Genomic DNA, 72,089 nt, shown 5'->3' on the forward strand with positions numbered 1-72,089 from the left:
CGCGATTGCGAGCTTGATCAACCCCACGGCCAAGGGGCCTGCTGGCTGGCTGCTGCGTGCGTGCACAATTCCCGAGGCTAGCTCGCTCGCTAGCTGCTGCGCGCTAGTAGGAGTAGTATCTGGCAGCGCAGGTGCATGCCCGCCTCCAGGTGATCATTAACGCTCGTCTCGTATCTGCGCGCCTTCACGCGCGCGTCGCATCTTTCCACATCTTTCTCCCCCTGTCCATATCTGGAGAGCAAGGCCGCCTGGCATGGTCAACAAGGGCGAAAGCCATCTCTGGATACTGGCCTCGTTGGGACTGAACCGTCATGAATGGTTTTCCTTTCCTTTACGTCCGTGAACCACGTAGCAAATGATACATGTGTACGTGCGTCCATAAGATCTCATGGTAGAGCATTTATAAATTTGTTTTGAGGGGTGGTAGAGCATTTACATTACAGACAGTTTGAATGACTCAAAATATCTCTGTTCACGATAAGATTAGTACTCTCTCCGTAGTGATCTAAATGATCTTATACAACCGGAGTACTATGCTAGCATTTGTTCATGGCACTATATTGGTTCTCTCAGTTCTCCTTGTTTCGGAATAGAGCTTGTGAGTTAGATCTCTCCCAGATTTTAACCAAACATAAAAACAAATGCATGTGACAAGTGGTCGGTACTGTGTTGAAAGCACGTACGTTGTCAACTACCATTTGGCGTGCATTTTTTGTCCGACTCTCAACTTGTACAGTGGCACAGTACACTTGTTGTATGTATGTTCTTGGCAGCGAGGCTTCATTTTTTTTTTTGGTGTCTCAACTGCAAATTTATGCATGCATGGTTCACATCTTTACAGTAACATAGCCATCATTTGTGTAGCTTAACAAATCTTTGGTTTTAGCTAATTGCGCACGTCCAATACACTGTGCGCGTTGTATATAGCCGTCTGCATGGTATTTACTGGGTTCAATATATTACTCCCTCCGTTCCTAAATATAAAGTTCTTTTAGAGATTCCAATAAAGACTACATACGGAGAAAAAATGAGCGGATCTACACTCTAAAATACGTCTATATACATCCATATGTCATCCATATTAAAATCTCTAAAAAGACTTATATTTAGGAACGAAGGGAGTATTACACTTGTGATCCATGAACTGACATGTGCACCGAGTCTGCAATTCTACTGCTAGTAGCCTAGTTCTCCCTCCGTTTCAAAATGTAAGTTTATTTAAAGATTCCAATATGGACTACATACGGAGCAAAAAGAGTGAATCTACACTATAAAACATGTCTATATACATCCCCTATGTAGTTCTTATGATTTTTTTTTAAAAACTTACATTTAGAAACAGGGGGAGTACATTAGATTATCTGATAACTGTTAAAACGTCTTACATTATGAGACGGAGGAAGTAGATTATATTATCTGGTTTCCCCGCAAAAAAAAGAGAAAGATTAGATATCTGCTAATGGCAGAACGACACGTACTATTAGAAAATCCTGTGCGAATGATATTTGGAAAAAAAAAGAGCATGGATCTTATCTTGAAGTTTGTGAGCTCTTTCCATAAAGGTATATTGGCAAAGCTTCATGCCTGACCAACCAATATTAGTACTCCCTCCGTTTTTGTTTATTGCGTGTATTAACTTTATGAAGTCAAACTTTATAAACTTGGTACATTATCACATCATATAGATTTGTTAGTTTAAACGTTCATATTGTTCTAAAAAAAGTTTAACTTTAGTCAAAACTAATACGCAGAATTAACAAAAGCATAGGAAGTATATTCTTGTGAATAAAAGTGGTGGCTGATTCCCTTCATAAAATTATCACTTTTTTACAGGTGCAACAAAAAGAAAGGAGCAGCATATTTCCAGAAGAGCCTGGCCAGGTATAATTAACTGCTCATTGATCCTCTGATTAGTAATTATCCTTTCTTTTTATGGGATCCACACTCGGCTGATCAGTTAAGTAAAGCACGTAGAAAAGATGATCCTTTTCTTCCCAAAGGGAGCCTTTAGTCTGTGTACGTAAAAAGCATTCCTATAAAACAAATCCGGAAAAGTTAATCATGCAGCAGGGGCCAGTACTTGTCTCTCTAGCTTTACACCTTTAACTATTTCATTTCACTGCAAAGCTAGCTATTGCTTTTGGTCACTAACAGTGCAGTAGCAGTACTGCCTTTTGACGCTGTTATTAATTAATCCGTTACTTAATCACGAGCAGCTGCTACATGGCGATGCCACGAGGAAGAGAGGACGTCCCGACCAGGTTCTCATCACTCCATCATGTGCTTTACTACATAGTTTATTTATGCTTGCATTATGTAGATATGGTTAGAGATTTCATATGGATTCTTAATACATTGATCCGTGATGCTGATTAGTAATTTGCTTGCTTAGAGATTTCATAGATATGCTTAGAGATTTCATTATGCAGATGTGCTTTATATAGTTTATTAATTTATATGCTTGCATTATATATATGAGAAAACTATACTTTTCGTTCCTTAATTCTTGACGGAGTCTAGATTTGGTTCCTTAACTGTCAACTCCAAAACCGGAGAACTTGCACCCTTAACTACTGAAACCGGACTAGATTCATCCCTGATCACAAATTTGACCGGTTTTGGTGCTGTCCCACCCTGTTTTTTACCGTGCTGACTCAAATTTGCGTACTTTTCTTAGTCCGCTTAATTTTTTCAAATTCAGATACTTTTTTTCAAATGCGTGAACTTTTAAAAAAATCATGTACTTTTTTCAAATCCGTGTACTTTTTCCAAGTTCATGTATTTTTTTAAATCCGCGTACTTTTTAAAGTTCATGTAGTTTTTTTTTCAAATTTATGTAATTTTTAAAAAATCGACGAACTTTTTCATATTCACGTACAATTTTTGGAAAGAGTTCATTAATTTGAAAATTTGATGCGGACTTGAAAAGTACGAGGATTTGGATTTCTTATACGCAAATTTGAAAACATACATAGATTTGAAAAAATTATGTCAACTTGAAACAAGTACGTAAATTTCAAACAAATTTCATGGATTGGAAAAGGAACACGGATTTGAAACAAATACACGAACTTTAAAAAGTATGTGGATTTGAAACAAGTAAGCGTATTTCAAACACTTCATAGATATGAAAAAAATACGCGGATTTGATAAAAGTACACAATTTTCTTTTAATTCATGGATTTGAAGAAGTACATAAATTTCAAAATAGTTCATGGATTTGAAAAAAGTATGTTTATTTTTAAACAATTACGCGGCCTTGAGAAAATTATGTGGATTTGAAAAGATTATGTGAATTTCAAAACCGGGGTGAGTCGGCACCAAAACCGGTCAAAACCGAGACCGAATGAAACTTGTCCGGTTTCGGCAGTTGAAGGTGCAAGTTATCCGGTTTCGGAGTTGGGTGACCAAAACTAGACTTCATCGAGAGTTGAGGGACAAAAATCATACTTTTTTCTCTCTCGAGAGAGAAAAGTATGTCGGCAGCGGGACAATCATATTGTTAGAGATTTCATAGGGATTCTTAATAGTACATGCATATGGATTCATGATGCTGATTTATAGTTTGCTGTGAGAAATTAAGGACGAAGACATCTGCGAGGAAGCAATGACGAAGGACCTGCGGAGCAGGGGGCTCTGCCTCGTCCCAGTGAGCTGCGCGCCGGACTTCGGCGCCGACGTGGGGCCGGCTGACTACTGGACGGTGGCGCCGCCTTTCGGGATGGGGTTCGGCCGGTAGATGCTCGTCGAAGCTGCCGGAACTGGCCAGGGGGGTCCGTCTGGGAGTACCGGGATACATATATACCTGTCTTGCATGCATGGGCTGCATCGCGTCGACAGCAGCCATCCTGCTGAAAAATTCTTGATGTACATTCGTAATGTTGGATCCAAGAGAGGATAGTATAACTGGTAGTTTGCGACCTGATCGAAGTAGAGATTGGTCAAAGTGCATCGATCAGGCAGGTGCTAGAGACTACTTAGCGTACGCTGTATCATCAATTCTTCAGATACCTAGCTAGAACCACCTTCGGAAGTCTTGTAAGTGTTCTCACCTGCTTATTAGTACATGTCTGGAATGGTCTGGTTGGTTGTATTGTATCTCTGCTTAACTACTGCAATGTGCCACATTTAACAAAGAGTTTCATATGTATGCGCGGCTCGTTTTATAACTCTTAAACTGGACGTGTTGCAACCACCACTACGTGACACACAAGTACTGTAGCACAAAGAAGGCTAGTAGAGAACACCACATCTCTGAAATGTCTCATCGCACACCGAATTTGTGCCCGTCGCTAACGTGGAGGGTACATCGCATACAGTCAGACAGCCCATATGCAATGTGGCATCACGTCACACACGAAGGCGCTTCATAATGGCGGCTGCTAGGCGGCAATCGGCTGATTTTGGGGGAAAATCAGTCGGCTTGACAACCGTATGATTGTCCCGCTACAAGCCGTGTGATCAGGCCCTTTCTTATCGTCTCTCTAATCGTGCAAATCCCCTCGCCAACATCATCGCCTTGCAGCAGCCGGCACAGCAACTGGTCCTCTCCCAGCAACCGTGTCACACTGTAGCTTCCGCCGCTGTATTTAGTCATTCGCAGCACCACGCACGTTGTATTGAAGCTCCGCCGCTGATAAGATCTATGGGTCGCAGCACTACACACGTTGCATTGCAGCTCTCTCGCCGGTGCGCGGAAGCATGCATTGCATGCAGTTGCATTGCAGCTTCCGTTGCCGGAGGGATCCGCGGGTCACGGCACCTCAAAGTAGGCACTGTACATCGAAAGGCAATATCCAGTGGAATGCAATGACCGACTAGCTGGGGTGCGGGTATCCCATTATGTATGCATCAATGGAACACTGTATGGAGAGGCAACGAGCGGTGGCAGGTCGGTGGGGGTATGCAACAATGCGGAACGAGCCGGCTGGAACGAGGTTCTGTACATCGAGAGGTAGTCGGCTTGGGGTTGGGGGTATACACTACGACCGCAATGGGACAACTAACGCGCGCCTCGCAGCAACGCGCGGGGGATTCCTCACAATGCAACCACAGAAACTACACACTCACGCGTATACGAACAGGGCCTCCAACTACCGCGCACCATGCAACCGAGGGGGCGGGGTCTACTCGCATATCGCTTCGCACACCACTGTCAAGTACGCAACATTACTAGCTATAGCAAGCCAGAGAGTCTCACATAGGACCTCCTACACTACCGTGCAATTAGCAACAACTCGCGAATATGACTTCTCCAACTATCACGCACCATCGCCACATACCCAGAGGTTATAGTGAGACTCACAATTATCAATTGATCCAGTTCTCTATAAATGTGAAGTCTTGCGCATGCAACGTGGGCTGCTACCGCACACTAGCATTGATCAACCGATCGAGGGCCTGCCTCGCTGTTGGGAAACGTATCATGCAATTTCAAAAAATTTCCTATGCTCACGCAAGATCTATCTAGGAGATGCATAGCAAAGAGAGGGGGAGAGTGTGTCGACGTACTCTCGTAGACCGAAAGCGGAAGCGTTTGATAACGCGGTTGATGTAGTCGAACTTCTTCTAACTCCGACCGATCAAGCACCGAACGTATGACACCTCCGAGTTCTGCACACGTTCAGCTCGATGATGTCCCTCGCCTTCTTGATCCAGCAAGGTGTCGAGGAAGTAGATGAGTTTCGTCAGCACGACGACGTGGTAACAATGATGGTGAAGTGATTCTTGCAGGGCTTCGCCTAAGCATCGCAAAACTATGACCGGGGGTGTAAACTGTGGAGGGGGGCACCGCACACAGCTAACAATAGTTGGTGTGTGTTTTAGGCGCCCCCACCCCACATATATATAGGTGGGAGGGGGAGGGGAGCAGCCATGGGGCGCCCCAAGTAGGAGGAATCCTACTTGAGGACCTCCCCCCTTCCTTTTTTACCGGAGAGAAAATGGAAGGGGGAAGGAGAGAATGAAGGGGGGGGACCCCTTCTCCTCCTTCTCCAATTAGGCCACATGCCTAAGGGGGGCGCGCCACCCCTTGTGGGATGGTGTGCTCCCCTCTTATGGCCCCATATGGCCCATATCTTCCACCCCCCGGTACTCCGATAAATACTCGATACTATCCGGAACACTTCCGCTGTCCAAATACTATCATCCTATTTATCAATCTTTACCTCTAGACTATTTTGAGACTCCTCGTCATGTCCGTGATCTCATCTGGGACTCCGAACAACATTCGGTCACCAAATCACATAACTCATATAATATTAAATCGTCATCAAACTTCAAGCGTGCGGACCCTACGGGTTCGAGAACTATGTAGACATGACCGAGACACCTCTCCAGTCAATAACCAATAGAGGAACCTAGATGCTCATATTGGCTCCTACATATTCTACAAAGATCTTTATCGGTCGAACCATAATGACAACATACATTATTCTCTTTGTCATCGGTATGTTACTTGCCCGAGATTCGATCGTCGATATCTTCATACCTAGTTCAATCTCATTACCGGCAAGTCTCTTTACTCATTCCATAATACATCATCCTGCAACTAACTCATTAGTCACTTTGCTTACAAGGCTTCTTATGATGTGCATTACCGAGAGGGCCCAAAAATACCTCTCCGATACTCGGACTGACAAATCCTAATCTCGATGTATGCCAACTCAACAAACACCTTTGGAGATACTTATAGAGCATCTTTTGTTGGAGAACGCAGTATTTCAAAAAAAATTCCTACGATCACGCAAGATCTATCTAGGAGATGCATAGCAACGAGAGGGGAGAGTGTGTCTACGTACCCTCATAGGCCGAAAGCGGAAGCGTTGAGTAACACGGTTGATGTAGTCGAACGTCTTCGCGATCCAACCGATCAAGTACCGAGTGCACGGCACCTCCGCGCTCTGCACACGTTCAGCTCGGTGACGTCCCTCGAACTCTAGATCCAGCTGAGGCCGAGGGAGAGTTTCATCAGCACGACGGCGTGCTGACGGTGATGATGAAGTTACGGACGCAGGGCTTCGCCTAAGCACTACGACAATATAACTGAGGTGGAAATATGTGGAGGGAGGGCACCGCACACGGCTAAGAAATCAACTTGTGTATCTATGGGGTGCCCCCTCCCCCGTATATAAAGGAGTGGAGGAGGGGGCCGGCCAGCCTCATAGGGCGCGCCCCAAGGGGGGAATCCTACTCCTACTAGGAGTAGGTTCCCCCCTTTCCTAGTCCAACTAGGAGGGGGAAGGAAAAGGAAGAGGGGAAGAAGGAGAGGGGGCCGGCCCCACTCCCCAATTCGGATTGGGCTTGGGGGGCGTGCCCTCCTCTTGGCCGCCTCCTCTTTGTTCCACTAAAGCCCATGAAGGCCCATTAACCCCCAGGGGGGTTCCGGTAACCCCCCGGTACTCCAGAAAATGCCCGAACCTATCCGAAACATCTCCGGTGTCGAAACATAACCTTCCAATATATCAATCTTCATGTCTCGACCATTTCGAGACTCCTCATCATGTCTGTGATCACACCCGGGACTCCGAACAATCTTCAGTGCATCAAATCATATAACTCACAATACATATCGTCATCGAACGTTAAGCGTGTGGACCCTACGGGTTCGAGAACTATGTAGACATGACAGAGACTCATCTCCGTTCAATAACCAATAGTGGAACCTATATGATCATATTGCTTCCTACATATTCTAGAAGATCTTTAGCGGTCAAACCGCATAACAACACACGTTGTTCCCTTTGTCATCGATATGTTACTTACGCGAGATTCGATCGTGGTATCATCATACCTACCTCAATCTCGTTACCAGCAAGTCTCTTTACTCATTCCGTAATGCATCATCCCGCAACTAACTCATTAGTTACATTGCTTGCAAGGCTTATAGTGATGTGCATTACCGAGAGGGCCCAGAGATACCTCTCTGACAATCGGAGTGACAAATCCTAATCTCTATCTATGCCAACTCAACAAACACCATCGAGACACCTGTAGAGCATCTTTATAATCACCCAGTTATGTTGTGACGTTTCATATCACACTAAGTGTTCCTCCGGTATTCGGGAGTTACATAATCTCATAGTCATAGGAACATGTATAAGTTATGGAGAAAGCAATAGCAATAAACTAAACGATCATAGTGCTAAGCTAACAGATGGGTCAAGTCAATCACATCATTCTCTAATGATGTGATCCCATTCATCAAATGACAACTCATGTCCATGATTAGGAAACTTAACCATCTTTGATTAACGAGCTAGTCAAGTAGAGGCACACTAGTAACACTCTGTTTTTCTATGTATTGACACATGTACTAAGTTTCCGGTTAATACAATTCTAGCATGAACAAATAAACATTTATCATGATATAAGGAAATATAAATAACAACTTTATTATTGCCTCTAGGCATATTTCCTTCAGTCTACCACTTGCACTAGAGTCAATAATCTAGATTACATTATAATGATTCTAACACCCATGGAGTCTTGGTGCTGATCATGTTTTGCTCGTGAGAGAGGCTTAGTCAACGGGTCTGCAACATTCAGATCCGTATGTATCTTGCAAATCTCTATGTCTCCCTCCTTGACTTGATCGCAGATGGAATTGAAGCGTCTTTTGATGTGCTTGGTTCTCTTGTGAAATCTGGATTCCTTTGCCAAGGAAATTGCACCAGTATTGCCACAAAAGATTTTCATTGGACCCGATGCACTAGGTATGCCACCTAGATCGGATATGAACTCCTTCATCCAGACTCCTTCATTTGCTGCTTCCGAAGCAGCTATGTACTCTGCTTCACATGTAGATCCCGCCACGACGCTCTACTTGGAACTGCACCAACTGACAGCTCCACCATTCAATATAAATATGTATCCGGTTTGTGACTTAGAGTCATCCGGATCAGTGTCAAAACTTGCATCGACGTAACCGTTTACAACGAGCTCTTTGTCACCTCCATAAACGAGAAACATATCCTTAGTCCTTTTCAGGTATTTTAGGATATTCTTGACCGTTGTCCATTGATCCACTCCTGGATTACTTTGGTACCTCCCTGCTATACTAATAGCAAGGCACACATCAGGCCTGGTACACAGCATTGCATACATGATAGAACCTATGGCTGAAGCATAGGGAATGACTTTTATTTTCTCTCTATCTTCTGTAGTGGTCGGGCATTGAGTCTGTCTCAACTTCACACCTTGTAACACATGCAAGAACCCATTCTTTGCTTGATCCATTTTGAACTTCTTCAAAACTTTATCAAGGTATGTGCTTTGTGAAAGTCCAATTAAGTGTCTTGATCTATCTATATAGATCTTGATGCCCAATATATAAGCAGCTTCACCGAGGTCTTTCATTGAAAAATTCTTATTCAAGTATCCTTTTATGATATTCAGAATTCAGTATCATTTCCGATCAACAATATGTCATCCACATATAATATCAGAAATGCTACAGAGCTCACACTCACTTTCTTGTAAATACAGGCTTCTCCAAAAGTCTGTATAAAACCACGTGCTTTGATCACACTATCAAAGCGTATATTCAAACTCCGAGATGCTTGCACCAGTCCATAAATGGATCACTGGACTTTACACACTTTTTTAGCACCTTTTGGATCGACAAAACCTTCTGGTTGCATCATATACAACTCTTCTTTAAGATATCCATTAAGGAATGCAATTTTGACATCCATTTGCCAAATTTCATAATCATAAAATGCGGCAATTGCTAACATGATTCGGACGGACTTAAGCATCGCTACGGGTGAGAAGGTCTCATCGTAGTCAACTCCTTGAACTTGTCGAAAACCTTTCACAACAAGTCGAGCTTTGTAGACAACAATATTACTGTCAGCGTCAGTCTTCTTCTTGAAGATCCATTTATTCTCTATGTCGTGCCGATCATCGGGCAAGTCAACCAAAGTCCACACTTTGTTCTCATACATGGATCCCATCTTAGATTTCATGGCCTGAAGCCATTTTGCGGAATCTGGGCTCATCATCGCTTCCTCATAGTTCGTAGGTTCGTCATGGTCAAGTAATAGGACCTCCAGAACAGGATTACCGTACCACTCTGGTGCGGATCTTACTCTGGTTGACCTACGAGGTTCGCTAGTAACTTGATCAAAAGTTTCATGATCATCATTATTAGCTTCCTCACTTACTGGTGTAGGAATCACTGTAACTGATTTCAGTGATGAACTACTTTCCAATAAGGGAGCAGGTACAATTACCTCATCAAGTTCTACTTTCCTCCCAATCACTTCTTTCGAGAGAAACTCCTTCTCTAGAAAGGATCCATTCTTAGCAACAAATATCTTGCCTTCGGATCTGTGATAGAATGTGTACCCAACAGTCTCTTTTGGGTATCCTATGAAGACACATTTCTCCGATTTGGGTTCGAGCTTATCAGGTTGAAGATTTTTCACATAAGCATCACAACCCCAAACTTTAAGAAATGACAACTTGGGTTTCTTGCCAAACCACAGTTCATAAGGTGTCGTCTCAACGGATTTAGATGGTTCCCTATTTAACGTGAATGCAGCCATCTCTAAAGCATAACCCCAAAATGATAGCGGTAAATCAGTGAGAGCCATCATAGATCACATCATATCTAGTAAAGTACGATTACGATGTTCAGACACACCATTACACTGTGGTGTTCCAGGTGGCGTGAGTTGCAAAACTATTGCGCATTGTTTCAAATGAAGACCAAACTCGTAACTCAAATATTCTCCTCCACGATCGGATCGTAGAAACTTTATTTTTTTGTTACGATGATTTTTGACTTCACTCTGAAATTCTTTGAACTTTTCAAATGTTTCAGACTTATGTTTCATTAAGTAGATATACCCATATCTGCTCAAATCATCTGTGAAGGTGAGAAAATAACGATATCCGTCGCGAGCCTCAATGTTCATTGTACCACATACATCAGTATGTATGATTTCCAATAACTTTGTTGCTCGGTCCATTGTTCCGGAGAACGGAGTTTTAGTCATCTTGCCCATGAGGCATGGTTCGTGATACATCTCCAACGTATCTATAATTTTTGATTGCTCCATGCTATATTATCTATTGTTTTGGATGTTTATGGGCTTTATCATACACTTTTATATCATTTTTTGGGACTAACCTATTAACCCAGAGCCCAGAGCCCAGTGCCAATTTTTGTTTTTACCTTGTTTTAGAATACCACAGAAAAGGAAAACCAAACGGAGTCCAATTGACCTGAAACTTCACGGAACTTATTTTTGGATCAGAAGAAGCCCAGAAGACTTGGAGTGCATGTTAGGGGATCTACGAGGAAGCCACGAGGCAGGGGGGCGCGCCCACCCCCCTGGGCGCGCCCTCCACCCTCGTGGCCCCCTGACGCACTTCTTCCTCCTATATAACTCCACATACCCTAAAACGATTGTGGAGCACAATTGATCGGGAGTTCCGCCGCCAGAAGCCTCCGTAGCCACTGAAAGCCAATTTAGACCTGTTCCGGCACCCTGCCGGAGGGGGAATCCTTCTCCGGCGGCCATCTTTATCATCCCGGTGCTCTCCATGACGAGGAGGGAGTAGTTCTCCCTCGGGGCTGAGGGTATGTACCAGTAGCTATGTGTTTGATCTCTCTCTCTCTCTCTCTCTCTCTCTCTCGTGTTCCTGATTTGGCACGATCTTGATGTATCGCGAGCTTTGCTATTATAGTTGGATCCTATGATGTTTCTTCCCCCCTCTACTCTCTTATAATGGATTGAGTTTTCCCCTTGAAGTTATCTTATCGGATTGAGTCTTTAAGGATTTGAGAACACTTGATGTATGTCTTGCCATGCGTATCTGTGGTGACAATGGGATACCACGTGATTCACTTGATGCATGTTTTGGTGATCAACTTGCAGGTTCCGCCCATGAACCTATGCATAGGGGTTGGCACACGTTTTCGTCGTGATTCTCCGATAGAAACTTTGGGGCACTCTTTGAGGTTTGCTACCTCTTGAGCACTACGTTGGTTTTCCCCGAAGAGGAAGGGATGATGCAGCAAAGTAGCGTAAGTATTTCCCTCAGTTTTTGAGAACCAAGGTATCAATCCAGTAGGAGGCTACGCGCGAGTCCCTCGCACCTGCACAAAACAAATAAATCCTCGCAACCAACGCAAATAGGGGTTGTCAATCCCTATAGGGCCACTTACGAGAGTGAGATCTGATAGATATGATAAGATAATATTTTTGGTATTTTTATGATAAAAGATGCAAAGTAAAATAAAGGAAAAGTAAACAGCAAAGGAAATAACTAAGTAGTAGGAGATCAATATGATAAAGATAGACCCGGGAGCCATAGGTTTCACTAGTGGCTTCTCTCAAGAGCATAAGTATTCTACGGTGGGTGAACAAATTACTGTTGAGCAATTGACAGAATTGAGCATAGTTATGAGAATATCTAGGTATGATTATGTATATAGGCATCACGTCCGAGACAAGTAGACCGACTCCTGCTTGCATCTACTACTATTACTCCACTCATCGACCTCTATCCAGCATGCATCTAGAGTATTAAGTTAAAAACAGAGTAACGCCTTAAGAAAGATGACATGATGTAGAGGGATAGACTCATGCAATATGAAGAAAACCCCATCTTGTTATCCTCGATGGCAACAACACAATATGTGCCTCGCTGCCCTTACTGTCACCGGGAAAGGACACCGCAAGATTGAACCCAAAGCTAAGCACTTCTCCCGTTGCAAGAAAGATCAATCTAGTAGGCCAAACCAAACTGATAATTCGAAGAGACTTGCAAAGATAAGCAATCATACATAAAAGAATTCAGAGAAGATTCAAATATTATTCATAGATAGACTTGATCATAAACCCACAATTCATCGGTCTCAACAAACACACCACAAAAAGAAGATTACATCGAATAGATCTCCACAAGAGAGGGGGAGAACATTGTATTGAGATCCAAAAAGAGAGAAGAAGCCATCTAGCTACTAACTATGGACCTGTAGGTCTGAGGTAAACTACTCACACTTCATCGGAGAGGCTATGGTGTTGATGTAGAAGCCCTCCGTGATCGATGCCCCCTTCGGCGGAGCTCCGGAACAGGCCCCAAGATGGGATCTCGTGGATACAGAAAGTTACGGCGGTGGAATTAGGGTTTTTTCTCCGTATCTGATCGTTTGGGGGTACGTAGGTATATATAGGAGGAAGGAGTACATCGATGGAGCAACAGGGGGCCCACGAGGGTGGAGGGCGTGCCTAGGGTAGGCAGGCGCGCCCCCCTACCTCGTGGCCTCCTGTTTCTTTTCTTGATGTAGGGTCCAAGTCGCTCTGGTCTTATTCGTTGAGAAAATCACGTTCCCAAAGGTTTCATTCCGTTTGGACTCCGTTTGATATTCCTTTTCTTCGAAACCCTAAAACAGGCAAAAAAACAACAATTCTGGGCTGGGCCTCCAGTTAATAGGTTAGTCCCAAAAATAATATAAAAGTGAGATAATAAATCCCAATAATGTCCAAAACAGTAGATAATATAGCATGGAGCTATCAAAAATTATAGATACTTTGGAGACGTATCAAGCATCCCCAAGCTTAATTCCCGCTCGTCCTCGAGGAGGTAAATGATAAAAACGGAATTTTTGATGCGGAGTGCTACTTGGCATAATTTTAATGTAATTCTTCTTATTTGTGGTATGAATATTCAGATTCGAAAGATTCAAGACAAAAGTTCATATTGACATAAAAATAATAATACTTCAAGCATACTAACTAAGCAATTATGTCTTCTCAAAATAACATGGCCAAAGAAAGTTTATCCCTACAAAATCATATAGTTTAGTCATGTTTCATTTTCGTCACACAAGAATGCTCTCATCATGCACAACCCGATGACAAGCCAAGCAATTGTTTCATACTTTAGTAATCTCAAACCTATAAACTTTTACGCAATATATGAGCGCGAGCCATGGACATATCACTATGGGTGGAATAGAATATAATGAGGGGGGTTATGTGGAGAAGACAAAAAAAGAGAAAGTCTCACATCAACGAGGCTAATCAATGGGCTATGGAGATGCCCACCGATTGATGTTAATGCAAGGAGTAGGGATTTCCATGCAACAGATGCACTAGAGCTATAAATGTATGAAAGCTCAACAAAAGAAACTAGTGGGTGTGCATCCAACGTGCTTGCTCATGAAGACCTAGGGCACTTGAGAAGGCCTATTGTTGGAATATACAAGCCAAGTTCTATAATGAAAAATTCCCACTAGTATATGAAAGTGACAAAACAAGAGACTCTCTAACATGAAGATTATGGTGCTACTTTGAAGCACAAGTGTGGCAAAGGATAGTAACATTGTCCCTTCTCTCTTTTTCTCTTATTATTTTTCTTTCTCTTTTTTGGGCCTTTTCCTTTTTTATGGCCTTTCTCTTTTTTTATTCCTCACTTGGGACAATGCTCTAGAAAATGATGATCATCACACTTCTATTTATTTACAACTCAATGATTACAACTCGATACTAGAACAAAAGATGACTCTATATGAATGCCTCCGTTGGTGTACCGGGATATGCAATGGACCAAGAGTGACAAGTATGATAGAATTATGAACGGTGGCTATGCCACAAATACTATGTCAACTACATGATCATGCTAAGCAATATGACAATGATGAATGTGTCATGATGAACGGAATGATGGAAAGTTGCATGGCAATATATCTCGGAATGGCTATGAAAATGCCATAATAGGTAGGTATGGTGGCTATTTTGAGGAAGATATAAGGAGTTTTATGTGTGAAAGAGCGTATCATATCACGGGGTTTGGATGCACCGGCGAAGTTTGCGCAAACTCTCAATGTGAGAAAGGGCAATGCACGGTACCGTAGAGGCTAGCAAGGATGGAAGGGTGAGAGTGCGTATAATCCATGGAATCAACATTAGTCATAAGGAACTCACATACTTATTGCAAAAATCTACAAGTCATCAAAAACCTCGGTACTACGCACATGCTCCTAGGGGGATAGATTGGTAGGAAAAGACCATCGCTCGTCCCCGACCGCCACTCATAAGGAAGACAATCAAATAACACCTCATGTTTCAAATTTGTTGCATAATGTTTACCATACGTGCATGCTACGGGACTTGAAAACTTCAACACAAGTATTTCTCAATTTCACAACTACTCAACTAGCACGACTTTGATATTATTACCTCCATATCTCAAAACAATCATCAAGCATCAAACTTTTCTTAGTATTCAAAACACTCTTAAGAAAATTTTACTAACTTTGAATACCTAGCATATTAGGATTTTAAGAAAATTACCATGCTATTAAGACTCTCAAAATAATCTAAGTGAAGCATGAGAGATCAATAGTTTCTATAAAACAAATCCACCACCGTGCTCTAAAAGATATAAGTGAAGTAATAGAGCAAAACTATATAACTCAAAAGATATAAGCGAAGCACATAGAGTATTCTAACAAATTCCAAATCATGTATGACTCTCTCAAAATGTGTGTACAGAAAGGATGATTGTGGTAGACTAAAAAGCGAAGACTCAAATAATACAAGACGCTCCAAGCAAAACACATATTATGTGGCGAATAAAAATATAGCTCCAAGTAAAGTTACCAATAGAAGTAGACGAAAGAATTAACTATGTGTAGCTCCATATTATGTGATGAATTAACTAAATAGCACTCTCCAAATAACTAAATAGCACTCTCCAAATAACTAAAAATTACAGCAGTTCTCGTGAGCGCTAAAGTTTCTGTTTTTTTACAGCAAGTTCAACAAGACTTTCCCCAAGTCTTCCCAACGGTTCTACTTGGCACAAACACTAATTAAACACAAAAAACACAACCAAAACAGAGGTTAGATAAATTATTTATTACTAAACATGAGCAAAAAGCAAGGAATAAAAATAAAATTGGGTTGCCTCCCAACAAGCGCTATCGTTTAACGCCCCTAGCTAGGCCTAATAAGCAAAAGTAGATCTAGGTATTGCCATCTTTGGTAGGCAATCCATAAGTGGCTCCCATAATAGATTCATAAGGTATTATTGTCGGGTGGTAGGTGCGACATATGCCAACGGGTGGCTTATCATTGTGGGAGCCAATAAGACGTCGCCGGTGCCTGGAAACGGGATGAGGCGAAGACATGCACGCCGACAAAACTTACCCAGCTTCGGGGCTCTCCGTGGAGATAACACCCCTACTGCTGCTCTGCGGGGTCTCCGCATGATCACTAGATGAACAAGTAGCTACACGACGCTCCTTGAGCTGTTCAGCGAGAGGAGGAAGAAGGGCACGGCTCGCTCTCTTCTCCTCCCTATGTGGTGTCTAAGACTAGCAGGGATCAACCCTTTGCATGGGTGTCCCGGGGGGTTTATGTAGGCCTACCCCCCAGGGGTACAATGGTAATCCAGCTGGGCGTGGGGCCCAGCCGTCTATGTCTACACTCGCCGGCTTCTGCGCTGGCCGCTGGGGCCCGCTGGCTGGTGGGTCCCGCCGGCTGCTGGCTCCTTGGTCGACAGGAAGGCCCCATTGTCCAGGGCCTTGTCGGCGGCTGGTTACTGTGGCTCAATCCTGGTGACGAGGGCTTCGCCGAGGTGGGCGTGGCTACAGTGCCGCCATCCGGCGGGTGATCGCTGTAGCCTCACCGCGTCTTGTCTCCTTAATGGGGCGTCTCCTTCGAGGGAGGTGGCAAGCCGGCTGTGGGGAGCCGGCTCTATCTTGGGCCGACTGGGGGAGGCATGGCCGCCTTCGGGTGTCTCTCTGCCCGAAGGGGCCCACCGCCCGTGGGCCGCGCTGGCAGCCCGTCGTGGATGACATCAGGGTCAACGTGGCAACAGTGCCGCGCCGGACGGGTCATGGCCACCCGTACGGTGCACTGTGCCAGGCGTGCTCCGGGATTCGGGGGTGGCAGGCTATACTGTAGCCACGCCCCGTCACATCGCCGTTATGTGGATGCAGACTTCGAGGGTACGATCTTGACCGCTTTGTGGGAGTCGGCTTCTTGGAGTCGGCCTTCTCGCGGCCGGCTTCTCGGAGCCGGCCCTCCTGCGGCTTTCTTCATGAGGGCTGAAGTCGGGCCGCCTTCCGATAGCCGGCCTGGGAGACAGCCGTCAAGGGGAAGGCGGCCCCGTGTCTTGGATTCTTGAGGGTCGAATCAGCTCGTAATTTTTTCAGAAGGGCCAGGGGGAGCCGGCTAGGCTACCCATGGTCATTTACTCCGACAGTAGTCCCTGAAGCTGATCGAGCTTCGAGGCTGACAAAGGGACGAGAAGCTAGGTCAGCTTCCTATCCCGAGGGGCCGGCTTTGCTTGTGCGCGCCATCTTCGGAAAGCTCCGTTTCTCGTGGGCGGGAACGTGGGTTGGCCTGCGAGCTAACCGCACGCCATCCCGCGAGCCACGTGGCAAGGAGATCCTGCCAGTGCACGCGCGCGACGGGACGCCGCCGCAGGCCCGGGCCCGCCACTCCTAGGCCTCGGCCCGAGCGCGGATCTTCTGCGGCCCACACGGACCGCTCGCCTTCCCGCGGCGGTTTTATTACGCCATCAGGGCGCAATAATCGCGGGACGTGGGGGAGTGGGCGCAGTTGATCCCACGTTCCCCCACGCCACGCCTCCTCGGCTCTCGCCGCGCGGGTCTATAAGTAGGGAGGAGGAGGGGGAGCGTCAGAGGCTCGCACGCTCTCCCTCCCTCCGCCCCTTCTCGCCCTCCTTCTTCTTCTCTTCGCCGCCGCAGCAAACCCATTGCCGCGCCGTTCCGTCGTCGGGCCTCTTGGTTCCTTTGGTCCTGCCGTAGCGGGGTCACGCGTGTCACCGCCGTCGCTTCGTCTTGCTCCCCGCCGCATCGCTCCCATGGCGCTGTCGAGCTCGTGGGATGGCTCCAACGTGCACGAGGACCACGTCGAGTTCCTCCGTTGGACGCGGCGCCTGCCGGGCGAGAACTTCGTGCGGGTTTGTCAAGCGCCGGCAAGGGAGATTTCGCCGGCACCAGAGGAGGGCGAGCGGGTGATCTTCCGCTCGCACTGCCTGCGCGGCTTCGGCCTCCCGGCAAGCGGATTCCTTCGAGCCTTCCTCGAATTCTACCACCTCCAGCTGCATCACCAAACGCGGTGATGCTGCTGTCGGCTTTTGTCACCCTGTGCGAGGGCTTTCTTGGGGTTCTCCCCACACTCGAGCTCTAGGGGGAATTCTTCCAAAGCAAGCTCGGCACCGTCGTCGCGGGCATGCCCGCCCCCTGCGGAGCCTTCATTGCCATGAGGCGGGCGAGCGAGAACAATCCGTTCCCGTCCATCCCGCTGATCCAGTCGGTGAAGCTTTGGCAGAAGTCCTACTTTTACATGAAGAACGTCGCCCAGCAAGGCGACTACGTCAACCTGCCGGCTTACATAGCCGGCCCGCCGGCTGGGAGGAAACCTTCGTGGAGCTACCGGGCCAGGTCGTTGTCCCAGGCCGGGAACGCATCCGTCTCCCGGCTTCGGGTGATGATCCAGTCGGAGGGCCTGACCAGAGCCGACTTGGTGGCCGCCTTCGTGGAGCGGCGGGTACTTCCGCTCCAAGGCCGGCCTCAGATGATTTGCCAGATGAGCGGCCGCTTCGACCCATGCTGGCTGAGCACCAGGGAGATGCCTCATGCAGAGGTGTCTTACATGGTGAACTACATCTCCAACTGCAAGCTCGCCGAGGATTGGCGATACGGCAAGGAGCCGTATTCCCGCGCCAACCCTCCGCCTGCCGTAAGTTTTTTCTTCTTTTCTTCCTTTTTGTAGCCGGCCTCATGATAGCCGACCCTTGATCAATTGGTTTGCCTTTAGCAGAACCCTCTTCTTCCGCCGACAGCCGGGCCGTAGGGGTAGAGCGCCAACTCCTCCCCGACCACACGGTGGATGACGCCGACGATCCGGACCTAGGAGCGGCCGCCATGGAAGACGCCATCATGGGGGAAGGCGACGAGGCCGGAGGCGCGGGGCTCGGAGCCGACTTCGAGGACTGGCCAGACGATGACGAGGTCAAAGTCGCCCCGCACCGCCAGCCGACGCTTGATCATCAAGGCACGGGCTCGTCTGCCGCGCCGGCTGCCCGTGGCGGCGCGCAGAAGTGCCGGGCCGCGTCGACCTTCTTCGGCAGCCGGCCAAAGAAATCCAAGGCTTCCACGGCGGCGACCAAGCGGGATGAGGCGCCCGCGAAGGCGGCCCGCTTCCGCAAGGCGGTGAAACAACCGCAGGCGATCTCGGCATAAGTCGTCGAACGTCTTGCATATTTTATATATAGTTTTTTGTTGTTGTTGTCCTTTTCGACCGAAGCTCTTCTAAACCTTTCTTTGCTTGCCGGACAGGGCGCCGCTTTCCCTTGAGCGAGGTCCTGGCGGCTCCGTAGTCGGGCCGACTGGAGGGTCCTCAGGCTCCCGTCGCGTGGATCCCCGCGTCGACCTTAGGGAGGCTACGGAGCGGAACGCACGGGAGGCGCGGGAGGAGCGGGAGGCGGCGGAGCGAAGAACCGCCCAGGCGACGAAGGAGCAGGCCGACGCGGCGGCCAAGGCCCGGGCGGAGGCGGCAGCCGCGGAGACGGAGGTGGAGGCCTCGTACAACCAGCCTCCGCTGCTCGTCGTTCCCCTCCGCGCCGTGGCCCCCGACATTCCCGTGCCCCCGTCGGAGGAGGTCGACCAAGGCCCGCCGGTGATGGAGAGGAGGGAGGACCACGTGATCTTCGTGGAGGGGGTGCCGCAGACGGCGCCGCCTGGAGCGGGCCAAAGCAGCCAATCAGTTGCGACACCAGAGCAGCCGTCCGGGGGCGAGCCGGAGGCAGGGGCCGGCCTCGAGGTGCAGCCGGCATTGCGCCGGCGCGCAGGGGGTGGCGCCTCCGCGCTGGAACCGCACCGAGCAGCGGGCGCTAGCCAGGGCGAAGGCCCTGGAGGCGGCCAGCGCCAGCACGTCCGAGTGGACTCCCAACGGGGGGACGGGCGAGCTGAACGCGGCGGCCCAGGAGGTCCGGAACCGGCTTCAAGCTCAGGCCGCCTCGCTGCAGCGATACACCCAAGAGTTCCTCGTGACGCGGGCCGTCATCTGGGTGAGTCTTCTGGCCTTGGTTATTTTGCTCTTTTGATTTCTTCCGTGGGGGCGCGTCAGCGCACCCACTGGGTGTAGTCCCCGAGTTCCGAGTCGGCTGGTGCGCAGGCGGCTTGGAACTTACTAGGTCCTGACAACTTAACTTATCCTCGCCTCCTGTATAATCTTCCAGGAGTATCATAACCTCCGCGCAGCCGCCTTCAACTCCCAGGCTCAGGAGCTGGGCCGGAGAACCGAGGACCTGACCAGTAGCCGGAGTGCGTGCTTTGTCTCGTTCATCTCCTGTGGGGGCGCGTCAGCGCACCCACTGGGTGTAGTCCCCGAGATTCGGGCCGACTGCTGAGCAGCCGGGTCGGATCTTCCTTGACGACTTCTTCCTTATTAATTTTTCCTTTGTCTTCATGCTTGCAGGAGCCAATGCCGACTTGAGGGGGCAGCTCAGCGGGGCCCAGGCTGCCCTTCGCACCAAGGAAGCCGAGTACAACGCCTTGGTCCTGGAGCGTGATCGCCTGGCCAAGAAGTTGGCCGACCAGGAGGACAGACACAAGGCGGCCCTGAAGAAGGCGCAGGACAGTGAGGACGCCCTGAAGGCCGAGTTCGAGACCGAAGCGGCGGGCTCGGCTGAAGCGAAGCAGGCGCTGAGCAAGGGCTTCAGTCATATCAAGGATCTGATCGATGGTAAGCCGCCTTCTTCACTCCCTGCTTGCCCCTTGATCCCTGATTTGTGTTCTGACTTGTGCTGCTTTTTGTTCTCTGTGCAGACTACTTTCCCGGCTACTCCGTCTTCGCCACCCAATCCATCGAGGCCCATCGCGGGGCGCGCCGACAGGCGGGGGCTGAAATCACGCCGGACGCGAGCCGGACGCTTGAGGAGCAACTCTTGGCGGTCCAAGCCCGGCTGCAGCCGGCTCACCGTATGCTCCGCCGCCTCCAGCGCGCCGGGGCGTAGGTGTTGGCCGCCCTCTGGCCAAGCGAGACGATTCCCCGCACCCCGAGTCAGACTGCTGACTGGCTGGAGGTTGCGGTTGGCCGCTTCGAGGCCTGGAAGGCATCGGCAGCCCGGCTTGGAGCTGGGCGGGCGCTGGAGTTCGTCCGAGCCTGGTATCGGGGCTGAACCTGGACCAGCTGCGCACCTGGCGGCTGGAGGCCGAGGAAGAGATGGAGGAGGTGCGGCCGGCTATCGCTCAGCGTGCTTCGACGATCGCCGAGTGTACTGACATCAGCGTCTTCGCTCTTGAAATTAATGACGACGGCGTTGCCCAGCCGGAGGAGTGGTTCGGGCTGGACCAGGCAGCGGGTGAAGACTCGGCAGAGGAGATCGCCTCTAGTGATGAAGGTGAAGACGACGAAGGAGAGGAAGGCGAAGACGTTGAGCCGACCGATGAAGCGGCCAGCCAGCCTCAGCCTGATCGTGCCTCCGGCAACGAGGCGCGTGCTAGCGCGCCCTCTGCGGGAGGCGGTGATCATGCCGAGGTTCGCCAGCCGGCCACTCCTCCAGCCGGCACTGCCGTCTCCACCGACCTGCCCGACTCGCCAGTCGCTCCCTTGGCTTAATCTGCCATCCTTGTTTTTTCCTGCTTGTTGCCTTTTGAACAATTTTATTAAACTTGCGCAGTTCTACCCACTGGGGTGTATTCGAACTATGTTGAATGCTGGCCTTTTGAAGGTCTTTTATGTAAATATTATTGTGTGCATGTTTGGTTTCCATTCGTGTATGCTTTTTATCCTTAGGCTGTTTCCTTTGCCGCCTTCCCCTTTTGGGAAGGCAAGTACTCGAGCTTTCTTAGATTGAAGCGAGGTGAATGGAAGCCGGCCGGCCGGCTACTCTGGTAGTCGGTCGGTGGTGGGAGAAAAACCGGCTTTTGTTATATTAGTCCGTTAGTCCCTAGCCGTTTTTCGTGTGGGCGTCCTTTCCTGCCTTTAACTCTTGCCAGCCGGACAGCCGGTTCTTCGATCTGCGACTTTTGGCAAGAGAAGGCTTGGGAGCCGGCACACTACTTGTCTGACTGCGGGTAGGACTTCTAATATAACTCCAGGCGGCCAGTCCCCGGGCCGACTAGTCGAACCCGGTGCCGAACGGAAAAAGTGAATGTAATGACAAGGTCATAAGCATGATACTTTTCATTCATAGCTAAAAGATGGCAGTCCCCGAGCTCTCCTCGGGGGGCCTATTGTCTCGTACTTAGTACAAAAGTTAGCGTGATACATACTGCATTTCAACTGTAAAACCTTCGGAGGAGGTTGGCGTTCCATGGTCGTTCCGACTCCTTGCCGGAGTCGTCTCTCTTTCGTGCCTTCGGCTTCTGCGCGTCGATCAGGTAGTAGGAGTCGTTGCCTAAAGCTCTGCTGATGATGAAGGGACCCTCCCAAGGGGCCGAGAGCTTGTGCTGGCCGGCTGTTCGCTGGATCAGCCGGAGCACAAGATCGCCCTCTTGGAAGGATCTTGGCTTGACTTTCCAGCTGTGGTAGCGGCGCAGGCCCTACTGATAGATGGCGGACCGGCTGAGGGCTAACAGCCGGCTTTCTTCCAGCAGGTCGACGCCGTCTTCCCGTGCTTCCTTGGCCTCCGCTTCCATGTACATGGTCACCCGAGGCGAGTCGAACTCGATGTCAGTTGGGATGACCGCCTCGGCACCATACACGAGGAAGAAAGGAGTGAAGCCGGTTGACTTGATTGGTGTAGTGCGCAGACTCCAGAGGACGGCCGGCAGCTCATCGAGCCAACAGCCGGCTGAACGCTCCAGTGGTACGACCAGTCGGGGCTTGATGCCGGAAAGGATGAGGCCGTTGGCTCGCTCGACCTGGCCGTTTGACTGCGGGTGGGCAACGGACACTAAGTCCAACCGGATGCCTTGCATCGCGCAGAAACGTGCCAAGGCTCCCTTGGCGAAATTCGTGCCATTGTCGGTGATGATGCTGTGTGGTACGCCGTACCGAGTTGTTATATCTGCGAATGAATGTCACGGCAGTCGGCCCATTCAGCTTCTTGATCGGCTTTGCCTCAATCCATTTGGTGAATTTGTCCATGGCGACAAGCAGATGTGTCATGCCGCCGCGCGCCGTCTTGAATGGGCCCACCATGTCCAGTCCCCAAACGGCGAAGGGCCAAGTGAGGGGAATGGTCTTGAGTGCTGAAGCCGGCATGTGTTGCTTGGAGCTGAAGAGTTGGCATCCTTTGCAATGTTTAACTAACCCCTTGGCGTCATCCAAAGCAGTCGGCCAAAAGAAACCATGGCGGAAGGCTTTGGCGAGGAGTGATCTTGAGGCCGCATGGTGGCCGCATTCTCGTTGGTGGATGTCTCTGAGGATTGCAATGCCCTTCTCTTGCTCGACGCATCGCTGTAGGACTCCAGTGACACTGCGCTTGACGAGTTCTCTGTTGACGATTGTGTATGCTTCGGCTCGGCGTTGGACTTGTCTTGCCTCTGTTTCGTCAGCTGGCAGATCTTGGTTTATTAGGAAGTTGAGGATGGATTGAGCCCATGATGGAGCTGCGACTTCTTCTATTGCCAACACGGCTACTGCGACCAGGGCGGGCGGGCTGGGTGGTGAAATGCTGGAGTCGGCCGCCGCCTGTTGTGTTGGTGCAGTCTCCGGGCCGACTACCGCAGTCCCCGAGCCGGTTGTGGCAGTCCCCGGGTCGGGCGTAACTACGGAAGTCCCCGAGCCGCCTGCTGATGTCCCCTGGCCGACTATCGAAGTCCCCGGGTCACCTTCTTGGTTCTTCGAGCCGGGCCCGGCTATATCGGGGTCAGGCGGTACGAAGATGGAATCGGACTCTGGAGACGGCTTGATAGACGGCTTGAGGAGGCGTTGTAGAGAGACACCGGTTGGTATTGCTTGCCGAGTGGAGCCTATTCGAGCCAGGGCATCAGCTGGCTCGTTGTCGGCTCGCGGTACGTGGAGGAACTCGCATCCTTCAAAATACCCACTGATCTGCTGAACGAGGAAGCGGTAGCTCGCCATATTTGCGTCCTTGGCATCCCAGTCGCCGGATGATTGCTGGACCACCAAGTCCGAGTCGCCATAACATAGGATCCGACGAATGCCGAGTTCTTTGGCAAGCCGGAGCCCGTGTATGAGCGCCTCACACTCGGCCACGTTGTTGGAGGCGGCAAAGTGAATTTGCAGCATGTATCTGAGCTTGTCGCCTTTGGGAGAGGTGAGGATGACGCCGGCTTCCAAGCCGGTGCGCATCTTGGACCCATCGAAGTGCATGCGCCAATGAGTGGAGTTGGGAGCTGGCGGTAGGTACTGGGTCTCGGCCCAGTCGACGAGGAAGTCGGCCAATGCTTGGGACTTGATGGCGGTGCGAGGCTGGTAGAAGATCGTGTAGGGGGCCAGCTCGATGGCCCATTTCGCCACCTGGCCGGATGCATCCTGGCTGCCTATGATCTCGGCCAGCGGGGCGGTGCATACAACCGTGATGGGATGCTCTTGGAAGTAGGGCTTCAGCTTCTTGGCGGCGAAGTACACACCGCAGCACATCTTCTGGTAGCGCGGGTAGTTCTGCTTCGAGGTAGACAGCACCTCTCTCAAATAGTACACCGGCCTCTGGACCGGCTGGGCTCGGCCCTCTTCTGGGCGTTGGACTACGATAACGGTGCTGACCACCCGGCTGGTTGCGGCAATGTAGAGGAGCATGGGCTCTTTCTCAGTCGGCGCCGCCAGGATAGGCGGCGTGGCCAGCATCTTCTTTAGCTCGTGAAAAGCTTGGTCGGCTTGGTCATTCCACTCGAAGTGGTTGGTCTTCTTCATGAGGCGGTAGAGGGGAAGAGCTTTCTATCCGAGCCGACTGATGAAGCGGTTCAGGGAGGCCAAGCATCCGGTAAACTTCTGGACGTCTCGAAGTTTGGTGGGAATTGCCATTCTCTCAATGGCCTTGATCTTTACTGGGTTGCATTCGATGCCGCGTTCGCAGACCGGGAAGCCTAGGAGCTGGCCGGCTGGCACTCCGAACACGCATTTCTCGGGGTTGAGCTTGATTTGGAACCGGCGTAGGTTCTCAAATGTTTCCTTGAGGTCTTCCAGTAAGGTGCCGTGCTTCTCTGTCTTCACCACAATGTCGTCTACGTAGACATGGGCATTTCTGCCGAGCTGCTTGAGGAGGCACTTCTGCATGCAACGCTGAAAAGTGGCACCGGCATTTCTCTAGCCGAATGTCATAGTCAGGTAGCAGAAGGCTCCGAATGGCGTGATGAAGGCGGTCTTCAGGCGGTCTGCCGGATCTAACTTTATCTGGTGGTATCCTGAGTAAGCATCCAAGAAACTCAACAGCTCGCATCCGGCCGTGGAGTCTATCACTTGGTCAATCCTTGGCAGGGCAAAGGGATCTTTGGGGCAGGCCTTGTTGAGGCTCGTGTAGTCTATGCACATGCGCCACTTGTTGTTCTTCTTTAGCACGAGGACCGGGTTGGCGAGCCACTCTGGAAAGAAAACTTCCATAATGAAGCCGGCTGTCAGAAGCCGGGCTATCTCCTCTCCAACAATCCGTCTCTTCTCCTCCGACAGTCGGCGGAGGGGTTGTTTGACTGGTTTTGTGTCTTCTCGGACGTGTAGTTTGTGCTCGGCGAATTCCTTCGGAACACCCGGCATGTCCTTGGGGGACCATGCAAAGATGTCCCGATTCTCACGGAGGAAATCGGCGAGCTCGCCTTCCTATTTGCTGTTTAGGTTTGCCCCGATGACGGCAAACCTCTCTGGGTGCTCGGGGTCAAGAGGTATCTTCTTCGTCTCCTTGGCCGGCTGGAAAGATCCTTGAGCATCATGCTCCTTGGGATCGGGGGACAAGGCCGACTGTTTGCCGGCCATGGCCACGACTCGGTCCAACATCTTCTTTTCTTCGGCAATCACAAGGGACTCGGCCAGCCGGCTGCTGGCTGCTGCGCACTTGGAGGACTTCTTGTAATCGCCGGCTATGGTGATGACGCCCTTGGTGCTCGGCATCTTCATCTTGAGGTATGCATAGTGGGGAACTGCCATGAACCTGGCCAAGGCAGGTCGGCCAAGCAATGCATGGTAGGGGCTCTCCAGGTCCACCACTTCAAACCAGATCGCTTCCCGGCGGAAATGCTCCTTGTCCCCAAAAAGTACATCAATCTTGATCTTGCCAATGGGGGCGCAGGACAGGCCGGGTACGATGCCATGGAACACAGTCCGAGTAGGCATGAGTTGCTTCGTCTTGACATTCAGCTTCTCCAGGGTGTCACGGTACAGGATGTTGATGCTGCTCCCGCCGTCTATCAGCACGCGGGAGAAACGGGCGGCGCGTCTATCCGTTGCAAGGGTGGCATTCAAAACCAACGCATAAGAGCCGGGAGACGGCATCACCTCTAGGTGGTCGGCCCGGCTCCAGCTGATAGGTTTTTCTGACCAGTGCATGTGTACTGTATGGCCAATGGTTTGACCATTGTCTTGACTTGCATCTAGCTAGCTTGTCTAGATGATATTTGGAGGAGCGAAAGCGCGTTCCGACCGGAGCAAGGCGCAGCGCGGAGAGGGGCAGACGCGAGCGGCGCGCGAACGGACGCGGCCGACGAAGCGAGGCCCCGCGCGTGGACGGACAGCCGACGTCGCAACGGTGGTGATGACGAAGGCGGCGAGGCCGACGGCGAGGACGCGCCGTCCCGCGCGGCCGCTCTGGGGGCGGGTCGAAGTCGAGCCCCCGAGCGCTATCGGAGAGACGGCGCGACGCCGCGGCGGAGATGATGAAGATGGTCCCGCCCGGACTGCGAAACTAGCAGCAGCACGGTAGGATAGTACCGCCCCACGGTGGGCGCCAAATGTCGGGTGGTAGGTGCGACATATGCCAACAGGTGGCTTATCATTGTGGGAGCCAATAAGACGTCGCCGGTGCCTAGAAACGGGATGAGGCGAAGACATGCACGCCGGCGAATCTTACCCAGCTTCGGGGCTCTCCGTGGAGATAACACCCCTACTGCTGCTCTGCGGGGTCTAATGAACAAGTAGCTACACGATGCTCCTTGAGCTGTTCGGCGAGAGGAGGAAGAAGGGCACGACTCGCTCTCTTCTCCTCCCTATGTGGTGTCTAAGACTAGCAGGGATCAACCCTTTGCATGGGTGTCCCGGGGGGTTTATATAGGCCTACCCCCCGGGGGTACAATGGTAATCCGGCTGGGCATGGGGCCCAGCCGTCTGTGTCTACACTCGCTAGCTTCTACGCCGGCCGCTGGGGCCCGCCGGCTGGTGGGTCCCGTCGGCTACCGGCTCCTTGGTCGACAGGCAGGCCCCACTGTCCAGGGCCTTGTCGGCGGCTGGTTACTGTGGCTCAATCCTGGTGACGAGGGCTTCGCCGAGGTGGGCGTGGCTACAGTGCCGCCGTCCGGTGGGTGATCACTGTAGCCTCACCGCGTCTTGTCTCCTTAATGGGGCGTCTCCTTCGAGGGAGGTGGCAAGCCGGCTGTGGGGAGCCGGCTCTATCTTGGGCCGACTGGGGGAGGCCTGGCCGCCTTCGGGTGTCTCTCTGCCCGAAGGGGCCCACCGCCCGTGGGCCGTGCTGGCAGCCCGTCGTGGATGACATCAGGGTCAACGTGGCAACAGTGCCGCGCCGGACGGGTCATGGCCACCCGTACGGCACACTGTGCCAGGCGTGCTCCATGATTCGGGGATGGCAGGCTTCACTGTAGCCACGCCCCGTCACATCGCCGTTATGTGGATGCAGACTTCGAGGGTACGATCTTGACCGCTTTGTGGGAGCCGGCTTCGTGGAGTCGGCCTTCTCGCGGCCGGCTTCTCGGAGCCGGCCCTCCCGCGGCTTTCTTCATGAGGGCTGAAGTCGGGCCGCCTTCCGATAGCCGGCCTGGGAGACAGCCGGCAAGGGGAAGGCGGCCCCGTGTCTTGGATTCTTGAGGGCCGAATCGGCTCGTAATTTTTTCAGAAGGGCCAGGGGGAGCCGGCTAGGCTACCCATGGTCATTTACTCCGACAATTATAATTTTATTTCTAGGAAAGTGTTCCATGCTTTTCCTTAATGGAAATTGGAATCTAATATTTCCTTCCTTCATATCAATAATTGCACCAATCGTTCTAAGGAAAGGTCTACCGAGAATAATAGGACTTCAAAATCACGGAAACCTAACAAATCACACAAAGTCTTTGGAATCGTGGAAACACTAGCACCCAAATCACATAAAGCATAGCATTCATGATCTTTAATTTTGATTTTAATAGTTGGTTCTCACTCATCATAAAGTTTTCTAGGGATAGAAACTTCCAATTCAAGTTTTTCTTCATAAGATTGCATCAAGGCATCAACGATATGTTTAGTAAATGCTTTATTTTGACTATAAGCGTGAGGAGAATTTAGCACGGATTACAACAAGAAAATACAATCAATCAAATAGCAATTTTCATAATTAAATTCCTTTAAATCCATAATAGTGGATTTAGCAACATCTAGGGTTTTAATTTCTTCAATCCCACTTTTATCAATTTTAGCATCAAGATCAACAAATTCTGAATTCTTGGAACGCCTTCTAGGTAAAGGTGGATCATATTCAGTCCCATCATTATCAAGATTCATATTGCAAAACAAAGATTTAATAGGGGACACATCAATAACTTTTAGATCTTCATCTTTATTTTCATAGGAACTAGAAGAACACACTCTTATAAAGGCATCTTTCTTAGCACGCATCCTAGCGGTTCTTTCTTTGCACTCATCCATGGAAATTCTCATGGCTTTGAGAGACTCATTGATATCATGCTTAGGTGGACTAGATCTAAGTTTCAAAGAATCAGAGCAATTCTATCATCGTTCCTAGCCAAATCATCAATCTTAAGCAATTTTTCTTCAATCATAGCATTAAAATTCTTTTGCGAAGTAATAAATTCTTTAATATTAGATTCAAAATCAGTGGGAATCTTATTATAATTTCCATAAGAATTATTGTAGGAATTACCATAATTATTAGAGGGATTACTAGGATAAGGCGTTGTCACACCCTAGCTAGTTCAAGCATTAGAGTGTGCATCATGTTTAAATTTCTCTTAAATTTGAAATGGGGATGACAGAACCCCCAGCACCCCCCCTGCAACAACTAGGGTTTACTAAAAACTTTTTCAATGAACCTGCCCTTCTAAAAAGCCCACCCTTTTTGTTTTGGGCTAAAACCTTTGACAAAAATGGTGCACATTTTTCTAGGACATTTTAAGGTAATTGGATTAATCCTTTTAGTATTTGCATTTGGGCATTTAAATGCTATAAAATATTTTAAATGCTAAAATAATCATAAACTAAAATGTTTGTTGTTGGATATATCCTAAGCAGTAGCCATGAATAATTTTATGATTTATGGAAATGCCCTGGCATATTTAATAAAGCCCTGAAGTTACAGAAATAATAGAATAAATAAAAAACAGAAAAGGAGAGAGAGAACAGAAACTTACCTGGCGCAGCCCACTAGCCCACCGGCTCGGCCCAGTCCACTGGCTCTTGCCAGTCGTCCTCCTCCTCTCGCCAGGAGGACGAGAAGCGCGTGGCCGGCGCCCGCGGCCACACGCCGGCCACCTCCTGCTTTCGCCGACGCCCTGGATGCGTCCACGAGTGCCACGCCGACCCCCACGTCTCCCTCTCTTCTCCCCACTCTCCCCGTGGCCCTCTCCCCCTCTCTGGCTCTCTCCCCATTTCCCCGCCGAGCGTAGCCGTCGCCGCCGACAAGCTCCACCGCAGCCACCGCCGTCCATTCGTTGCCTCGCCGTGCCAAGAAGCTCCGCCGTCGTCCACTGCTTCGCCTCGTCCCATCCCCGAGCGCTCGCTCGCCCGGAGATGCTGCACCGAGCTCGTCTTCAACCTCGGTCGCCGGAGATCCCCCTCGCCGCCCCGCTCGCTCCAGCCCTTCCCACTACAAGGATCCGGGTCTATTGCAACAAAATCGTTTGTTGCAATACATGTCATTTCGTGGCGATAAGTACCTATTGCCACGAAACATCATTCGTTGGCAGCTGTTGCGACTGGACACATGGTAATAGGTTATTGCCACGAAAAAGCAACCGTGGCAATAAAGTGTGCTATTGCAACATCCATGTTGGAAGTTGCCACATGTTTTCCCGTGGCAACACTCACTTGATGCAACAATTATATTTGTGGAGATAGCTTTAATGCAACATGCAACGAATCGTGGCGCCTAATATCTCGTGGTGATAGACATTTGTGACAACAACCTATGCCAACGACGCCCGTTTCATGGCGCATTACTCTTCCGTGGCAATAGTCAACTGTGGCAATAAACTATGGCAACAATCCCTATTTTCGTGGCATTAGGCATGTTGCCACGACCCACTACACTTGTGGCAAAAAACTATGGCAACAATCCTTGTTTTCGTAGCATTAGGCATGTTGCCACGACCCACTACAATTGTGGCAATAAACTATGGCAACAATCCTTGGTTTCGCCGCATTAGGCATGTTGCCACGACCCACTACACTTGTGGCATTAATTTATGGCAACATTATTCCTGGATTTATTTCAGGATTTCCGGCGATGCACTTTCAGTGGGAGGAGACGTTCCCGTCGATGACGAGGCGCCTATGGTGACTTCGTAAATCTCAAGATGATATGCCGGCTCAGTCTCTCGGAGGTGCTCATAGGGGTAGGGTGTGCGTGTGTGCGTTCATAGGGATGAGTGTATGCGCGTGTTTATGAGCGCTTGTGTCTGTACTGATGCTCAAAAAAAACAAATATTCCTGTCGTCGTAATAAGAAATTGCAACATACTTGTTTTGGTGGTGATAAATAGGTATCACATCAGTTGAAATGTTTGTAGCGAGAAACTATTGCGACAATTTAAAATTTCCATGGTGATAGTCTATTTCAACAAAAATTACTTTGGTGGCGCCGAACAGTTATGGCGTCATGAAAAAATTTGTGGTTCCAGACAATATGAAGTGATCCGTTACAACATCCTAGTGCAACAAAATAGTAGGCATATCGACTGAGATATGACGCAAAAGTTTTTTTGGTGGTGCTAACATGTGGCAACCGAAAGTGGGTTGTAGCATATTGCAACTGTAAAAAAAATACATGCATTCAATTACAATATTCAAAACCATACGTATAATATGTAGATTCATAAAGTTCATAATTCTCGTAGCAAATATCCATCAAATGAAACTCAGATATAATTTAGCCATCCTAATTAATTGCAAAGACTAAACGGTCCGTGATCTAGAGTCCAGGCCAGCTAGTTCTTTGGATCCTGCAATCAAGAAATAAAAAAAGTTCTAGTTAATGAGTCCAACATAACATACACCATACAATTATTCCAGCCCCATAGTTAAAAGGAACTATCGCCAGACTAACTAGACTAATATTGTGTCAGTAAGCATGTAACTGAGGGATTAGAACAATCATACAAGTGTAAATGTCTAAAGCATAAGCACAAGTACATCTACTAAAAGGTTCTGCTACTGATTTAAGTTGTGACCCGATGTATAGTTTCAGTTAAGTTCATGTCCCTAGCTAGCACATATTCATTTTTTGTTTAAGTTGTGACTCGATGCAGCAACAACACATGGTGAAAGAGAAGAAACAGCTAGCTAGTTATGAACGCCAATGACGTATAAAATGCAAGTGAACATGAAGAGAAAGTAAGGTTGTGACTTACCATTGCTTTAAACATTCGAGAATTCCTTGTTGCAGCTTGTATGAGCGCATTTGAAGAAATAATAATTGGCCTTGAACTGGAGTCTTATTAGGACTAGATCTCTATAAAAGTGTATTTTGCAAGTTTGGGTTACTATTTTCTTTGTCAATCCTTAGGCACCTGTAAATATAAGTGCACTTTTAGCAATGCAAGTAAGCAACATAAATCTTACAAGGTCGCAAGCATATGACTGTAATCACCTGTTGGGTTCCCATCTGCTGGCTCAATGCTACAAACTTTGTCATCATGTTTTTTTTCAAATTCCGGTCTTGATGTTCGCTCCTCTTCCAACAATCTTTCCCTTTCAGCATGCTCTTCTTTTAACCTCTCCTCAAGTTGTTCTCTCTCAGTACAATCCAAGTTAATCCTCTCTTGTGTGTTTGCACGTTCAGCTTGTAGTTGATCTTGTAATTCGTTGACCTGCTGGCTGAGCTCAGAGTTTTGCTGCTGGGTGGCTGCTGTAGCACGACCTTGCTCTTCAACCTGGATACGAAACCTTTGAGAACCAGTTGAAGGTTTGGCCATGTATCCGTACCCACAAGGCTGCGATGACTTGCATTTCAGAGTCTCTTTGTATGCGGTCTGGAAAATATAGTTTTTCTACTCACTTGAAAGTGGACCTTCAGTTTCAGTTTCTTTGTTTTGAACCTCTTGACGTGCTTTGTTCTAAAAATGAAAATAACAATTATAGGTACGACATCAATATTGACACTATATAAAAGATGAAACAAGAATAGCACGACCCAACGCATTAATAATCCCAGCTGATGATGAAACACACCGAATGCACATCATTGAATAACTATAGAATAACCAAAAGTCAGTGTACTTACGCAAACTTTCTAGGACTCTGTGTTAGACCATGTTCCGTCGTTCGTGTGGGTGAGTTCCAAGTTTCTCTGCAAGTAATATAACAATGAGATGCTTGAAACATGAAACCATATTTAGCAGCGAGGCATACATATTTAGTTAGACTCATACCTTCTCAAAGCTTACTTGCGAGTAAGTTTTTGATCCAATTTTATGTTTTGTCTTCTGTTTCTTACGGTTATCGGCGTTCTTTTGGCTGCATTCCTATCAATTTATTGAAACCAAATATAACCAGTCAGACAAGCCATTGTAGAAGCTGAAGATATTGTACTGAGTGTGTACCCAAATAGTGTAGTACAGTGTGGGCTTGTGCATGCACGGGTATGGATACAGTGTGGTCTTTTTTGTGTAAGTGAACATCAAAAGAGTAGAGCTAGCATGTGTTGGTGGTTCAGTGGAAAAGAGGGCATTTGTTGCCTTGAACACACACCCGAGTCTAGCTGCTCTGGTTCTTCTCTGTTCTGGCCCTGAGTCCACATTACATCTAGCACCTTCAGTGTGAGACCAAACAACCAAATATAAAAGAGGGAGAGCAGGACACGCCCAACAATATTGACAATCTCTGAATAAGACTTAGTACATTGGCAATAGTTTCTGAAAAAATGTGAATGAACAATTATTGCAAAAAAGGAGGGAAAATACGACGATGGATATTGATGACTGAGGAAGAGCAGCGGTGCAGCATGTTTAGCCTTTACCTGGGCAATTACAATTCCACTTGTTGTCTGCCAAAATTTGTTAGAGCCCCAAATCATTGATGCTGCGACCAGGTTCAGTTGATTTCTCTATAGTTGCACATGTATTGGTTCTTTAATAATCAATGTAATAAAGGCCCAGTTATATTTGCTTGTCTGTGTTTCCTTTTTGCAATCTGCAAGGAACTCAATACCAGCTGTGCATGTGCTCACGTGTATTGTAGTTTGATCATAGTTAGATGGCAAATGAGGAGCCACTTTTAGTTGCAAGTATAGGTTGACCAATAATCTCATAGTTGCTGCTGGTGAACTGGAATCAAAACATACTCTTGATTCCAAAAAAATAACTTCGACCTGTGATAAGTGACCGCCTAACCTGTGTATTTCTCTGGCTTAGGACATCAAAATTTACTTGTATGGCAATAATCCTAATGAAGATCGCTTTTGTCTAGTTGAAGTCACTGAAAATGAAGATTTGGCGATATAGCGTGAGGGGTGAAAACACAGTGGCTAGCAGAGCCATCTTTATTTGGAACGGAAAAGGCCATCAAAAGGTGGAAAGCTTCCCGGATAAGTAACTAATTATTTCTCATCCTAATCTAATTACTCCTTGGTGCATGCTGCTTGACTTGTTGGCTCCTGTCTTGGATTCTCTGGGTGAAAAACACATGTGAATTTATTTAATTGTTGACACATTGACAATAGCTGTTCTCCCATCACGTATTAGTACTGGCAGAATTGGTTTTGAATAAATTTCCTATTCTCTATTTCGTCCTAAGGGAACGTGGTTCTTTGAACTTGTGAAGGGGTTTATTATTGGTTAACCATTGACATTGTCTGTTTTTCATCACGGATCACTACTGTTATATTTTATGTTTACCAAGGAGTCGCAGTACAGTTAAGGAATCGCATGATTGAACTAGATAGAAAATAGGTCAATCCTGAACTAGATAGGTAATATTCTGTCTGTTTCAACTCTGTATGGTGCTGAAGAAAATAGGCAATCCCTGAAATAGATAGGTAATATTCTGTCTGTTTGGAAACTCTGTATGGTTGCTGAAGGACTCAGTGTGGTGTCTGAAGAATATTGATTACAGGTTTCAAGTAGTGGCCATGTCTTATTGCCATTTTCAAAATAACGTGATTCTACACAAGTTCAGTGAAAATCAGCCCGTTTTGTATTCCTGCTCATGAACTCCATATGCGGAAAACAGCATGAAGAAGATGATTCTCATTTGTTTATGTGCTCCCCTTTGATTATACACTTCTCTCCTCGTGTACTCATTTTGTTATATATACTTGGGATACTTACGGAAATACTTTCTGCCATTGTAGGTACTAAAAGAAAATTACTTCACCATTTGAAATGAGAAATGTATGGCTTTGTTCGCCTGACAAATATAGAAATTCATAAGGAACTAATCTCTTCTGCACTGTACATGAGGCGATACACAGCTGATCTCAAATCCTGGCTGATATGTGTATAGTTCAGTGGAGTAGCATCCTGTTTTTTCCCAATGTATTTGACTTGATACTTACTCGAGTTTTGTTAGACATACTTCTGTAGTCCCCTTTGGGTAACGCGGGTGTGCACAGAGTGAAAAGTTGACGTGATCCAGATATTGTTTAGTCTTTTGAAAGGCGGTGCGTATATTGGTACAGAAAAAGCCTAGATTGTACTGATTTTGGCAGGCAAGCATATAGTTTTTAGGAGTATACTAACTTGTAAGCCTTTGATCTTTCTTTTGAAATTACATTTTCTCTCGTCAATTATTTCTGACAAAAACATGCTTATTTATGTGGCATAATTTTGGTCTCATCTGGTCATTCTGATAGTTCTTATGTTGGGGCAAGTCTTACGTTGCAGTCTCACAAGGTTGATGTCTATAGATTGCTGCAATTTATCATGCCTTAAATATGTTACTTATGTCAGACGTCAGCCCTATATCTATGTTACAGTGTGTAATAAGAAAGTTACAAGAGTAATTTTGCTTTTGGGGTTATAAAATGTGGGCTGGCTTCTAGCCAAAAAAAGGAAAATGTGGGCTGGCTCGAATGGGCGCACACAATATTTTCTTACTTTAGGCTCGCAGCTTTTTTTACTTTGGTGCCTGGCTGGTCAGAATGGGTGAAGGAAGTTTTCTTTAGCTTTCTTGCAGCTTTTCTTACGGTGGTGGTTATCCAAAATCATGTTGCTGGAAGCCCATGGACGGGCTGGCTCTGGATGGTGCGCTCTATCGGTGGGGTGAGGAATAAGCATTCTTCACCCAGGGTGACAAATAGCGCGACCCATCCTGTCTAACAATACGACATTGTGCAGGAAGTAATCCATGACAAATCAGACAACTAAACTATGTAGAGAAGCGTGTTGTACCTTGGGTGAGAGAATTTTGGATGCTATACATTTTTATTAACAGCACATAAATACATACAATCACATCAAGAAAGATACAGAAAAATTAGGAAGGAAGAGAAAGTGAGAATTTGCTGCCCAGTGCTCATGACTCACCTTGGTGAGAAGGGCAGTGAGCTTGCTGTCTTTCCGGTGCCGAGGATGACCTTGCTACCGGAGGAGGTTAGTAGGGCGAGTGGAGGAGATCCTGGCGGTGCAAGAAACCCTAAAGTGAAGGGCGTCCGCGAGCAAGCGCACGTACCTTCAAGTTGTGGTACCACCGATGTCCACTTTGCAAGATATCTGACTAAAATACAACGTAGGTGCAATTTGTGGTACCAACTGTGTTAATACCTCTATAAACTAGTACGCCCCTTTAACCGGATACTGAGAAATAGTATAATAAATAAATGAAAAAAATCAGGGGCACTGTAGAGAATATCGTTGCAATATCCTGCTCCTTTTTTCACAACACTAGAGGATGGTTGCAATATGTTGTACGTATTACCATGGATGCACAAGTTGTCGCAATATGTAATAGTTATTGCAACACAACGAAAGTGAGGCAAAAAATCGCCCTATTACAACCAATACATGTTTTGTTGCAATAAGAAGCCGTGTATTTTGCAACAGTATCTATGGCTAGCGCCACATATCAGAATTGTTGCAATATATATCTAAATATTGCCACGAAGATTTACTTTGTTGCAATACCTAGTCTTTATTGCAACAAACTGAGCAATTCACGCAACGGGACACAACTGTCGCAATATCACTACCATATTGCAACGCTAATGCAGCTTGTGGCAATACATGGCTTCTATTGCAACAAAGTGAGTACCTAGCACGATGAAACGAAACTGTGGCAATATGTAGATCCTATTACCACGAACTAGAATTTTGTGGTAATATAGCATTTTATTGCAACGAAAGAGATTTGTGGCAATAAATTTTGTTGCAATAAACCGGAATCCTTGTAGTGTAGGTTCACCAAGTGCATCTCTCCAATACATAAAAGTGCGGCAAGTAATATAATCATGTGGAGAAAACACAGAATGAAATTTTTCACGCTCATGTTAAACATACGGATGTGTTGATTCTACATAGGCAGTACGTCCAAATATATTAGACTGAGATACCCTTTGCATCTTATAGCAAAATAGCATGTCCCTTAGATCGAGATCCCTCTGCACCATCTGAACTTTAAGTGTAAACCCATGTAATTACTGTAAGCAAGATGATATATTGTTAGTTATGAGATCCAAATGAATAATCTAATAAACCTTTATCCTCAATGGCAACAATTCAATACAAGTGTTTCCAGTTTCTGATACTGCGCTAGTTTATTTGCAAGATTGAACTTGAGTAATGCACATCTCTCCGACTACTGAGTACTTATCTAGATTGGCCAAGAATAAACAAGCAACCGGAAGAAATATACACCTATAGGTTAAATATAAAGGCACCATGAATATAAACATAAAAAAATAATTCATCACATGATCTACAACACTGCTAAAAATACATCAGACGGTGGCACCTCGGCTCAAAGAACCGGATCTGCCCTTCATACCAGCCGAAGGATTTGAATCTTCTGTTACACGGTACAAATTGACATCATGCACGACCAGAATATATTACAACACACAGGGTACATGGGTACGATATTAGAACTCTTAGCGAGGCAAAGACGGCACTACACGCTTTACAGGAAATGGAAGCTACTCTCGCTTGAATGGAATAGCTCTCTCACGCGAGATTGAGCCGGCTTGTTTTTCTGGGGTTTTTTTTTTTCGCGAGCAAACACTTCACTGGTTCGTTCCAACTTTGAGATCGTTGCTTCACATGTTTCATTCGCTCCGATAGTTTCTTTGTGTCTTTGTTTCTTTTTTTTATTTCTTTGTTCTTTTCCTGTTTACTTTGGCTTTTTTTTCTTTTTTTTCACCGGTTTCTTCATTTCTTTATTTGTTTTTATGGGTGTTTTATATTTTCATTATTTTCATATCGTTTTTCTTCATTTTTCACGCTTCTTACCTAGTTTTTCAGTTTTTTCATGAGTTTCTCCATTTTCTCTTGTGTTCTTTGTTTTTTGTCGGTTTTCACTGTTTTTTTCGTTTTTCTTCTTCTTCTCTTCAGTTTTTTCTTTTCTCTGTTTTCCTGATTTCTCTTGTTTCTTTTTTCACTTTATTTTTTTCGTTTCCCTCAGTTTTTATTACACATTCAACACTTCTCATATTCATCAGACAAAAATTATATGCATGTTTAACATTTTAAATACACGATTTTACCTTTTTCATAAAAAATGTACATTTTTGGTATAGATCTAATACATTTTTCGAAAATGTTTAATTTTTTTCAAATACAAGTTTAATATTTTTTGAATACATGATCAACATGTTTCCTGACATTTTAACATTTTTCAAATGCTTCTTTAATATTTTTAAATAAAATATTGACATTTATTGAATACATGTTCAAGATTTTTTCTATACACGTTTAACTTTTTTTCAAATGCTTGGTTAACTTTTTTTAATACATGGTCAACATTATTTTCGATACATATTTAACATTTTTCAAATGACTGATCAACATTTTTCCAAATGCAAGATTAACATTTTCTGAATACATGGTCAACATTTTTTCTATACACATTTAACAGTTTTCAAACTCTTCATTAACATTTTTTAAATACTTGTTCAATATTTTTTAAATACCTGATTAACATTTTAAAATTCATGATCAACTTTTTTCACAGACATTGTATATATTTTATATACATTTTTGGTATACATGGTTAACATTTTTTCGAAGAACATTTAACATTTTTCAAACGCTTGATTACCTTTTTAAAAATACTTGTTTAACATTTTTATAAATGATTGATTAATGTTTTTGAAATACATAATGATTTTTTTCACACGCTTTGTATATTTTTTGTATACATTTTTGGTATACATGGTCAACATTTTTCTATACATATTTAACATTTTTCAAATGCATGGTTAACATTTTCAAAACATGATGTAAAATATATTTTTATAATATATCAGCTCTGTAAAGAAATATAAGGGCGTTTAGATCACTACTTTAATGATCTAAGTGCTCTTATATTTCTTTACGAAGGGAGCATATGTTTATAGTTTTTGGAAGTGTAAACAAAAGTTAAATAACAAATAAATCCAAAAATGAAAAAAGTGAAAAAATAATAGAAAGAATGAGGATGTGACCTCCAGCGCACCTGGGCCTGCCCACCTCGCACTGCCCTTGACATGAGGGTTCCCTTCGTCTCACTATAAGCGAGACATAGGGGCGCCCCAACGTTGGAGACAAATGAAGAGGAGTGATGCTTCTGTTAGTTTTTATGCACTGATTTTTTTCTGTTATTTTTGATGATTGCACAAGCTGTCCCAGTATTTGCTATGACTACTTTCAACATACCAAAGAAAAATTTGAAAGGTATACATGATGCTATAGTTGGATATTGGTAGGGTGATGATCAAGATAAGAAACGGATCCACTAGATGGCGTGGTGGTCATTGTGCATACCTAAATTAAGTGGAGGTATGGGCTTCCGTCACTTACATTGTTTTGATGTAGCCATGCTTGCAAAGCAATGCTGGAGGTTGTTAAGAGAGTCCGGATTCCTTATGTTCTTCTATCCCAAGGACGGAATATTTTCCTGATGGGATTCTTTTGAAAGCTAAACTGAAAAGTGGATCATCATTCACATGAAAAAAATATTATGTCAGGTCTTGAAGCTTTCCAGAAGGGCTATATGGAGGGTTGGGGATGGAACACAAATTGATATCTGGAGTGATAACTGGTTACGACCAGTAAATCCTAGTCTACGAGTTTTAACTCCTAAAGGTAGGAATTTAGTGCAAAAAGTTTGTGATCTGATCAATCCAGTCTTGGGTCAATGGGATGAGGAGCTCGTTAGGGATATTTTTGGCCAATTAATGTTGAATCTATACTGTCAATTCCGCTAGTGGATGATTGTGAGTATTTTGTTGCATGTCACAATTGAAAAACATGCATATTTTTAGTAAAATCGTCCTACTATGGTGAGTGGAACCGTAAGTTTAGAAGAAGTTAAGCCAGTGATCATGACACTGGACGAGCAGGAGATAGGAAGGTTTGGAGGAATTTATGGGCATCTACTGTGGCACCAAAAGTGTAAGTTTTTGGTTGGAGAGCACTGAAAGAATCTATCCCGTGTGTGGGTATATTAGCACGTAGACACGCCGTTCATTCGAGTCAATGCCCTTTTGGGTCCACTGGGATATGAAGATTTGAAGCATATCCTTTTTTACTTGTACTAGAGCAAGGTGCATTTGGAAGGAATTAGGAGTAAAAGAAGAGGTAGAAGTGTCTTTGTGTGCCGACATATCTAGAGCCGTTGTGTCGGAGGAGCTTTTAAAAAACAACCATTCAGCGCCCTCATGCCAAGAAGTTCGCATACGAGAGCTAGTTCTCAATACCGCTTGGTATATTTGGTGGGAGAGTAGTGAAGCAACACATGGAGAGGAGCTCCAGCCAATCAAACGATCTATGATGTCAACTAGTATTTTATAACTTAATTATATCAGAAGCGGGAAGAAAAAAAAAAGCTCAAAGGCCTTGAGTGAGATGGCATAAACCCCATGAAGGGATGTGCATGGTGAATGTGGATGCTTCTTTCAATCAGAAAACCCATGTGACCCCTTCAGGCGGGGTGGTGATTAGACTCTAATGAAGGATTTGTGGCCCCTTGATGCTTCAGAATTTAAGGAGCACCGGATGTACTTATGGTTGAAGCTACTGCTGTTCGAGATGGTGTAAGATTTGCTCAGCAAATGGGGCATTACAAGGTTATTCTTTAGTCCGACAATGAGCAGGTAATGTCGACTCTTATCTCAAGGGTTTTTTTTTGTGACTGCAAGTTCAGCAATTTTCCATGGCTGCATGCTACATGCAAGTGCCTTTGACTATATTTCCTATGAGTTATGCCCTAAGGAAGCAAATGTGGCAGCACATGAGATAGCTAGATCGTTTTTGTTTTATTTACATTTTTTTACCATGGTCAATGAACCCCCTACATTTCTCAAGCAGTGGCTTATAAATAAAGTGATGATTTTTGATAAGAAATAAAAAGCCCTCGGGCTTGTTGGTAAAAAACAAGAGAGCGATTTGGCTGCTACCTGGGCCAACATGCTAATTGGGCTGCTACCATGCTACGATGCTACACTACTATGGACCTTAAGGCTTGCCGCTGGCCGATTAGTGACAGCGACTGGTTGAGAAATTTCTTAAAAAAAAGCAACTGGTTGAGGAGCGCTCTTTTAGGAGCCTCCGCAACGATGCCACTTATCACGCTTTGAGTGCTCCCTCCAAAAATAAAATATTTTTACGCACGCGTTTTTAGCTTTTTAGATGATTTTTTTGGGGGAGAGGGCTCAACTTTTCGGTTATCTACCGGTATTTCTTAGCTTTTTTCGAAAAGAAATTGCACGAAAAACTGTATTTTTTTTCATGAAGGCATGGTTTTTCTTTCGCGAGGCACGAACACGCCTCTCGAAAATGGGAAAAACAAGTTTTTTCTTTTTTTTCTTCCATGACAGGCATGGCTTTGTTTTTGCGAGAGGCACGGCTGTGCCTCTCGAAAACGAAAACGAAACATGTTTTCTTTTCTTTTTCTTTCATAAGAAGTACGGTTTTGCTTATGTGAGAGGCACAGTTTTGCTTCCGCAAGAGGCATGACCATGCAACTCGGAAACAGCTTTTGGAATGGGAAAAAACGTGCTCCCATTTTGTTTTTTCATCCAGTTTTTTTGTCAAAACCTATCAACAGGGGATCTAGTTTTAAAGATCTCAACACGAGGAATTCAACGGTGAAAACCGCTCGAAATTTGGACACACGATTTAAGAGATAAAACGTTTTGAATAAACAGATCTACGAAAAAATGGAAAACTGCCAGGTTGCAACAAGTGGCGCACATGCAACACACCACTTGTCACAACCTAGGGACGGGGGAGTGATATTTGGAAGGAGTACTCCTCAATTTATGATTTCGCCGTTCGCTCCCCTGCAAACGTTGTGAGCTCCGCCACCGTTTCCCCCTCTCCCCGCGCTCGTCCGCGTCCTCTAACCACCACGGCCATCGAAGCCAAAGCTCGCCGCCGCCACCGCACGTTGCCGTCGTGGCCACAGCCACGTTGGGTCGCAACCGAGCACGCCTTCGTCTTCCACGCACTCGCAGGAGCCTGTAGCACCCCCGCATGCCCCTCGCCGTGCCTGCTAGCGACTAGTTCAACCTCGCCCGAACTCCGGCTGCCGCGGACATGCTCGCCGCCGTCGTTTCTGGCCACCCCAACTCCGACTACTACCACCACTCGACGCGGCTCACTCCCCACAACATGTAGATGGTCTCCGCCGTCCTTTTGGTCGCCGAAGTGCAAAACCCGAGCCCTCCGCCAGGTCTGGCCTCGCCGGCGGCTAAACGCCGGCGAGTTTGACTCTGTTTGACCCTATGTGGGCCCAGGTTGACTTCCCCCCTGAGTCTATGACAGGTGGGGCCGGCCTGCTAATTAGTTTAGGATTAGTTTTAACTAATTTTAATTAGTTTAGTCACTGACATGTGGGCCCAGGTCCCACTAACAGTTAATTAGCACTAACATAATTCTGTTAATTAGCTGAGACACTGACAAACAGGGCCCACCAGTCAGGTTTGACCTGGCCGACCCAGTTGACCTGCTGACGTCACACCTATGTCATGCTGACGCATTAATTCAATTACTGGAATTATTCTGATATAGGAAATTCCAGAAAATAGCCAAAACTTCTAAAAATCATAGAAAATCAACCATAGCTCCAAATCAAACAAGTTATATATGAAAAATGATCAGAAAAATTCTATTTGTCCATCTGTAATGGTTTCATGCATGACAAAACAAGTTAACCTTGATTTTTAAGCAGAATAAGATAATGCACTAATAAGGCTATGTTAAATGAGCTAACATTTGAATCTTTGATTCAAATGAGTTCATCCCTTTCTGTTTTAGCTTGCATTAGTCCAAGACACTTTCATCTTGCCATGTCATAGCATGCATCATATTGTTGCATATTGTCATGTGTTGATTATGTTCGGTGTGCCTTTCGTGGTAGGTTCTGCCTCCGAGGATAACCCCGAGTATCCGTCTGAAGGGCAGTACCCTACTACCACTACATCAGGCAAGCAACCCATTGATCATTCCGATACAAACCCATGTTCTCGCTTCTGCTCTTGTTTACTGCATTAAGACAACGCGATTCAAACTACTGTGTGCTACGGTAGTTGAACCCTTATCCTCTGCATGACCTGTCATTGCCACAATAACTAGATGAAACCCACTAGCATGTGTAGGAGTTGATTGAGATCTGTATGTGTTTCCTACCTTGCTATGCCTGCTATGCTTAGAGTTGTGTCAGGTCTGGTCCATCTGGGTGATGGGCTAGAGTGAAATGATTATATCGGTAATGTGAGGGATGTGTTGAACTTGATTTGGTAAAGGTATCGATGAGAGGCCATGTAGGAGTACATGGTGGGTTGTTTCATTGAGGCCGTCCATAAGAACTGAGAGCTGTATGTGTGATTTAAGATGTAGTTACTACCATACATTGGGCCCGAAACCAATGGACCCTCTCGGCTTCTTAATCACCCTAGTACTCTGTCCAGGAGTTGCAAATAGTTTCTGGTGTTTGTAGGTTATGTGTTGGCGGCTGTGTGTAGCGCTAACCCTAGCGGTGGGCTATGTTGCGGTAGATACACCGTGGCACGGTGTACCGAGTCACCCGTTTGGTGTCTCGGGAACCCTGTTCACATCGTTCGGGGCCGTATGTGGAAACCTTGGCCGGACTCCCTGCGGATGGAACCTGGATAGGCGATAAACATGGACTAGAGGCTTGAGTGCTTAGGTAGGCCGTGGCCGACACCCTCGTTGGGATTCCGCTTGAAGGTTGCCGAGTACATGTCGTGTAAACGGCGGTAAGTGGTGAAAGCGTGTATGAACAAGTACACCCCTGCAGGGTATAAAACTATTCGAATAGCCGCGTCCGTGGTAAAGGACTACTTGCTTGCCTATACAGTTCATAGACAAGTTAATGGATACTACTAAAAGACTCAAGATAAGTGTGAGTACCGAGGATAGCCCTCTCGTAGGATGACGAGGGAGGATCCCCGGTGGAGTATTGTGTTGGTGAGTAGTGGACTCGTGTGCGAAAACTATTTTTACTAGAGAAGTTCCGTAGGATAGCTTAGCCAAGAGTCAAAGCTAGCTTGCTGCAATAACCCCACCACCTTCTTGAGAATGAGCATGTATAGTAGGATCTGATGTAAGACTTGCTGAGTACCTTTGTACTCATGTTTGCTTAATTACTGCTTTCAGACGACAATACCGCCCCCTCCAATGGGTTTTATGTAGACCTTGATGTCGACGAGTGACTAGCCACCCAGGTGGTGATCCTGGCCATGGAGGGCCCTATGTAGATAGAGAGGCTTCGAGAAGCCTTCTTGCTTTCTAGTGTCTGTACTCAGACTATTTGCTTCCGCATGTGCTTGTATGCTTGTATGACTTGAGTGTCGGGTCATGTGACCCCTACCTTTATGAACATGTTATGTATGGCTCTCTGGAGCCTTTAAATAAAGTACTTGAGTCGTAGAGTTTTGTTGTGATGCCGTGTTGTATGTACTCATATCGGGCATATTGTGTGTATGATTGAAATGCTTGGTATGAGTGGGATCCGACAATCTAGTTGTTTATCCTTGGCAGCCTTTCTTATGGGGAAATGTAGTATAGTGTTCCTCGAGCCATAGTAGTCCGCTACAGCCCGGTTCACCGGAGTCCTGCTAGCCCAGCACTACTGCTTAGGACACTTGACTGGCCGGCATGTGTTTCACTTCGTTCCTATGTCTGTCCCTTCGGGGAAATGTCATGCGGTGACATCCGGAGTCCTGCCTAGCCTGCTACAGCCCGGGTTCCCCGGAGTCCTGTTAGCCCAGTGCTACAGCCCGGATTCACTCGCTGATGACCGACATGCTCGATGTGATTCATGTATGCCTGTCTCCATAGGTCTGCGCCGCTTTGGGTTCACGACTAGCCATGTCGGCCCGGGTTCTCTGTCATATGGATGCTAGCGACACTATCATATACGTGAGCCAAAAGGCGTAAACGGTCCCGGGCCATGGTAAGGCGACACCCATGGGGATACCGTGCGTGAGGCCGCAATGTGATATGATGTGTTACCGGCTAGATCGATGTGACTTGGAATCGGGGTCCTGACAGGCGTAGGATTGAAATTTCCTCTATACGCATTGTTACCAAAATTGTTCCTACCAACAAAATTCACATCCATAGATTCATTATTATTCTCAATCAAAGTAGACAATGGCATATCATTAAGATCATAAGAAACTCTCTTATTAGCAAATAATTTCATAAGTTCATCCATCTTTCCACTCAAAACATTAATTTCTTCTATCGCATGCACCTTTTTATTAGTAGATCTTTCAGTATGCCATTGAGAATAATTAACCATAATATTATCTAGGAGTTTAGTAGCTTCTCCTAAGTGACTTCCATAAAAGTGCCTCCCGCCGCCGAATCTAAAAGATTTCTAGAAGCAAAATTCAATCCGGCATAAATTTTTTGTATAATCATCCACAAATTTAAACCATGAGTGTGGCAATTACGTATCATTAATTTCATTCTCTCCCAAGCTTGTGCAACATGTTCATGATCAAGTTGCTTAAAATTCATAATATCGTTTCTAAGAGAGATGATCTTAGCGGGAGGAATATACTTAGAGATAAAAGCATCTTTGCACTTGTTCCATGAATCAATACTATTTTTAGGCAAAGACGAAAACCAAGCTTTAGCACGATCTCTAAGCGAAAAAGGAAATAGCTTCAATTTAACAATATCATTATCCACATCTTTCTTATTTTGCATGTCACACAAATCAATAAAGCTATTTAGGTGGGTAGCGGCATCTTCACTAGGAAGGCCGGAAAACAGATCTTTCATGACAAGATTCAGCAAAGCAGTATTAATTTCACAAGATTCAGCATCGGTAAGAGGAGCAATCGGAGTGCTAATAAAATCATTGTTGTTGGTATTGGTGAAGTCACACAATTTAGTATTATCTTGAGCCATCGTGACAAGCAAGCAAACTAACACACAAGCAAACAAAAAGCAAGCAAACAAAAAGAGGCAAATAGAGAGGGAGGATAGAGAGAGAGGGCAAATAAAATGGCAAGGGTGAAGTGGGGGAGAGGAAAACGAGAGGCAAATGGAAAATAATGTAATGCGGGAGATAAGGGTATGTGATGGGTACTTGGTATGTTGACTTTTGTGTAGACCTCCCTGGCAACGGCGCCAGAAATCCTTCTTGCTACCTCTTGAGCACTGCGTTGGTTTTCCCCGAAGAGGAAGGGATGATGCAGCAAAGTAGCATAAGTATTTCCCTCAGTTTTTGAGAACCAAGGTATCAATCGAGTAGGAGGCTACACGCGAGTCCCTCGCACCTGCACAAAACAAATAAATCCTCGCAACCAACGCAAATAGGGGTTGTCAATCCCTATAGGGACACTTATGAGAGTGAGATCTCATAGATATGATAAGATAATATTTTTGGTATTTTTATGATAAAAGATGCAAAGTAAAATAAAGTCAAAGTAAATAGCAAAGCAAATAACTAAGTAGTAGGAGATCAATATGATAAAGATAGACCCGGGGGCCATAGGTTTCACTAGTGGCTTCTCTCAAGAGCATAAGTATTCTACGGTGGGTGAACAAATTACTGTTGAGCAATTGACAAAATTGAGCATAGTTATGAGAATATCTAGGTATGATCATGTATATAGGCATCACGTCCGAGACAAGTAGACCGACTCCTGCCTACATCTACTACTATTACTCCACTCATCGACCGCTATCCAGCATGCATCTAGAGTATTAAGTTAAAAACAGAGTAACGCCTTAAGAAAGATGACATGATGTAGAGGGATAGACGCATGCAATATGAAGAAAAACCCATCTTGTTATCCTCGATGGCAACAATACAATACGTGCCTTGCTGCCCTTACTGTCACCGGGAAAGGACACCGCAAGATTGAACCCAAAGCTAAGCACTTCTCCCATTGCAAGAAGGATCAATCTAGTAGGCCAAACCAAACTGATAATTCGAAGAGACTTGCAAAGATAACCAATCATACATAAAAGAATTCAGAGAAGAGTCAAATATTATTCATAGATAGAATTGATCATAAACCCACAATTCATCGGGCTCAGCAAACACACCACAAAAAGAAGACTACATCGAATAGATCTCCACAAGAGAGGGGGAGAACATTGTATTGAGATCCAAAAAGAGAGAAGAAGCCATCTAGCTACTAACTATGGACCCGTAGGTCTGAGGTAAACTACTCACACTTCATCAGAGAGGCTATGGTGTTGATGTAGAAGCCCTCCGTGATCGATGCCCCCTCCGGCGGAGCTCCGGAACAGGCCCCAAGATGGGATCTCGTGGATACAGAAAGTTACGGCGGTGGAATTAGGGTTTTTGCTCCGTATCTGATTGTTTGGGGGTACGTAGGTATATATAGGAGGCAGGAGTACGTCGGTGGAGCAACAGGGGGCCCACGAGGTGGAGGGTGCGCCTAGGGTAGGCAGGCGCGCCCCCCTACCTCGTGGCCTCCTGTTTCTTTTCTTGACGTAGGGTCCAAGTCTCTCTGGTCTTATTCGTTGAGAAAATTATGTTCCCGAAGGTTTCATTCCGTTTGGACTCCGTTTGATATTCCTTTTCATCAAAACCCTAAAATAGGCAAAAAAAACAGCAATTCTGGGCTGGGCCTTCGGTTAATAGGTTAGTCCCAAAAATAATATAAAAGTGGATAATAAAGCCTAACAATGTCCAAAACAGTAGATAATATAGCATGGAACAATCAAAAATTATAGATACGTTGGAGACGTATCAAGGTTCTATGTGTTGGTTGAATAGATGAATCTGAAATTGTGTGATGCATATCGTATAATCATACCCACGGATACTTGAGGTGACATTGGAGTATCTTGGTGACATTAGGGTTTTGGTTGATTTGTGTCTTAAGGTGTTATTCGAGTATGAACTCTAGGGCTATTTGTGACACCTATAGGAATAGCCCAACGGATTGATTGGAAAGAATAACTTTGAGGTGGTTTCATACCCTACCATAATCTCTTCATTCGTTCTCCGCTATTAGTGACTTTGGAGTGACTGTTTGTTGCATATTGAGGGATAGTTATATGATCCAATTATGTTATTATTGTTGAGGGAACTTGCACTAGTGAAAGTATGAACCCTAGGCCTTGTTTCAACGCATTGCAATACCGTTTACGCTCACTTTTATCATTAGTTACCTTGCTGTTTTTATATTTTCAGATTACAAATACTCATATCTACTATCCATATACCACTTGTATCACCATCTCTTCGCCGAACTAGTGCACCTATACAATTTACCATTGTGTTGGGTGTGTTGGGGACACAAGAGACTCTTTGTTATTTGGTTGCAGGATTGCTTGAGAGAGACCATCTTCATCCTACGCCTCCTACGGATTGATAAACCTTAGGTCATCCACTTGAGGGAAATTTGCTACTGTCCTACAAACCTCTGCACTTGGAGGCCCAACAACGTCTACAAGAATAAGGTTGTGTAGTAGACATCAGTTCGCAAGTACCAAGTGATTCATAATCAAGTGATTACCGAGGTCCATCAGAATGGAGTTTCTTCATGTGCTTTACACCAATATGACCCAAACGGCAATGCCACAAATAAGTTGCACTATCATTATCAACTCTGCATCTTTTGGGTTCAATACTATGAACATGTGTATCACTACTATCAAGATTTAGTAAAAATAGACCACTCATCAAGGGTGCATGACCATAAAAGATATTACTCATATAAATAGAACAACCATTATTCTCTGATTTAAATGAATAACCATCTAGCATCAAACAAGATCCAGATATAATGTTCATGCTCAACGCTGGCACCAAACCACAATTATTTAGCTCTAAAACTAATCCCGAAGGTAGATGTAGAGGTAGCGTGCCGACGGCGATCACATCGACTTTGGAACCATTTCCCACGCACATCGTCACCTCGTCCTTAGCCAATCTTCGCTTAATCCATAGCCCCTGTTCCGAGTTGCAAATGTTAGCAACTAAACCAGTATCAAATACCCAGGCACTACTGCGAGTATTACTAAGGTGCACATCATTAACATGTATATCAAATATACCTTTCACTTTGCCATCCTTCTTCTCCGCTAAATACTTGGGGCAGTTCTGCTTCCAGTGACGAGTCCCTTTGCAGTAGAAGCACTCAGTCTCAGGCTTAGGTCAAGACTTGGGTTTCTGCACTTGAGCAGCAACTGGCTTGCTGTTCTTCTTGAAGTTCCCCTTCTTCCCTTTACCACTTTTCTTGAAACTGGTGTTCTTGTTGACCATCAACACTTGATGCTCCTTCTTGATTTCTACCTCCGCAGCCTTTAGCATTGCGAAGAGCTCAGGAATCGTCTTATCCATCCCTTGCATATTATAGTTCATCACGAAGTTCTTGTAGCTTGGTGGCAGTGATTGAAGAACTCTGTCAATGACACTATCATCAGGAAGATTAACTCCTAGCTGATTCAAGTGGTTGTGGTACTGAGGGAGTCTTGGACTAAGGGGTTCTCAGGCGTCCGGCCTGTTAGCCATGGGCCAGACTGATGGGCTGTGAAGATACGAAGACCGAAGACTGTACCCGTGTCCGGATGGGATTCTCCTTGGCGTGGAGGGCAAGCTTGGCGACCGAACATTTAGATTCCTTTCTTTGTAACCGACCTTGTGTAACCCTAGATCCCCCCGGTGTCTATATAAACCAGAGGGCTTAGTCCGGAGAGGGGAGAGACTCATTACCATAGTTATACAGGTTAGACTTCTAGGGTTTAGCCATTACGATCTCGTGGTAGATCAACTCTTGTAATACTCATATGCATCAAGATCAATCAAGAAGGAAGTAGGGTATTACCTCCATAGAGAGGGCCTGAACCTGGGTAAACATCGTGTCCCCTATCTCCTGTTACCATCGACCTTAGGCGCACAGTTCGGGACGTCCTACCCGAGATCCGCCGGTTTTGACACCGACATTGGTGCTTTCATTGAGAGTTCCACTGTGCCGTCGATGAAAGGTTTGATGGCCCCTTAAATCGTCGATAGTGACGCTGTCCAAGGAGAAACCTTCCTCCCCGGACAGATCTTCGTGTTCGGTGGCTTCGTGCTGCGCACCAACTCGATTGGCCACCTGGAGCAGATCGATAGCTACGCCCCTGGCCATCAGGTCAGATTTGGGAGCTTGAATTATGTTGCGGACATCCGTGGAGATTTGATCTTCGCCGGATTCAAGACCGGGCGACCGCTCCTGCTCACCTTGACAAACATGACCTAAATCTGTCGTTAGACCACATCCAGGAGATAGCTCCTGTGACCACTCTGGCCTTAGATCCAGAGCACGCTGTGGCATCCAAGGATTGGAGGCTCAACCCCACCACGGAGGCCACAGATTCCCCGGCGTTGGAGCCGCACATGGACTTAACCTCACGCAATGCTCATGTCACCGGAACTCCGGACTCTTCTCTGAGTATAAGTTCCGAACCATGTGAGTCCGTGGATACCGAACTTCATCGCTTATCAATCTTCGAGTTCAGCGCCGCAGACATCTGGCGATGTGCTGAACTCATTAAAGAACTTGTCCTTGGCGGGGGACTCACAGCCGAACTATGTACGGTTCGAACTAGAGGCTGATGATGGGGAATTTTGCTTCCCACCCGCCAACCACTTCATAGCCACCGTCAAGGATTTAACCGACATGTTTGACCATGGCTCCGAAGACATCGCCAGTACGGACGACGATGCCGACAAGGAGCAAGGCCAAAACCCTCCATTCACTGGACGACGGACGGCCACTCTTTCTACGACGTATACATGGTGGACACGCCTGAAAAAACTAACAACGATGACAAAGAGGATCCAATTGAGGATGAACCTCCTGAGAGACAGCCCAAGCGCCAGCTTCCTCGATGCCGCTCTAAGTCACGCTGTTCCAAAGACTGCAGTATAGGCACCGGAAAAAATAATACTCTGGACGATGCCGAAAATAATGAAGACCCCGTCAAGGTAACCTCCGAACAGGGGGAACGGGAAAATGGGCAAGTTAGCCCTGATGAACAGGCCATACACGGAGACTCAGAGGACAATAATTATCTTTCGCTCTCTGAGGAAGAGGAGAGCCTTGGAAACGAGGATTTCATCGTGCATGAGGAACCTCTCGAGCAGGAGCGCTTCAAACTCCGGCTAATAGCCACTGCAAGGAGCCTGAAAAAGAGGCAGCTGCAGCTTCAAGCGGACCAAGATCTGCTCAATCATAGATGGACCGAAGTCCTGGCCGCTGAAGAATACGGCCTTAGTGGCCCAGCCAAAAGCTACCCGAAGCGTAGATTGCTACCTTAGTTTGATGACGAGGCGCTGGAGCCCGTACCATCATCGCACAATGTGATAGGTCAACCACAACTTGGTCCAGACAAAGCGGCAACCCAAGCCGAACACCAGACCGCCCCACCTCACCGTAAAGGCAAGAATAAAACAACTCGGAGTTGTACATACGACTTTCGACATTACTTGGACAATAGAGCAGGACACGCAAGATCGATCTACGAATCGCGAGGACGTGCCCCGACACGCGACGACGGCTACCTATGCGGACGTGACAAACCTAGCCACGCCCGGGCCGAAAATCGCAAATGGACTCCATCAGAGGTACGTCGCAGTGTGGTCTAACATAGAGGCGCCGCGCACCCTCTTTGCTTCACAGATGAAGTAATGGAGCATGAATTCCCAGATAGGTTCAAACCCATGAATATCGAATCATACGATGGAACAACGGATCACGCGGTATGGATTGAGGACTTCCTCCTCCATATCCACATGGCCCGCGGAGATGACCTTCATGCCATCAAATACCTACCACTAAAACTCAAAGGACCAGCTCGATACTGGTTAAATAGTCTGCCGGAAAATTCTATTGGCAACTGGGAAGATTTGGAAGACGCCTTTCGCGACAACTTCCAAGGAACATATGTCCGGCCACCGGACACTGATGACTTAAGTCACATTGTCCAGCAACCCGGAGAGTCAGCCAGGAAGCTCTAGACTAGGTTCTTAGTTAAAAAGAACCAAATCATCGACTGTCCGGACGCGGAAGCCCTTGCAGCCTTCAAACACAGCGTCCGGGATGAATGGCTTGCACGCCACCTCGGTCAAGAAGGACCTAAATCCAAGACAGCCCTTACCGCTCTGATGACTCTCTTTTGCATGGGAGAAGACAGCCGGCTCGCTTGTAGAAGCAATATCACCAGTGACTCGGGCACTTCTGAAATGCGAGACGGCAATGACAAGCCATGACGAAGCAAACACAACAGTCGCAATGATAATGAAAGATCAAGCGACACCACGGTCAATGGCGGATTCAGCAATCCCAAACCCAGTCAACGAAAAAAGCCATTCAAGGCGAACCGAGACAGACCATCCGACCTAGATAGGATATTGGACCGACCCTGCCAGATTCACGGACACCCCGATAAACCACCTAATCATAGCAACATAAGCTATTGGGTCTTCAAGCAGGCCGGCTAGATCAATGCCGAACACAAGGGGAGGAGGCCGCTAGGCGATAGGGACGACAGAGAGGTTCACCAACCAAATAGCGGGGGTTAGAAGCAATTTCCCCCTGAGGATAGATCAATCCCGGAGAGGAAATAGCAGTTCGGCTTCCGCCGCCCACCTCATATACCTGCAAAATTTGTACCACGCATACATCACCACGCACTTAAGATACCATGGGCATTGGCAGAAGCACAATGTGGACAAGCCTGCATGCATTCCCGTAACATTTTTTCTACTTTCCTTTTTCTTTCTTTATTATCTCTTAAAAACAGGTGACGCAAATGACAGACATCTAAACTGACTCCATCGGAGTTTGGATCCGTACACTCACCTAAGGGGCTACTTCTGTCAAGGATTCCCCTCGCCGAGGACAGGCGGCACAGACGTGCGACAGGAGGTCCAAAATAAACTTTTTGTAGACTGCACTCTTTATTTCGAGCCTGTAATATGCCCTTTTCCTCCGCCTTCGACCTCGGGCGTGTCAAATAACCGGGGTTGAGGTCTTTTTATATATAAAGTAATCATTGGCATACCGCTCAGATCCCAGTAAACATTATCTGAATTAATCATTTTGAAAGTGCTAGTGATCGACTAGAGGGGGGGGTGAATAGGCGATTTTTATGAAAGTCTTCTAAACAAGGAAGTTTTGAAGACAAACGATAGAAGTAAACCTATTACCACGCAGCGGAAGGTAGACTACACTAGGCAAACTTAGTCAGGTAATCAACGAAGTGAAAGCACGATGACTAATAGCAGCTAGGCAGTTGGGATCAGGTAGGAAGATATTGTGAAGCCAATCAGAACAAGCAGTCACTCAGTGAAGACAAAAGATAATGCAATCACTCAATGACTTCACAAGGACCAACAGTAAGTAAAGGGTAGGGAAGGATGAAACCAGTGACTCATTGAAGACAATAATTTGTTGGACCAGTTCCAGTTGCTGTGACAACTGTACGTCTGGTTAGGGCGGCTAGGTATTTAAACCGGAGGACACACAGTCCCGGACACTCAGTCCTGAACACGCAGCTCAGAACCCTTAGTCCTCACCGTATTCCCCTTGAGCTAAGGTCACACAGACCTCGCCCAATCACTTTGGTAAGTCTTCAAGGTAGACTCCCAAACCTTCACAGACTTCGTTCATCGGCGATCCACAATGACTCTTGGATGCTCAGAACGCGACGCCTAACCGGCTGGAGGATTCACAGTCCACAAGTGTAATAAGTCTTCAGATCACACAGACATGACGACTTAAGTGATGCCTAACACTCTTTGGCTCTGGGTGGTTAGGACTTTATCCTCGCAAGGAATTCTCTCTCAAAGGCTTCGAGGTGGGTTGCTCTCAAACGACAACAGCCCTACTTTAACTCTGAGCAGCCAACCGTTCATGGTTGTAGGGGGTGGGCTATTTATAGCCACTAGGCAACCCGACCTGATTTGTCCGAAATGACCCTGGGTCACTAAGGAACTGACACGTGTTCCAATGGTCAGATTTTAAACACACACGGCAACTTTACTTGGGCTACAAGCAAAGCTGACTTGTCCAACTCTGAACAAGATTCGCTCTCATAGTCTTCACTCGAAGACATGGGATTTTGGTTAAGCATCACTTCAGTCATTCTGACTGGTTCTCTTGGACCCCACTTAACAGTATGGTGGTTCCTATGACTCAACAAAGAAGAAAAAGAACTACGAAAGATCTAAGTCTTCGAGCTCCATAGTCTTCATGCGATGTCTTCTCTTGTCATAGTCTTCAATGTGAATATCTTCACATACCACCCTTGACTTCAATGTCTTCATACATTTTTAGGGGTCATCTCTGGTAGGAAAACCGAATCAATGAGGGACTCCTACCTGTGTTATCCTGCAATTCTCACAAACACATTAGTCCCTCAACTAGGTTTGTCGTCAATACTCCAAAACCAACTAGGGGTGGCACTAGATGCACTTACAATCTCCCCATTTTTGGTGATTGATGACAAACTAGTTGAAGTTTTCAACGGGGAATATAATATGTGAGATTGTAAAGGATAAGGAATTGTCTTCATAAGTTGTAAGGGCTCCCCCTGAAGATGTGCATATAAGTAATTTGCTTTTGGAATGCAAATGCACATGGCAGGTTGTACTTGTGGAGATCCTCTTCAACTTATGATGACAACTCATCATGCATGAAAAGTATGTGAAGATAATGACATGCATAATGGAAAATGGACGTCTGCAAAATGATCTAAGTGCGGAATTTATCGTCGCACATGCGGAATTTATCATCGCATCACAAAGTAGCAAATGTGTAGCAGAGGACCATCGAGTTTAAGTGTTACAACTCAAAGAACCATATGTATCAAAACGAGAGTTGTAAACACTAGGCAAAACATAAAGTAACCGCCCATATGGACCCGCTTGAAGACTATCAAACTCATATGCTTCTCCCCCTTTTGTCAGTAAGGACCAAAAAGGTTTGAAGACATAGAGCATCTACTCGTTCCCATGAGGAGTAGGTGAAGTAGCAAGGTCGTCGGTGTTGTTAGGCAGTGCAGACGAGCTTGGGGCAGTGTCGACGCGTGCTGAAGGAGGTGGCGGTGAAGTAGCATCGTCTTCGTCCTCGATCACTCTGGCATTCACAGTTGCCGCAGAGGAAGAGAACTCAGAGTCTTCAAGTGAGGGAGTTCGTCGCAGCACAGCCCTTCGGGGAGGTGTGGAGTCAAACTTGAAACGTTCAGAGAAGCCATCCTCTTGAAGATCATCCTCAGAGCACATAAGCGTCAGCCCTTTCCATGTACGCCGACAAGTTTCATGGGCAACAAAGGCATTCTTGGTGGCAAGGTTGCGAATGCGGTTGACATCCACCAAGAGGCTGTGCATTTGGCGCTCCAGCCAGTCATGATGCCTATCCTGTTTCTGATGAAGAGCAACCAGAAGCTCTCGGTCATTGAGAACACGAGATCGCTTCTTGGGCCATTGGGCAATAGTGCTTTCAGTGGCTTCAGTGAGGGCACGATGAGGTGCGCATGTAGTGCCAGCCAGAGGATAAACACGAGTGACTGCTTCAACTCCTTCAATGTTTTGAGAGAATCTTTGATGCTCCGCATTCTGAAGACTAAGAGGCTCCTTGGGAGGCTCTGGATAGAGGGCTTCAACGGACACATCCACGTCAGGCATAAAGATCTGATGATTGCGAGCAGAGGGCTGATATGACATAGCTGAGTGGAGTTTGATCAGCCGCATTATCCATGGAGCGTAGAACTTCAAGCCAAAAAGGTCAGATCCTGAAGCAGCAAGTTGGCGGATGAAGAAGTCTTGTGCGTTGAAGCATTTGCTGTGAAGAATATAGAAGACCAAAGTCTTCATTGCACCTTCCAGCTTTGCATATGGGGAATGTCCTTGGAAGGGCCAGAGAGTTCGCCTTAAAATGTGATAGATGGTCCTTGCCAGATACTCCAGGTCTTCAACAAGGAACTCCTTAGGATATGCAGTGTCTTGTGGCAAAGGCTTCATCATACTGAGCATCTGACTCATGTTCGGTTCAGGCTTCTGAAAGATGCTCTCCATAGCTTCACTGTGAAGTTGACATCCAGGTTCATAGAGATCTCCAGGAGTGGGCAGACCAGTGAGCTCAATGATATCAAAGGCTTTGGCTTCGTGATGAACATTTCCTGTCATCCACTCAAGGACCCAAGTCTTCGGATCTCTGTTGTAACCACGTATGTGAAGTGTGGCATAAAATTGGAGCAGCAACTCTTCGTTCCAGTGCTCTTGGTCGGTGACGAAAGGCAACAATCCAACCTCTTTGAAGCAGTCCAGAGCTTCTTCCAAGCAGGGCAGACCAGCTATTGCTTCGGTGTCAATACGCATATGTGGGAATATGCAACCTTGATTGTACAGAATGCAGGAGTAATAGCTTCGCTGCGGATAGCTCCAGAACCGATCAGAAGATATTCGTTCCCTTGAGTAGGGGTTCTTGGAGCTATTGAAGAAGGTGTTGTCTGCTTTGAAGCTGTTGACATTGAAGGATCCAGGTGCTGATGCAGGACCTGGAAACCTGGGCAACCTTGGCATTGGCTTCTGTACCTGAGGCCTATGCTCAATATGATAGTCAAACTGAGGACCAGCAACAGGCGCAGGAACAGAAGCAGTAGCATCATTGGCTTCGCTGACTTCTGGTTCTTGGGTTGGTGTAGGCTCCACATTTGCTTTAGCCATGACAGCGTCAGTGGCTTCATTGGTGTTGGTGGTGACAGCGTCAAGATTTTCTACCTCCACTTGATGAGCTGGAGGGTCGGGCACAGACACGTTCTCCTCGAGAACAGCTTCGTCAGTAGTTGGGGGAGTGGGGACATGTTCTTCTTCTTGGGTGTCATCGGCTGATGCAGCCGGAATGTCTTCAGCAGCTTTAGCTTCAGATTCAGAGACTGGAGGCCTTGGTCATCTTCTTCTTCTTGCCGGGGTGGTGTGACTTGTTGTTGTGGGTGATCAGCCCATGATGCATCCTGAGCAATTAGCGTCAGAGGACGACCAATACTGATGAGTTCGCTGTGCGTAAGCACAGGCGATGATACCTGTTGGTGCTCGATCTGAGGAAGAACTGCATCATCTTCAACATGGTCATGATGACCAATGTCTTCAGCAGCGGTGGGATCAGCTGCTGGAATGTCTTCAGCTTCATGAGCCTCTGTGAAAGCAGGCTCATGGACAGTCAGTTGGCGCTCTTGATGTTCGGTGGCAGGGCGAACCATGGAGATAGGTTCAACAATTAAGGGCTCTGTGGGAGCAGCCCGTTCCTTCTTGGTCTTCCGCTTCTACTTGGAGGGAGCAGCAGAGGCTTCAGGATGTTTCCTCTTTCTGGCTTCAGCCTCAGCAGTCCTCGTCTTCTTCAGTTCTGAAGCGGTAGACCTAGCTTTTGGCTTCGAGCCAGTCATGCTGGTTGGGAAGACAATGGGATGTGCTTCCTGCCTTGGTGCGTCGGGTTCGGCCATAGCGGGCTTCTTCTTCTGCTTTGCAGCCATCCTGGGGTCGATGCCAAGACGCCCAAGGGCCTTGCGCTTCTCAGCCTCATTGTAGGCTTGCACACACTTGTCAGCTAGGCTCTTCATGCGCTCACGAGAACCTTGAGCTTCTTCACGCTTCTTGAGAAAGGCTTCTTTGAGCTCGTGCAACATGATCTTGAAGTTCTTGACCTCTTGCACACTGAGCTTGGCCATATGCTTCTTGAACTGAGCTTTCTCAAAGTCAATCTTCTGCTTCAGTTCAACGATGCGCTGGGCTATAGCTAACTCTGAAGCAATGGCGCCATGGAAGGCAACACTGAGGCCAATTGGAAGTTGCAGATCTTCAAAGCTGAGGTTGGGCGTGTCAAACCACTCATCGATGAAGCCGTGGATGATTGCCACGTCAAAGAGAGGCAAATTGTTGAAGATTTCTGCTTCTTCTTTGCTCTTGATCAGTTGCTCAAGAGCGTCATCTGCAAGATCTTCATCACTGGACAGATCAATGGCATCATTGTGCAGAATAGCAGCAGCAGTCAGTTCTTGGCTGGTGTGTGGCAGAGGCATCTTGACTTTCTGGGGCTTCGAGATGCGTGACAGATCTTCAGACTGCACACTATCTTCAGGAGGTGCAGTAGCCAGTGGCTTCGCCCGTGAGATTTTTGGTGCCGAGGCAGGCTTTGAAGCTTTAGGCTGCTTCAATTTCTTTGGCTTCGGCGCTGCAGGCGCTTCATCTGATTCGACGTCATCTGCAGGCTCATCCATGATTGTCCCTTGAACCACGATATGAGTGATGAAACCTCCAAGATTCTCAGGTCCCATCGGCACGGGGAGCAGAGGGACCAGGGTTGAAGTCTAATCCCAAAGACTTCTTGTTCTGCTTCGCCGAATTCTGGGCAAACTGAAAGTTGCACTTGAACAAATTGTCGTCACGACACCATAGCAGTGACGATGGGTCAGCATCCGCAGGCTGTGGTCCACCGACCATGCAGGGATATAAGCCTTGTTCAATGGCTTCATGTCTGGACCTGGGTTGAAGATTTTTGTATAGGATGTCTCCCCATGGTCGCTTGATGGCATTCTTTTCAGCATATTCCTTTGTCACAAATCTGTACTTGAACCACTGTTCTGCCCAATATCGTCGAATCCATTGGAATCGTGTCTTGCGCTGATTGTAATCCTCTTCTGGATCTGTCTTGTACAGTTCTGAGAGGTCATCGGGCAGATCTCTTGATGTCTCACCTCGACGCTTTCTGCCACCCTTCCTTGCTGATTTCTCTGCAGTCATGAACTTTAAACTGAATGGCTTCAATACGTTCAAAGGCTTCAAGGGCTTTCGCTTGCTGGACAAACAGGAACTGGCTTCGGGAGAATTTATGTGATGCTGTAAGAATTCTGCAAATGAATGCAGACTATGAGAACCAAGGGATTCTCCCACGGACATGTACCTGTGACAGCATTAAGTTGCGAGGGAAGGGGAAGAGGTCATATGCATTCTCAGAAGATTTTGAAGATAAATTAGTTTAGAAGACATTGACCTCAACGTGCGAAGACATTCACTCATAGATAATGAGTTGGTTCTAGATTTGTACGAATTCACAGATCAGTACAAGTGAGGAATCTAACTACTTTGTGAAGCATAAGTGAACATACTAGGCATAATATGAGATGCAGTATGAAGTGGATCCAACTTGTGTGAACAGAAACTGCTTGTGGTAGAAAGTGACGAATCTATAGGATCAAAGGGGCCGTAAAAAGGGAGTTTTATTTACCACACAAGAAACTGCTAGACAGAGTGGAAGAGGAGGCCGAGCAGTTCGATCGTCCATGCCCTAACTTGGCGACAGAGGACACCTACGGCGACGGCGGAGAAGACGAAGTCCGCGGTCGGCGTGAAGACGGCGTCGGAGAGGTTGCGGCAGCTAAGCGCTTCGTCGCCGGCGTCGTCGAGGGCTAGCGGTGGCGCTAGGGTTCGTGCGAAAGTGGAAGAAAGGATAATGACTGAGGTGAGGCGTGTATTTATAGGGACAGGGACGGCTCAGTGTTATTACATAGGTGCCCCTGGCGATTCACATCTGAGGAACACATGGCCATCATGCAGCATATCAGAGGTTGTTCCACGTTCCCACGCATGCTTGGATTGTCGGGTGGTCGTTCCCACTTCTCCAGGTTTCAGGTGAAGGAATTAGCATTGAAAACGGACTTAATGTTTGTCTCTGTATCTTCCCTAACAAGGATGCAGATAAGACATTCGACAGTTTCAATAGAATGCATATGATTTGGAGAGATAGAGTTTGAGATAGAAAGCATGGAGAGGTTAGGGTCCGATCACATTCACTTAGTTCAAAAGATTCAACAAGAATACATAGTTATAAGTGAATGATGTAGAGGACAGAACACTAGTATATATATATATATATATGATCAACATACTGAAGATAATCATGAAGATATGTTGAGATTGAAGTCAAACCAAATGTGAAGACATAGCAAATGTAACGCCATGAGTGAAATACTTCAAACAGAACATTTGGTGGTGGCGTTACCCACCGTATAGGAAGTATTAGACCCGGACACGACGCACAATTATCGTGGCGCTCCGAAGTCAAATTCCTCATTAATGTATTCACACTTAGAATGTATGTCTTCATTGATTAAAGATATACTTTACTTCGTGTGTTGCACATCTAAGTCATCAATACGCATAAGTGTTAGGATGTGTGCCTGATCACAGGACATTTGAGGATTCCAAGATATTTAGCTCACACCTAACTTGCAAAATCTCTTCTCATCCAAGGGCTTGCTGAAGATATCTGCCAATTGCTCTACAGTGTTGACATGTATGATATCAATATCTTCCTTCACAACATGATCTCTGAGAAAGTGATGACGGATCTCAATGTGCTTTGTCTTCGAGTGCTGAACTGGGTTGTTGGCAATCTTGATGGCGCTTTCGTTGTCGCAGTAGAGTGGTACTTGCTTCAGATGAATGCCATAGTCTTTGAGTGTTTGCTTCATCCACAGAAGCTGAGCGCAGCAAGATCCAGCAGCAATGTATTCAGATTCAGCAGTGGAGAGAGATACACAGTTCTACTTCTTTGAAGACCAACATACAAGTGATCGTCCCAGAAAATGACATGTGCCTGTTGTAGACTTGTGATCCACCTTGTCACCAGCATAATCAGCATCCGAGAATCCAACCAGATCAAACTCTGAGCCCTTTGGATACCATAATCCTAGAGTTGGGGTGTAAGCCAAATATCGAAGAATTCGCTTCACAGCTAAGTGATGCGATTCCTTTGGTGCTGCTTGGAATCGAGCACACATGCAAACACTAAGCATAATATCTGGCCTAGATGCACATAGATAAAGTAAAGAACCAATCATGGAGCGGTATACCTTTTGATCGAACTCTTTACCATTGTTGTCAGGACCCAGATGATGTTTGGCTGGCATTGGCGTCGTGAAGCCTTTGCAGTCTTGCATACCGAACTTCTTCAGGCAATCTTTGAGATACTTCTCTTGAGATATAAAGATGGCATTGCGTTGCTGTCGTATTTGAAGACCAAGGAAGAACTTCAGCTCTCCCATCATGGACATCTGATATTGCTCTTGCATCATATATCCAAACTCTTCACTGTATTTTTGATTGGTGCAGCCGAAGATAATGTCATCCACATATATTTGGCACACAAACAGTTCACCATCATATGTCTTCGTGAAGAGAGTGGGGTCGAGGGAACCAGGTGTGAAGCCTTTGCTCTTCAGGAAGTATTTGAGTGTGTCATACCAAGCCCGAGGGGCTTGTTTGAGGCCATACAGTGCCTTGTTGAGCTTGTATACCATGTCAGGATGTTTTGGATCTTCAAAGTAAGGCGGTTGTGCAACATACACTTCTTCTTCAATCTTGCCATTGAGAAAGGCGCTCTTCACATCCATTTGATATAGAAGTATGTTATGATGATTTGCATAGGCCAGCAGTATGCGTATGGCTTCAAGTCGAGCCACAGGAGCAAATGTTTCATCGAAGTCAATCCCTTCAACTTGAGTATATCCTTGAGCAACGAGACGAGCTTTGTTTCTGACAACTTGACCATGCTCATCTTGCTTGTTGCGATATATCCATTTGGTGCCTATTATATTGTGCTTCCGAGGATCAGGACGCTTAACCAGTTCCCATACATTATTCAGCTCAAACTATTGAAGCTCTTCTTGCATAGCTTGAATCCATTCAGGTTCCATGAAGGCTTCTTCAACTTTCTTGGGTTCTGTTATTGAGACGAATGCGAAGTGCCCACAGAAATTTGCTAACTGTGTTGCCCTTGAACGAGTGAGTGGACCGGGTGCATTGATGCTATCAATTATTCTCTCAATCTGCACTTCATTGGCAACACGAGGATGTACAGGGCGAAGATTTTGCTCTTGCTGATCATTGTCATTGTTAGAGAGATTGTCTTCTGGCTGAGCATTGTCTTCAGGTTGATCAGGTGCGGAGATGATAAGTTCCTCTTCAGGTTGAGCTTCAGAAGGTATGATTTCTCCCGTTCCCATAAGTTTGATTGATTCACTAGATGGAACTTCATCTAGCACATTTGGCAGGTGCTCTCTTTGTGAGACGTTAGTCTCATCGAACCGCACATCCACTATTTCAACCACTTTATAATGAAAGAGATTGGAGACTCCGTAGGAGTGCGAGTCCTTTCCATATCCAAGCATAAAACCCTCATGTGCTTTTGGTGCAAATTTTGAAGTGTGATGTGGATCCTTGATCCAGCACCTGGCGTCAAATACTCTGAAGTAACTGACATTTGGCTTCTTGCCAGTAAGGAGCTCATAAGATGTCTTGTTCATAAGCTTGTGAAGATAAACACGGTTGATTGTATGGCATGCAGTATCAATGGCTTCAGGCCAGAATTTCTTGGAGTCTTGTATTCATCAAGCATCGTTTGGGCCATCTCAATAAGTGTTCTGTTCTTGCGCTCGACGACGCCATTCTGCTGTGGCGTGTACGGAGCTGAGAATTCATGTGTGATGCCCAAAGTATCAAGATATGTATCAAGGCCAGTGTTCTTGAATTCAGTGCCATTGTCACTTCTGATGTGCTTTATCTTGGCGCCATAGTTGTTCATTGCTCGATTGGCGAAGCGTCTGAAGACATCCTGCACTTCAGTCTTGTAGAGGATTATATGCACCCAAGTATATCTAGAATAATCATCAACAATGACAAAGCCATAGAGACAAGCAGTAGTAGTAAGAGTTGAGTAATGAGTGGGACCGAAAAGATCCATGTGGAGCAGTTCGAAGGGTCGAGTCGTTGTCATGATTGTCTTCGAGGGATGCTTGGCCCTCATCATCTTTCCTGCTTCACAGGCACCGCATAAAAGTGATCTTTCTTGAACTTGACGCCCTCGATGCCTATGACATGCTTCTTCTTTGCAAGCATGTGCAGGTTCCTCATGCCAGCATGCCCTAGCCTTCGATGCCAGAGCCAACATTCTGAAGCTTTTGCTAGAAGACATACGGCAAGCTGTGGTCCTGCTGAGAAATCTACCACGTACAAATCATCTTTCTGATACCCTTCAAACACTAGAGACTTGTCAGATTCCATTAGAACAAGGCAACGATATTTTCCAAACATCACAATCATGTTTAAATCGCAAAGCATTGAGACAGACATTAAGTTGAAGCCAAGGGATTCAACAAGCATGACTTTATCCATGTGTTGATCCTTTGAGATTGCAACTCTACCTAGACCCAATACCTTACTTTTACCAGTGTCAGCAAATGTGATGTGACTTTTGTCGGATGGACATAAGGTTGAGTCCATAAGAAGGCTTCTCTTGCCAGTCATGTGATTGGTACACCCACTATCAATAATCCATTCTGAAGCTGCTGGTGTCGTACCCTACAGTGCAGTTAGGGGGATAGGCTTCACGAAGAGAATTGTGAAGCAAAAACATTTGACGAACCAGTGGGTTAAGAAAGCTTAGATCGAGATTTGGACTGATAGGGCGAGTAGCAAGCGATTCAGGAACAAAGTACATAATAAGACCATTTGGGCATTTGATCTTGCGCCCTACAAGATGTTTAAGGTCCCCAGCAATAGCGTCAGACGATTTTGGTTTTCTGCTGGAGACCTTTCCCTGCAAAAGAGAGTTAAGCTTTCTTAGCCACCCACATCTTCAAGGGTGGCTTTGAAGCAATGAGTCTAAGTGCAGCATCTGAGAATTTTGGCTTTGGAGCCCTAGCAAAAAGTCTTGCAGGTGGACAATAGTACTCATAAGAATAAGCAGAATAGTTCTTGGTCTTATGAACATGGCGGTTTGATGAACCGCGCTCATATTCATAGGCCTGAGTATGGCTTCCCTGCAAAACATTTGCGTTAGTGCGACTCCGGTGAGTCCTCTGTATGTATGAAGCCTTTGGACCATATGAAGCCTGTGGTCTGGGTTTGTCTTCTTCACCTGTGGTGTCATGATGACATTCACAGGAAGATTCTCCAAACACCTTTTCGGCACCCAGATCTTCTTCATAGGCGGTCCATTCCTGCATTTAGTACCAATATACGTGGCAAACACTTCACCATTCTGATTCTTAAACAGTTTGTAGTTTGCATCAAAGGATTCATCAATAACAATGGGATTAGCACAAGTGAAGCCAGATAGGGTGGATGCATCCACTGAAGGTTCCTTTGCAGCAACCCATGTGGTTTTGGGGTACTACTCAGGTTTCATTTTCCTTTCGAACCCAACACCCTCTTTCCTAGGGTTTCGGTTCAGGATTTGCCTTTTGAGGACATCACATAGTGTCTGATGCCCTTTGAGACTTTTGTACATCCCTGTTTCAAGCAGTGTCTTCAACCTAGCATTCTCATCAACAATGGCAGTGGTATCCTCAGCAGAGGGGTCAGTTACCACATCAACAGGTGAAGATATTGCAACAGTAGCAGTAGTAGAACATTCAGCAACAGAAGTAGCGTTATCACGCTCAATGCATTTAAGACATGGTGGTTCAAATCCTTCCTGAGTTGAACTGATTTGTTTGGCGCGAAGTGACTCGTTTTCCTTTTGAAGATCTTCATGAGCCGCTCTCAATTTCTCAAGGTCTTGGTTCCTTTGAAGATAATCATAGGACAGCCTTTCATGAGTTGTTGAGAGCGTTTCATGACGACTTTCAAGTTCCTCATACTTAATGTGAAGATTTTTTATATCTTCAATTAAGGACTGAGTTCGAGTCATTTTAGCGTCTAACAGATCATCGCTTTTGTCTAACAGTTTTTGAATGTGTTCCATAGCTTTCTGTTGTTCAGTTGCAATTTTAGCAAGTGTTTTGTAGCTAGGTTTGGAATCACAATCAGATTCATCGTCACTGGATGTTTGATAGTGAGTAGTGCGTGTGTTTACCTTGGCACCACGTGCCATGAAGCAGTAGGAAGGAGCGGAGTAGTCCTTGTCATTTGCATCGGTGTCGGTGATGAAGTCATTGTCTTCAGTGTTGAAGATGGACTTGGCAACGTATGCTGTAGCCAGACTCGCAACGCCAGAATCAGACTCCTCCTCAGACTCCACCTCCGCCTCCTCAGAAGCAGACTCCTCCTCAGAATCCATTTCCTTGCCAACAAACGCACGTGCCTTGCCAGATGAGCTCTTCTTGTGTGATGAAGACTTTGAGGAAGACTTGGAAGAAGACTTTGAGTATTTCTTCTTCTTCTTGTCATCAGAGTCATACTCCTTGCTCTTCTTCTTCTTGTTGTTCTCATTGTCCCACTGTGGACATTCAGAGATGTAGTGGCCAGGCTTCTTGCACTTGTGACATGTTCTCTTCTTGTAGTCATGAGCAGAAGCTTCATCATTCCTTGAGCTTGATCGTGAAGACTTTCTGAACCCTTTCTTCTTGGTGAATTTTTGGAACTTCTTCACAAGCATAGCAAGCTCCTTTCCAATGTGTTCAGGATCATCAAAACTGCTGTCAGATTCTTCTTCGGATGAGGAGACAGCTTTTGCCTTCAAGGCACGAGTTCGCCCATAGCTGGGACCGTAGATGTCTCTTTTCTCAGAAAGCTGAAACTCGTGTGTGTTGAGCCTCTCAAGTATGTCAGACGGATCGAGTGTCTTGAAATCAGGGCGTTCTTGAATCATCAGGGCTAGGGTGTCAAACGAACTGTCAAGTGATCTCAGGAGTGTCTTGACGACTTCATGCTTGGTGATCTCAGTGGCGCCGAGGGCTTGAAGCTCATTTGTGATGTCAGTGAGTCGATCAAACGTGAGCTGGACATTCTCATTGTCATTTCTCTTGAAGCGGTTGAAGAGGTTGCGAAGGACACTGATTCTCTGATCTCTATGGGTGGAGACGCCTTCGTTGACCTTGGAGAGCCAGTCCCAGACTAGCTTGGAAGTCTCCAACGCACTCACACGGCCATACTGTCCTTTGGTCAGATGACCACAGATGATATTCTTGGCAGTAGAGTCCAGTTGAACGAACTTCTTAACATCAGCAGTAGTGACACCTTCTCCAGCCTTGGCAACGCCGTTCTTGACGACATACCATAGGTCGACATCAATGGCTTCAAGATGCATGCGCATCTTATTCTTGCAGTAGGGATAATCACTTCCATCAAAGACGGGGCATGCAGCGGAGACTTTAATTATCCCTGCAGTCGACATAGCTAAAACTCCAGGTGGTTAAACCGAATCACACAAAACAAGGAAGTACCTTGCTCTGATACCAATTGAAAGTGCTAGTGATCGACTAGAGGGATGGTGAATAGGCGATTTTTATGAAAGTCTTCTAAACAGGGAAGTTTTGAAGACAAACGATAGAAGTAAACCTATTACCACGTAGCGGAAGGTAGACTACATTAGGCAAACCTTAGTCAGGTAATCAACGAAGCAAAAGCACGATGACTAATAGCAGCTAGGAAGTAGGGATCAGGTAGGAAGATATTGTGAAGCCAGTCAGAACAAGCAGTCACTCAGTGAAGCCAAAAGATAATGCAATCACGCAATGACTTCACAAGGACCAGCAGTAAGTAAAGGGAAGGGAAGGATGAAACCAGTGACTCGTTGAAGACAATAATTTGTTGGACCAGTTCCAATTGCTGTGACAACTGTACGTCTGGTTAGGGCGGCTAGGTATTTAAACCTGAGGACACACAGTCCCGGACACCCAGTCCTGAACACGCAGCTCAGAACCCTTAGTCCTCACCGTATTCCCCTTGAGCTAAGGTCACACAGACCTCGCCCAATCACTCTGGTAAGTCTTCAAGGTAGACTCCCAAACCTTCACAGACTTCGTTCACCGACGATCCACAACGACTCTTGGATGCTCAGAACACGACGCCTAACCGGCTGGAGGATTCACAGTCCTCAAGTGTAATAAGTCTTCAGATCACACAGACAGGACGACTTAAGTGATGCCTAACACTCTTTGGCTCTGGGTGGTTAGGACTTTATCCTCGCAAGGAATTCTCTCTCAAAGGCTTCGAGGTGGGTTGCTCTCAAACGACAACAGCCGTACTTTAACTCTGAGCAGCCAACCGTTTATGGTTGTAGGGGGTGGGCTATTTATAGCCACTAGGCAACCTGACCTGATTTGTCCGAAATGACCCTGGGTCACTAAGGAACTGACACGTGTTCCAACGGTCAGATTTTAAACACACACGACAACTTTACTTGGGCTACAAGCAAAGCTGACTTGTCCAACTCTGGACAATATTCGCTCTCATAGTCTTCACTCGAAGACATAGGATTTTGGTTAAGCATCACTTCAGTCATTCTGACTGGTTCTCTTGGACCCCACTTAACAGTACGGTGGTTCCTATGACTCAACAAAGAAGAAAAAGAACTACGAAAGATCTAAGTCTTCGAGCTCCATAGTCTTCATGCGATGTCTTCTCTTGTCATAGTCTTCAATGTGAATATATTCACATACCACCCTTGACTTCAATGTCTTCATACATTTTTAGGGGTCATCTCTGGTAGGAAAACCGAATCAATGAGGGACTTCTACCTGTGTTATCCTGCAATTCTCACAAACACATTAGTCCCTCAACTAGGTTTGTCGTCAATACTCCAAAACCAACTAGGGGTGGCACTAGATGCACTTACACATTTGTGTCTTTTCACAAATGAATATGACTCCTATGGTTGTTTCATAGATATACCTCGGCATGACCTGCCAGGGGCTCGGTACGGGAACAAATGAGTTGCCAACAAAGTCCGAACAGCTTTTACAGCGTACTTCGGCGTCGCGAGTTTGGCCTTATATGCATCAGCTCCGAATCATGTCTTGGGTCAATGGTTGGGTTCCCCGACTCCTGTGTTTGCTACCCTACGTTCCGCTGTATCGGCTAGGGTATTAAAGGGAGCACTACTGCGATTGTGCTTCCAGTTCATCTGGTCAAGCCCCTCAGTAGAGAAAGCCGAAAACCGACTATCATGATGTTGCACGAGCTGGTCAACCACTCGATGACTTATCTGAATCTGTCGTGATTCCCTCCGTATCACACGAAGGACCTTTTTTCAGATCATATATGTAACGCACCATGTTGGAATAAGATGTATACATACCAGGGGCTATATCGTAGACCCACCATAAAACTCCTATGGCTAAGTGAAAGTGTTAACGCCCTATAGTCTGATTGCCTGGTTAGCCGCATTGTCACCTCCTTCATGGACCAAGACATTGGGTCAAGAGTGATCAAATGCTTTTCCGAACACCCCCGTACTTCCTACGAGGGGGCTGAAGCCGATGACTGGAAAACTTTCAGATTACATAAAAACGGCCGCACAGGAGGAAAGCTTTCAAGCAAAACATAAAAATAGATTAAATATAAAATTGTCTTTTACAATTCCCGTACACCTCACTCGAATATTATGTCTTTCGAGCATTGACCCTCTATCAAGTGGGCAGCCTCTAAGACATCCTCAAAATAATGCTCTGGTGCGTGAGGGCCCTTGCCCTTGGGTGGACTCTTCGCCGCAACATCGATGGCTTGATCTTCCCCCAGTATGTATTGACACGGGCAAAGGCCATCCGTGCACCCTCAATGCACGTCGACCGCTTAACAGCATCGATACGCAGCGCCGCATCAACAATTCGCTGCACCAAGCTGAAGTAGCTATTCGGAATAGGCTCAGTCGGCCATAGCCGGATTAGGACGTTCTTCATGGCAGCACCGGATATCCTATAAAGCTCGGCCCATTGGGACATCTGTTCATTCAGCAACAGAGGGCACTTCGATGCGCCAAATTGTGACCAAAAAAGCTTCTCCGTTGCATACCCCTCTTGCGCTTGGTAAAACTGCGCCGCATCGGAAGAACTCTTCGGCAAGTCTAAAAACTCGTCTGGAGAACTCCACATTTGGTTAAGCTGAGCACAGTTCGGATCGCCGAACTTAATCTGTAGCAAAAAGGTCTTACCAGCCGCAATCTCCCCAGCTTGCCGGATCTCCTCACGGGCCACTCTAGATTCGGACCGCGCTTCTTTCGTCTCTCGCATGGCCTTGTCAAGCTCAGCCGTTTTGGCTTTATTCTCCTTCTCTAGGAATTCACAGTTGCTAGTAGAATTTTTCAGTTCGAGCGCCATCGTGGATATTTTCTCCTCGTCTTGGTGCCGAGCAACTTGTTCAGCCTTCAACTCGGCCGATGCCTTTTTGGCAGCCGCATTACTAAACCGGGCCTGCTCCTTGGCCTGGGCGAGCTCCACCCGAAGAATCTCAACAGCGGCGACACCATCTGCAGCCATGCATATTCCAGTATGCAACTTTCAGCGTCACGCTTATATTACAAACATATATATATGTAAGGATTGCTGCGAATACATACCTTGCGACTCGTCAAGATGCCTGTTGATAAGCGCGATATCATTATCCGCCTCAACAATCTTGTGTTGTAAATCCGCAACCTCTACAGTCCGGGCAGTTTCCGGCGAGGTCACAACATGTGTTCCAATTAATCATATTATTTCTTGGGCATATCTTTTGATCCTCCGATCACCTCCCTCGGGAAGCCTATCAGAGTCTCAGGGGCTACTATCTATACACATGTGTATTTCGCAAATAAAACACAATTGCACATATTATAGTACAAACCTTGAAGCCTCTTAGTAGGCTCGCAAAGGCCCCATTCAATCCGATCTTCGCGGACAGGACCTTTTTAACCACCATGCCCATCAACGTACGATGTTCCTCTGAGACGGACGCCTGCCCCAGCATGTTCGTCAAGATATCCGGTGCCTCTGGGTCTTCGAAGGCTGCCGTAGGAGTACGGCCGCCCTTTGAAGGGATCCATTTATTCGTATCTGGCTGTATACCGGATTGTTCGGGGCCTTAATTATTGGTCCCCGGACCCTGGGCCACCGAAGTATCACCTTCGGGTAATGTCTTCATCATCCCTTGCACCACCTGTTGGTCGGGGGAGACCCTTGATACGTCTCCAACGTATCTATAATTTTTTATTGTTCCATGCTATTATATTATCTGTTTTGGATGTTTATGGGCTTTATTAAACACTTTTATATTATTTTTGGGACTAACCTATTAACCCAGGGCCCAGTGCCAGTTTCTGTTTTTTTGCCTATTTTAGGGTTTCAAAGAAAAGGAAAATCAAACGGAGTCCAATTGACCTGAAACTTCACGGAACTTATTTTTGGAAGGAAAGCAACCCGGGAGACTTGGAGTCCATGTAAGGGAAGCAACGAGGAAGCCACGAGGCAGGGGGTGCGCTCTCCACCCTCGTGGGCCCCTCATGGCTCCCCTGACGTACTTCTTTCGCCTATATATCTCCATATACCCTAAAACGATCGAAGAACATAATAGATCGGGAGTTCCGCCGCCAGAAGCCTCTGTAGCCACCGAAAGCCAATCTAGACCCATTCCGGCACCCTGCCGGAGGGGGCAATCCTTCTCCGGTGGCCATCTTCATCATCCCGGTGCTCTCCATGACGAGGAGGGAGTAGTTCTCCCTCGGGGCTGAGGGTATGTACCAGTAGCTATGTGTTTGATCTCTCTCTCTCTCATGTTCTTGATTTGGCACGATCTTGATGTATCGCGAGCTTTGCTACTATAGTTGGATCCTATGAAGTTTCTTCCCCCATCTACTCTCTCGTAATGGATTGAGTTTTCCCTTTGAAGTTATCTTATCGGATCGAGTGTTTAAGGATTTGAGAACACTTGATGTATGTCTTGCCGTGCGTATCTGTGGTGACAATGGGATACCACGTGATTCACGTGATGTATGTTTTGGTGATTAACTTGCGGTTCCGCCCATGAACCTATGCATAGGGGTTGGCACACGTTTTCGTCGTGATTCTCCGGTAGAAACTTTGGGGCACTCTTTGAGGTTCTATGTGTTGGTTGAATAGATGAATCTGAGATTGTGTGATGCATATCATATAATCATACCCACGGATACTTGAGGTGACATTGGAGTATCTAGGTGACATTAGGGTTTTGGTTGATTTGTGTCTTAAGGTGTTATTCTAGTACGAACTCTAGGGATGTTTGTGACACCTATAGGAATAGGCCAACGGATTGATTGGAAAGAATAACTTTGAGGTGGTTTCGCACCCTACCATAATCTCTTTGTTCGTTCTCTGCTATTAGGGACTTTGGAGTGACTCTTTGTTGCATGTTGCGGGATAGTTATATGATCCAATTATGTTATTATTGTTGAGGGAACTTGCACTAGTGAAATTATGAACCCTAGGCCTTGTTTCAACGCATTGCAATACCATTTACGCTCACTTTTATCATTAGTTACCTTGCTGTTTTTATATTTTCAGATTACAAATACTCATATCTACTATCCATATACCACTTGTATCACCATCTCTTTGCCGAACTAGTGCACCTATACAATTTACCATTGTATTGGGTGTGTTGGGGACACAGGAGACTCTTTGTTATTTTGTTGCAGGGTTCCTTGAGAGAGACCATATTCGTCCTACGCCTCCTACGGATTAATAAACCTTAGGTCATCCACTTGAGGGAAATTTTCTACTGTCCTACAAACCTCTGCACTTGGAGGCCCAACAACGTCTACAAGAAGATTGTGTAGTAGACATCAAGCTCTTTTCTGCGCCGTTGCCGGGGAGGTGAGTGCTTGAAGGTATATCTTTAGATCTTGCAATCGAGTCTTTTAGTTTCTTGTTTTATCACTAGTTTAGTTTATAAAAGAAAATTAAAAAATGGAATTAAGGTTACCTCATATGCTTCATCTTTTTAATGTCTTTCGTGAGAATAAGGATTCCGATAATTGTGCTCAAGTGCTAGAAGAAGAATGCATTAGAATGTTTGGCACTAAATATTTGAATGATAAGCATGATTGCAATGTTGTTAGTATGAATCCCTTGAATATCTATGATGCTAATGATATGCAAAGCCACAAGCTTGGGGAAGCTATGTTTGATGAAGATGATATTTTTTGTCCCCCAAGTTTTGATGAGCAAATTTATTATGATGAAAGCATGCCTCCTATCTATGATGATTATTGCGATGACACATATGCTTTAAAGAATAATGATGAAACTTTTCATCTTGATTTCAATTTTCAATCCCATGATAGTTACTTTATTGAGTTTGCTCCCACTATTATTCATGAGAAGAATTTTGCTTGTGTGGAGAGTAATAAAATTTCTATGCTTGAAGATCATGAAAAGAATGCTTT

The 72,089-nt window shown here is 46.2% G+C and overlaps 1 protein-coding gene and 2 long non-coding RNA genes across 3 annotated transcripts in view; 1 reads left to right on the forward strand and 2 right to left on the reverse strand.

Moving 5' to 3' along the window:
• The window catches only part of LOC125524704 (transcription factor bHLH68-like), a 4,240-nt gene extending 142 nt beyond the window's left edge, over nt 1-4,098 (forward strand). Inside the window, exons 2-4 of the mRNA XM_048689738.1 lie at nt 1,834-1,881; nt 2,217-2,261; nt 3,584-4,098. Coding sequence (XP_048545695.1) covers nt 1,834-1,881; nt 2,217-2,261; nt 3,584-3,739 — 249 coding nt within the window. The 3' untranslated portion in view covers nt 3,740-4,098. The remainder of the gene's footprint in view (nt 1-1,833; nt 1,882-2,216; nt 2,262-3,583) is intronic.
• A 26,951-nt stretch (nt 4,099-31,049) lies between these two features.
• LOC125523992 lies at nt 31,050-32,088 on the reverse strand. The gene is made up of 3 exons (XR_007290494.1): nt 31,926-32,088; nt 31,687-31,845; nt 31,050-31,278 (listed from the first exon to the last, which is right to left on the reverse strand). It is a non-coding gene; the product is annotated as an uncharacterized LOC125523992 (long non-coding RNA).
• Nucleotide 32,089: 1 nt separating this feature from the next.
• Nucleotides 32,090-32,788, reverse strand: LOC125523990. Its single transcript, XR_007290493.1, has 3 exons — nt 32,707-32,788; nt 32,559-32,624; nt 32,090-32,391 (listed from the first exon to the last, which is right to left on the reverse strand). It is a non-coding gene; the product is annotated as an uncharacterized LOC125523990 (long non-coding RNA).
• Nucleotides 32,789-72,089: the final 39,301 nt, after the last annotated feature.

This window comes from Triticum urartu, chromosome 7, assembly GCF_003073215.2.
Source record: "Triticum urartu cultivar G1812 chromosome 7, Tu2.1, whole genome shotgun sequence".
Lineage (NCBI taxonomy): Eukaryota > Viridiplantae > Streptophyta > Magnoliopsida > Poales > Poaceae > Triticum > Triticum urartu.